Here is a 72089-nt window from a genome sequence, read left to right as displayed (position 1 = left end):
GGATCTGGTTCATGCTTGAGTTCCTTTGTCAATCTTCAAAACAAACTTCACTCGGGCCAACAAATTCCCCTTTCTTATGATGACAAACTCTGTGCTTTTCATAAGCGTAGGCCTTGTTTCAACTCAGCTCACCATCAACACAAAGTTAAAATATTTTACCTTTTTTTAAAGTCACTAATCATCAAGGACCAGGTTCATTAAATTATAAACATCACAGTCCAGAGTAAAAGCACAACCTAATTCCAGTAAAAGCACAACCTAATTCCCCCTTTTGGCATCATTGAAAAGTTGTATAATTATGTGAGGTAACCAGATTTAATAGAAATTACTCATGGCCTCTAGGGCTACTTCAAATTCAATAATGGATCATCATCTATCAATCTAAGGATATTAGTCATCTAAGAAATATCAATAAATAATTAGAGCAAAAGGCAGTGAATTTCATTGATTGATAAAATCCTACCACAAAGCATAAAAAGAAATAAAAACACTGGATCATGAGCAAAAGAAACAAAAAAAATACCGAACTAGGTCACTAGTTGATCTACACTAGGCTAGGAGGTTTAAGGCTCGGAAGGACCAGTTTCTTGGTTTTTGGCTTGGAGCAGTTTCAACATATCCTGAAGAATGCCATCATTCTTCTCTTTCTCTTTTGTCAGCTCAGCTCTGAGAGCATCTCTCTCAGTCTCCACTTCAGCCAACCTTTTCTTCAGCCTATCAATCTCAGCATCCTTAGCCCCACTTTCTTGCACCAAAGCCCGCACTTTGTTGTTCATTGGTACCTTTTTGGATGAACCAGGTTCTTTAGGAGTGGTTTGAACTTCATAGTCACAAGTAGTTAGAGTGTTTGTCCCAAAATGATCCTTGCCTGTACCAACTTCCCATTTCTTGATGGATACATTGAAATGTGCAAGTACAGCCGCGAGAATAAAACCATAGGGTATGTCGTGAGTCTTAGTACAATTTAGAACCCTGTCAAGAAGCTGGATGATAAATCCAGGCCAATTGATTTGCCTCTCACTGTCCAAACATTCCATAAGGACCAGGTCCATGAATGCGGAAATGTGCCTCCTTTTCTACCTTAGTAGCACACATTTGTTAACAAATTCGAACAGCACTTTATGGGGTGGCTTCATCTCACTTTCATAAATAGTTGCTCAAGCTCCTCTTTATTGTCACCAAACTTCCTAATAATGGCAAGGGCAGTAGGGTGATTCTCTTGACTTGGCATTTGAGCTTTTTATAATCATTGTATCCTTCAGCAGGTACACCTAAGATCTCTCCCAGTTCTTTATCATCAAAGTTCACAATTATCCCCTTTACCACACTGGTGACCCTACCATTTTTTATCTCACAATTCGCCATGAACTCCACAATCTCAGTTCTGGCAGCCTTCCATCCATCTGAAGGACTATGTCCTTCCAACCTTGCAACTGTAACTTCTCCAACAGCATTAACATTCTTTCCTCCTCCAAGTCCCTGAGGAGTCTTCCTTTCAAGATGGTTATCTTCTCAAACTTAACCATCTTGTCTTTCTCAACATCAGATTCTTCTTCTTCTTCCTCCAATATTTTCACTTTTCTTGATTTCAATGCAGACCTGGTTCTTTTAGCCAGAGTAGATGGCTCAGCAGACTTTGTTTTTGAAACAAACTTCTTTGTGGAAATCTTGAATTTCTTAGCTTTTGGAGTCACAACCTCCACTTCTTCTGTCTCCTCTTCATCCCGAAGGACTAAGTCCATCTCATCAATTTCAACAGCCTCAATAGGCTCATCCACCTTCTTCTTTCCCTTAGCAGCACTTTTCTTTTACTTTCTTCTAAGGCCTTTTTTCCAGTTTAGCCTCACTCTACTTCTTCTGACTCTTTGTATCTCTTCCTATTGTGGGAGGAGTCTCTATAGGGAAAGAAGAGGCAACCTTTCTCTTCTTGTTTTCCCTAGCAGTGCCAGAGATTTTAGCTCTCGAACTTCCTTTCTTCTTGGGATTGTAACTGTCAGTCACCCTTTTCAGTAGGCCTGCGAGGGTTTCCTTTTAGATGGAACAGGTTCTTCAACATCCTTCCCTAATCGAACCAACCCCTCAGCAGCTTCTCCAGACCCACTTCCCCCTATTTCTCTAACACTTTCTTTTTCTCCATTAGATTCCTCACCCCAAAGTACCATAGCACCTAATTCTTTAGTTAAGCTTGCAGGAGTGGGTGAAGATTCAGCCACTCCTTTTCCCATTCCCCTCATAGCACTTCGAGCACCCTCACTCTCTTTTTATTTTCTCTTTTCATTTTTACCACCAACCTTCCCAGATTCAGTTGTTTTAACACCACCCACTATTCCTACCAGAACAAACCTAGTTTCCAGATTTGTAGCAACCTCAAACATGATTTCAGGAGTAATTTTAGGGACAGATGTTACCTGTTCTGTCTCAGAAGAAACCGTTTCTTCCCCCTCAGTATCAAACTTGAATGATTCATTAGATTTTTTGGGTTCTTCTTCCCTACCCGCTTTCAATTTTTCATTTATTTTATTAATTTTCTCTCCTCCAACAACAAACTTGCGAGTCATCATTTTTACCCTACTTTTCTTAGAGTTTGGTGTGGTTAAAGGGGTGATAAATGGTGTGGATGTGGTTTCCTTGGATGGTGATATAGGATTCTCAGAGATGTTAACCATTTCTGTCCTTGGGTATGGAAGAAAAGGAGTTTGAGTGTGCTTGGAAGATGAGAGAAGATGGAGAGAATTTTGACGGCTTGAAAATTAGGAGTGAAGAAACACTAAGGCCTAATCAATGTAAGAAGGGGGTGTTTAATTGGGTAACGACAGCCTTTCAGAAGTCTAATCAAACTAAATTTCTGTTTGAAAAGACGTTGGAGAGAGTCCCTAGAATCTAGGCACTTAATGCGGTTTTGGACTTCTTTTGAAAAAAATTGGTTTTTTTTGTAATGGATAGGTTCAAAGGGTTTTGGTATTAAATGGGACTCTTCTCTTAATCATGATCCAAATATAATTATTTCAAAGTATGCAGAGTGGAGAATACGTACCAAGTAATCTTGATTAACCAGGTTCTTTATTAAAAAATCTCTTGTGTAAGTCTAAATTTTCTTAGAAAGTAGAGATAATATCATTAGATATTAATGAGTTATTTTAGCACATGGCACAAGAGTATACTTATGAAAGTATTAGACTGAGCAAAATTTAATCTAATTATGTACAAAATTTTACAATTTTCTAGCCAATTTTGAGTTAGAACTGGTTCCTTTTAGGTGATCTTAATCATCACTAATTATAAATGTTCCTTTCAAAGTGATCTCTACTTAGAGCTTTTATGAAGATGTCGGCTATTTTCTTGTTAGTAGCATAAAATTTCTTAGTGATCAAACTCTTCTCATAGTTATCCCTCAAAAAGTGATGCCTAACATCTATGCGCTTAGTTCTCTTATGATGAACTGGGTTCTTGGTCATACTAATGGCACTAGTGTTATCACAAAATATAGGGACACAATCTACATCAATCCCAAAATCCATTAATTGTTGTTTAATTGACAAAAATTGAGCAGAACATGAGGCAACAACAATATACTCAACTTCAATAGTAGATAAGGCCACATAATTTTGCTTTTTGGTAGCCCAAGACACAAGACACGAGCCAAGAAAGTGTGTCATACCTGAGGTGGTCTTTCTATCTACAAGAAAACCTACATAATCAGCATCTGTATATCCCACTAAGTTAAAATTACTACCTTTTGGATACTATATACAAAGGTCAGTGGTGCCTTTCAAGTATCTTAAGATTCTCTTGACAACAGTTAAGTGAGACTCCTTTAGATTTGCCTGAAATCGAGCATAAAGGCCTACACTAAGAATAATGTCAGGTCTGCTAGCAGTGAGATATAACAAAGAACCAATCATTCCCCTATACAACTTCTGATCAACAGATGAACCAGGTTCATCTATATCCAATTTTGTGGTTGTTGCTATAAGAGTATCGATTTCTTTGAAATCTTCCATTTTAAACCTTTTAAGCAACTCTTTCACATACTTCTATTGATGGATCATAGTTCTATTTGAGTTTTGTTTAATTTGTAAGCCTAAAAAGAATTTAAGCTCACCCATCATACTCATTTCAAATTCATTCCCCATTAGTTCAGCAAATTATTTACTTAACTTATCAGTAGTTTCTCCAAAGATTATATCATCAACGTATATCTGAACTACCAAGAGATCTTTACCTTTTTCTTTTAAGAATAAAGTATTGTCAATTTTACCTCTCTTGTAGTCATGCTCAAACAAGAATTTTGATAGTCTTTCATACTATGCTCTTGGATCCTGCTTGAGCCCACAAAGTGTCTTGTCAAGCTTGTACACATGATCAGGACATTCCTTACTTTCAAAGCTCGGAGGTTGATTGAGAAACACTTCTTCCTTTAGATAGTCATTGAGGAAGGTACTCTTGACATCTATCTGATGGAGAGTGAATTCCATGTCAGTAAAGGCTATAAAGAGTCTAATTGCTTCCAATTTTGCAACTAGAAAAAAAGTTTTATCATAGTCTATGCCCTCCTCTTGACTATATCCTTGAACCACCAATCTTGTCTTGTTCCTTGTACATGTTCCCTCTTCATCAAGTTTGTTTCTGAAGACCCATTTAGTGCCAATTATTAATCTATCCTTGGGTCTTGGTACTAGATGCCAAACTTGACTTCTCTCAAATTGGTTGAGTTCATCTTGCATTGCATTTACCCATTCTACATCCTGCAAAGCCTCAGCAACATTTTTAGGTTCAATAAGAGATAAAAAACAACAAAAGCACAAAGATTCTTCAAGGAAGATCTAGTTTTTATTCCAAAGGTTGGATCAGTAATTATGTTCTCAATAGGATGAGAACTTTGGTACTTGTAATGTTTCACAACCAGCTGGTTTCCCCTAAATGTTCCTTCAATGTTTTGTTAATGAGGAACAAGTTCATGGACAGGTTCCCTCAAGGTTTGAGGATCAGTTCTTCTTTGTTCAGTTCCCCCTGTCAGGTTGTCCTGGGTAGAAGAACTTGTTCCATCACATGTTCCTTCCTTTGGTGCAGCTTCAGTCTGGGCTGTGGTTTCATTTGAATTTCTTACCAGCCCAATTGCTTCATCTTTATGTTTTCGCCTCTCAGAAAGAATGTTAGTTTCATCAAAAACCACATTTACACTTTCTTCTACACACATAGTTCTTTTGTTATAGATATTATAAGCTTTACTATGTGAAGAATATCTCAAGAATACTCTCTCATCACTTCTGGGATCAAACTTTCTTAGGGAATCTTTTTCATCATTGCGAACAAAGTACTTGCATCTAAATTCCCTAAGATGGGATATATTTAGCTTTCTCCCTTTAAGTGACTCATAAGGAATTTTCTTAACAAGAGAGGGCTAGTCATGCACCTATTTATTATGTAACATGCATTGTTCACAGCTTCTGCCCAAAACCTATGGGCAGTTTACTCGAAAGAAGCATAGTCCTAGATATTTCTTCCAAAGTCATGTTCTTTCTTTCAACTACTCCATTTTGTTGTTGAGTCCTAGGAGCAAACAAAATTATGATCTATGCCATGTTTATCACAAAATTCAGCAAATTTAGCATTTTCAAATTCAGTACCATGATCAGACCTAATTGATGCAAGTTGATTACCTAGTTGTTTCTGAGTTTTTCTAACAAAAGAAGTGAACATGTCAATTGCTTCTTGGATGCTAGAAACAGTGTCCAAGTAAACCTAGAGTAATTATCAACAAGCACCATAACATATCTCTTACCACCTCTGCTCAATATTCTCATCGGTCCACAAAGATCCATATGGACTAGTTCCATCGTTTTGGTGGTACTTACCATTTTTTTTCTTTTGAAAGAGGATCTTACCTACTTTTCCCTTGCACAAGCTTTACAAAATATATCTTTCTTAAACTTAATGTTAGGCAGTCCTATCACCCGTCCTTGGAGACTAGTTTGTTGAGTTGACTTAAACTGGCATGTCCAAGTCTTTTGTGCCAAAGGAGGGGATCATCATCCAACACACTTAAGTAATTGAGTTCATTATCTTAGAGTGTGGACAGATCCAAAATATATATGTTGTTCACTCTTTTTCCCTGCAAAACTATCGTGTCAGTGATAAGATTAATCACAAAGTATTTTGTAGAGGTGAATACAACCTTGTTACCTCTATCACATAATTGTGATACACATATTAGACTGTACTTCAGTCCATCAATCAGGTATACATTCTCAATTGAGTGAGAGTCACTCTTACCTACCTTGCCAACCCCAATGATCTCACCTTTCTTTCCATTTTCAAAGGAGACATTACCTCCTTTAAGGTGCTCAAGTGAAAGAAACTGGTTTTTGCTTCCTGTCATATGCTTTGAGTAGCTGTTATCGATGTACCATATTTGGTTGCTCCCCTTCACTTGGACCTACAAAAGGAAATCAGGTTTTAGTCTTAGGAATCCAAACTAGTTTGGCTCCCTCTCTTAGCCTAACTTGGCAGCTTATTTTTCCCTTGAACAAATTCTTTGCTCTTTTGACTTGCCTTTTCTTTTGCAGTGCATTCACTTTTATAGTGATCAGTTTTACCACAGTGTGTGCAAATTTTATTCTCAGAAAGTGTGAGGTACTTACTTTTGGGATCCCACTTAGGTGCAGCAGTCCTAAAGCCAAGTCTTCTCTTGTTGCTACTATGGTGTTCATGTAGTCATGAAAGTGCATTAGAGGACCTGTTCCATTTACAGGTTCTGTCTAACTCATGCTTGACCTAGCTTAGATCCTCCTTTAGGATTCTTATCTGCTCATCTATTTTGTACAACTCATCTTATATTTTTCTTACATTTTCTTCTAAAGTGAGTTGTGTGGGATCAGCTATCTTTTTACCTGTTCCTAATATCAATTTTAGATTTTCAAATCTAAGTTCTAGGACAGTTGTGTCAAGTTCATGAACCTGGTTCTTCAACACAACATTTTCACTTTCAGTTTTACTAGCCTTATGTTCCAGGTTTTTGCACTTAACTTTTAAAACTACACACTCTTTTGACAACCATTCCTTTTCATTGTTTACATCCTTAGATTCATCAATTAGCTCTAGGAGCAACTCAGATAACCTTTCCTTAGAAAAAAATTTAATCTTGTCTTTGAGATGAGAAATACTTGCCTAATCTTCTTCATCAGATTCTCCAATAGCCATAAGTGCTCGTTCATCATCATCATCATCATCTGAGCTTTCATCTGAGCTATCTCCCCAAGCAGCGACCATAGCCTTTATTGATCCTTTGTTGTTGCTTTTTTTGGGTTGAACCTGTTCCTTCTTCTTGTTCCTTCGTTCAACTCTTTCTTTCTTCCACTCAATTTCCCACAGAGGACAGTTCTTGATGTGGGGATCAGTCTTTCCACACTTGTCACAACCATCATTAGTTTGTTTCTTAGGAGCTTGTGATTTTTTGTAGCTACTACTTATTGAAGAACCATTTCCTCTCCTTAGTTACTTCTTGAAATCTTTGGTGATCATGGTCATTTCATCATCTTTCATATTAGAACCTTCAGTGATTCTGAGAGACAAATTTTTTTCCTTCTTAGGTACATCATGTTCATGGTCTGTCTCCTAAGTTCATAGGCAGTAAGATTTCTAATCAATTTATCAAGTGGGAAAGTGGCAAAATTCTTTGATTCTTAGATGGCGGTGATTTTGCTCTCCCAAGTGATAGGCAAGACTCTAATCAATATCTTTTTGACCCTGTCTTCTTTAGGAATAATTTTTCCAAGAGATTTCAGTTCATTTGTCAGTGTAGTGAACTTTGTGTACATCTCTTGAATGGTTTCTCCTTCCTTCATAGTAAAACTCTTATATTGAGAGTACAGTAGAGTTCCTCTGGATCTCTTCACCTAAGGTGTTCCTTCATGAGCCACTTGCAGTGTGTCCTATATTTGCTTAGCAGTGGTACATCCTTGGATTCTGTTGTACTCATCTGGACCAAGTCCACAAACAAGCCATTTCTTAGCTTTAGAATTCTTCTCCCACTTTCTCAAATGTTCAGTAGTGCAATCAGCTCTTGTCTTTGGCACATCTATTCCTTCATCATTTTTCTTCAAGATAGCCACTGGAACATCGGTGACAATGTCCTACAGCTCGTAGTCCTCTCCTATAATGTGATCTCTTATCTTGTTTTTCCACCATGAATAGTACTTGCTATTAAAGAGTGGTGGCCTAGCAGTGGATTGTCCTTCCCAGATTCCAGGTGGTGCACTCATGTTGATATTTTCCTAAGGTGTAAGCCTATTCAAGGATAACCCGCTCTGATACCAATTGATATTTTATACTTCAATGCCACACAAGAGGGGGTGATTTTTGTGATGTCCAATTTTCGCGTGCACAGATAATAGAAGAACCTAGTTCTTCTATGTGTTCCTTATACTACTGTTGCAGAATAATAAATGCAGACAATAAAGAATACAAGTATTTTTATGTGAAAAACATCTGGCTCAAAAGGTAAAAAAACTACAACCTACTACCCAATAGAAGTTTCTCCAAACACTTCATTACAACTCTGAGCCAACAACAAAGTTTACAAACTCTTGCAAACCTAAGGATTAACTCTAACACTTATAGCAACCAGCCAGAGGCTGTTGTGACTGCTTCAAGTTAACTCTAACTTGAATAATATAACTCAAGTTTACAACTTCTTGAAAACCTAAGGATTAACTCTAACTCTTATAGCAACACGCCACATGTTGTTGCGACTACTTCAAGTTAACTCTAACTTGAACAATACAACTCAAGTATACAACCTCTTGCAAACCTAAGGAGTAACTCTAACCCTTATAGCAACACGCCACAGGCTGTTGCGACTACTTCAAATTAACTCTAACTTGAATAATACAACTCAGGTACCTAGTACAATTTGCTTCGTAGAAAGCTGAAAGGTACAATCTGAAAACACCTACTACAAATGAACTAGAATAAAAGACAGGCACTTGGAACTGGTTCTTCTATTTGGTTCATGTAGCTTCAGGTTCGCACACTTGAATCACACAAGAATTGCTTGCAAAATACCTTGCTATTTTGCTCTCAACTCACATTTAACTTCAGCTTTTGTGTGTTCCTGTAAAGTGAGAACATCCTGTAATATATAGAGTTAGTAGAATAGGAAATAACTAGAGTTTCAATGCTACACTCTTCCTTGGTGGAAGAGTTCTAGTTAACCTAAACTTCTAACTCTTTCCTTATCTTGGAGAGTGTTATCTTTGAGTAAGGAGTCTTTCTCCTTATCAATTATGCAGCATTTTCGGTCAGGAGATATTAGATATAACAAGTTAAGCTTATCTCCCTCACGCGCATCCCTTATGCTTGAATCTGCCTGTGTCTATGTGCACTGTAGATGGACCTGGTTCATACTTGAGTTCCTTTGTCAATCTTCAAAACAAACTTCACTTGGGCCAACAATCACCCTTCGTGCTTTTACTCTCAATTTCATCATGAAACGATAAATACGGCACGCATCATCCTTTGTGCTTTAACTCTCTTCCTCACTGTGTATAAATCAATAAATGAAACAATAATCGGCATGACATCACCATTCGTGCTTTAACACTCTCTCCCTTACCATGAAGCAATGAATATATAACATTTGGGAGAAAGAATAATCAAGAATAAACCTTACGTAAACAATGGTTCCACAATATTGAACCTCAATTTCAAAGTGCTCAATTATTACAATAGTTCATAAATATGGAAATAATGATTAATTAAGTAATAAACTAGTCTAAGAATGGATATCAAAATCAAGGAAGAAATAGATTACAAGAAACAAGTCTCACCCGCATGCTTTAACCCAACAATGACGCATAAGTACTCATCCCCTCACATATACGTTGTATCCAACATTTAAACATGTAAGAAATAGGCAAACAAGTCCTAATCCCTCAAGTCAATGTTAACCACGACACTTACCTCGCTTCAAAATCGGCACTTTGCCTTTCGAACAAGCCTCCAAACCAACCAAATCTAGCAAATTATCAACCAAACAATTCAAAATAAGCCTTAGGAACTACCCACAAATGAAATAGGTTCAATTTAGGTCATTATTGAAAAAGTTAACAGAAGTCAACTCCTAGGTCCGCTTGGTCCAAACTCGAATTTCGGATCAAAATCCGATTATCAATTCACCCTCGAGCTTAGCTATGTAATTTATTTTGAAATCTGACCTCAATTTGAGGTCTGAATTGTAATTTTACAAAAATTCCTAATTCTACACAAATTCCTAGTTTCTACCATGAAAATCCTAGATTTTAGGTTGAAATCTTATGAAATGTAATGGGTGATTGAAAGAAAGTAGGTTGGAATCACTTACCAACGAATTGGGAAGGAAGAGCTCTTGGAGAAATCGCCTCTAAGGTTTCTAGATTTGAAAATTTGAAAGAATGAGAAAAATCCTGTCTAACTCAGCTTTTACCCAATTGCAGATGTCACAATTGCGATATCTTGTTCGCAATTGCGAAAAAGAGGTAGCAATTGTGAACTCCACTTAGAATCCCAGTAATCGCATGCGATAAATTGGTCGCAAATGCGAACCTCGATGCCCTCGCAAATGAGGACCTATGCTTCGCAAATGCGAAGATCATCAATAATATGCTGAGTCGCAAATGCGACTCTGCCTTTGCAAAAGCGAAAATGGCAAGTTCGCAAATGTGAACTTTGCCACGCAAATGCAAGGACCCCCAGCCATGCCCAGGCTCGCAAACGTGAAGGTTTCTTCGCAAATGTGAGGCTCGCTAATGCGAGACCTGCAGCAGACACCAGAAACTCAATGCATCAGCTATGATTCTAAGTCCAAAATCCTTCCGTAGCCTATCCAAAACTCACCCGAGCCCTCGAGGCTCCAAACCAAATGTGCATACAAGTCCAAAATCTCATACGAACTTGCTCGCGCGATCAAAATTCCAAAATAACACCTAGAATTACAAATTGGACACTAAATCAAATGAAATTTTCAATGAAACTTAAGAATTTTTATTTTAATAATCGGACACCTGAATCACGTCAAACCAACTCCGTTTTTCACCAAATTTAACAAACAAGTCATATATATAATAATGAACATATACCAAGCTTCGGAACCAAAAATCGGACCCGGTAGCAATAAAGTCAAACCTTGGTCAAATTCTTAATCTCTTTAAACCTTTAAACTTCAAATTTCCGACAGAATGTGATAACCCGAGCTAGGGACCTGCAAATTCGGTTATGGGAATACACCCAGGTCCCAAATCATGATACGGACCCACGAGACCGTCAAAATACGAATCTGGATCCGTTTGCCCAAAATGTTGACTGAAGTCAACTCAAATGGACTTTCAAGGCACAAATTCATATTTTTATCAATTTTTTGCATAAAAGCCTTCCGGAAAAAGACACGGACCGTGCACGTAAATTGAGGAAGGCTTAAAGAAGCTATTGGAGGCTTCGAAACACAAAATTAAGGTTTAACTCTAGATGGCCTATGGGGTCATCACAATGAACTTCCAGCATATTATGTTGGAATTCCAGCACACGAAAAGTTCCAGCATAATATACTGGAGATTGGAGCACTTGTGTATGAACTTCCAACATATTATGTTGGAACTCCAGCACCCGGAAAGTTTTAGCATAATATACTGGAGATTGGAGCACCTGTGTATGAACTTCCAACATATTATGTTGGAACTCCAGCACACGAAAAATTCCAGCATAATATACTGGAGATTGGAGCACATGTGTATGAACTTCTAGCATATTATGCTGAAACTTCAGTATATTATGTTGGAACTCCAGTATATTATGCTGGAACTCCACATGTAAAAAATTCGAACTCCAGTATATTATGCAGGAATATTTTTCCGATTTTGAACAGTGTTTTTGTTCAGATTATCTTTACATGAAAAGCGACTAGATTTCGATTACTTTTAAAATTGTGACTATTTTTTAATTATCACTTATAAATCTGGCTATTTTGAATTTCGCATGTACTAATGTCAGTATTACTCACTTCTTGTTTGACCAGTTCGAGCTTAGTTATAATAGGTAATAGAATAAATGACTTCAATTTAAATATTTCTATCCTTGTTTTTTCCCTAATTTGCTTATGTTTTTATTATCCCAGCAATAAAACCGGAAGTTGTGGAAAAGGAAAGTATAGGTAAAACATTATACACTACAACAAGAAGAACCCTATTTCCCAGTTGTGAAAGGAAGATAAGTATCAAATCTATTTAGGCCAAAGGATATGTCATCGACAAAGGAATAAGATATAAATAGGACAAAAAGAGTCGTTTTGAAGTCTAAATAGTTATAAATGACAATGTCTCTGGAAAGTAAATTCTCAAAAAATGAAAAAGGAAACGAAAAGGAATAAAGTTTTAGAATATTAGGTCCTTTGCTGAGGCTCGTATTGTTAAAAACAGCGTAGGCAGCTGAAATTCTAAAAAGATTAGCAACAGTTTTGATTTTATCGTATTATTCGCCATATTCCTTTTTTTTTTCTTTTTTTTTTTAATGTTTAGCAATTGGCTAAACGAAAGGTGAGATGAATTAATGCGAGAAATTCTGTACTAGAAAGTTTATGAAGTGAAAGCAATCATATCAAAAAATTGTATGGTGTCGAATTTATTTCAGACAAATACAGAACTGTAGTATTCATATCTCAATAATTTGGTTTGACTCTGAGTCAACCCTCCACAGCTAGATATATTGCATATATGGTCCCCATTCCCCACCAAATCTACCACCACTAGCAACCCAATAAAATGGACTCTATATATAAACTAGTAGAAGAGGGATAGAAGGAATAGAAAAGAAAAATTAATTTCTATACAAAACTTATTATGAAATACTTTCACAAGTAATGCGACAAAGGTAAGGTTTTTCTCTTGAAGATTTTACTAAATATCATTTTTAATATAACAAGTATTAATTTAGCACTCTGTAAATGGTAAGATAGCCATTCATGATTCAACCCGTTTAAAATAATGCCGACAAAACTTAAATGAGTATTGACAATAGAAAGCATTGGTGCTCTATTTTTCATTCTATCGTTGCTAATTCGACTGCTTCTACGCTTGCAATATAATAGTTGTATTCGTGTGAAAGCAGTCCTAATACTTGTATTAGGACATGCTATCTATATTACACCCTTAGGGGTCGCTTCGCATGAGGTATAAGAAGATATAAGGATGGTATAAAAATTTAATACCGCGTTAATAGAGATTTGGTTAGCAAACAAGGTATAAGTTATTTCGGTATTAATTTTAACACCGGGATAACTTATACCTTATAGAAGGTAGGGTAATTAGCACCGATATAACTTATACCTTCTGCTTAGAAATTATGCAATTGTCATTCTTAATACAACATACCCCTTAGAGTACGATCCCAATATAACTTATACCGGCATAACTTATACCAGTATAAATCGTATTTGTATTAGTAAAATTAGACTCGTCATGTGGGTCTATTAAATGGCGACACGTGTCAGCAAAGTTTGAAGAAAAGTGAAGAATGACATGTAAAGATGATATGTGAAACACCCCCGGGACCGACCATAATCGTACCATGCATGTTAGCCTCGGAACTGATCATCATGAAATAGTCCGGATCATGTGCGGAAAAATATCTCATAATTACAAATGAGGAAAGAATCAATTAATCCCAGATTATATGAGATTTACCATCATTACACCATCAGTTACAAATCAATTATTAATAAATTTAATAAATGATTGTAACAGTCAGAACAAGGCAATCAATTACAAGATTGACTCAACAGGCACGAGATTGACTCAACAGGCACGGGATTGACTCAACAAGTACGAGATTGACTCATTAATTACGGAATTAACTCATCAGTTATGGAATTAACTCATCAATTACGGAATTAACTCATCAGTTACGGAATTCCAGCATTTACACAGTTGTTACAAGTCTTCCAAAAGTAATGGATGGGTTGAGTAAATGCTCATAATGGACCCATAATTCAAGGAGAATGGTTACTTAGATTTGGCCCTATAAATAGACATACTTTTACCACCATTGGGGAAATCTAATTTTCTTCTCTACAATTCTATACATTATAATTTATAGCATATTGCTCTCAAGTTAGCCATAGTTCGGTCCTTCAAGCTCTGTTCGGCTCATTATCCTATCAAGGATCATTCAATAACATTTTTTTCTTCTCTTCTTTATTTTTTATTATATTATCTGTCATTAAATTTATTTCTCACTTCTCTATCACGTTGTATTAACGAAATTTTATATTTTTTGTATTGAATCAGTTGCTTGTGGCCCGTTATATAAAATTATTGCTTTGACCTTAAAAATTATTTTTTGGGTTAAACACTATTCCAACTAAATGATCCCTTAGAGTGCGATCTTTGCATGTATACATGAGATGTCTTGTACAATGAACTGTCCTTTTTAATAGTATATAAGAGTTAAAATTCTCACCAAAATGATAGTAGGTCTTAATCTAAATCAAAGTAGAATATGTGGGTTTTAGAGGTTCTTACAACTTCTTCTCCTTTAGAAAAGCTTCTTTATCCATTTTTTGTCACCTTCTTCTTTGCATAGCTCAGCCTTCACCTTCAGACATTGTTTCTTTCATTAATCAATGCACTGAACCCCCCCCCCCCACCCCACGCCCCACCCCACACCCACAAACCAAACACCATCACCCCCTGTTTTTTGCCTTATCTCCTCTTCTCTTCTTCCTTCTCCTTATTTTTCTTGTCTTTTTTTGCCTTCCTACTAATAATACCTTTTTCCTCTTACTTACTGGACTTAAACTAACAAACTCTTTTCCTTTCAGAAACTTCTTTTCTCTTTTTCTGTATCTGGTGACACTGCAACTTCCCTTTTGCTTTTGGGGTCTCCATTCAACTTTTGAATTCTTTTGGGTACCGAAGAAAACAAAAAGTTTGAAAAGTCATGATTATGCCTCAATTCTTGTGAGAAAGAAAAACTTTCTGGCTCTGAGATTAAAACTTCAGTTTTGTACAAACCATCATTATTATTTCAGGTAACTTATGTTCCCTTTAAGTCTTGTTCATTTGTTGTTATTAGTCTTAATTTCCATCATTATATATGTTTTTCCTAAGTTTTTGCTCTTCATTATTATGTAATAACTACATAATTGTCCATCAAAGTATTTGTGTACCTGAGATGATTCTTAACAACTAAGATGCATGTTACTTATGATTTTTCTTAATTATTTTTTTTTTCTGGATATCTTTGTTTCTGTTGTGGTACTTATGATTGAATTATGAGCTGTTTGTTTTCTGTCAATCAGTCCATTCCCCTGTTTCTTGTTTGCCTATTTTAGTATGCTAATTTTCTAGGAAAAAAAGTTTCTATGTTACTGCTCATTTAAGAATAAGTTTCTAAAAGGTTGTTATTATTACAGCTATTGAATCCAAGATTTCAATCTTCTTGGTTATATTACTATCCATTTTTGGGGTGTAAATCAGTATCTTTTCTCATAGCCTAGACAGTCTGTAAAAATAAGGTGAAACTATACATTTTGAGTCACTTTAAAGGGAGATAATTTTGTTTTTATATGTGTAATTCACAACTAAATGAGAAATTGACATCTTAACATCAGTTTATTTCCTTCCCACCACCACCCAACAACAATCAATATGTGTATGTGTATGTGTATATATTTGGTTCTATCTTGTAATTTGAACTTCCTGTATCTGTAAGTTTTCTTTTTCTTGAACTGCAATTTTTATCTTCCTATTGGAAAAAGTATAAAAGTATATGACAAACATTTGGTTAGGTATACACCACTTCTGATAAAAGACAGCTTTTTTTTGAATTGGATATATTATTGTTTTAATCATTTTTTATACCATTTACCTTAATTTTTGGTTTCTGATTTTCCACTGTCCTTCTTTCAGCTACTTCTAGGATGGATACCCATCATGGCAATAATGGAGCTCCTGATTGGATTTGTCTCCCCTCATGAAATGACCCTTTTGCCCTTTCCAATTTCAACAATGGCAAGAATCCAAAGACTCCACTCCCTCCAAATTCTTGCCACTTTCTTACTTTTGGTTTTGTTTTTTCAGCCATCCAAGTCCTTAACTGCTGAAACTCAGGCCCTTTTACATTTCAAAGAGCAACTCAATGACCCTTTGAGTTACTTGGATTCTTGGAAAGACTCAGAAACTCCTTGTAAATTCAATGGAATTACATGTGATCAAAATACTGGTCTTGTTACTGAAATTTCCCTTGACAACAAGTCCATTTCTGGGGTAATTTCCCCTTCAATATTTTCACTCAAAAGCCTCACTTCTTTGGTGCTACCTTCAAATTCTTTATCAGGGAACCTTCCAAGTGAAATAACCAACTGCACCAATCTCAAAATCTTGAATGTCACTGGAAATGACATGAATGGAACCATACCTGATTTATCTAAGTTGACTAACTTAGAAGTTTTAGACTTGTCTATAAACTACTTTTCAGGAAAGTTCCCATCTTGGGTTGGAAATTTTACTAGTTTGGTTGCACTAGGCCTAGGGGATAATGACTTTGTTGAAGGTAAAATTCCTGAGACTCTTGGGAATTTAAAGAAAGTGTATTGGCTTTACTTGGCAGGCTCAAATTTGATAGGAGAAATCCCAGAATCCATTTTTGAAATGGAGGCACTAGGAACATTGGATATTTCAAGAAATCAGATTTCTGGGAATTTCCCAAAGTATATAAACAAGCTGAAAAATTTATGGAAAATTGAGCTGTTTCAAAATAAGTTGACAGGTGAACTTCCTGTAGAACTTGCAGACCTCTCTCTTTTGCAGGAATTTGATATTTCTAGCAACCAGATGTACGGGAAGCTGCCCCCGGGAATCGGGAACCTGAAGAAGTTAACAGTGTTTCAAATATTCAAGAATAACTTCTCTGGTGAAATTCCTCCTGCTTTTGGAGAAATGCAGCATCTTGATGCCTTTTCTGTGTACAGGAACAGTTTTTCTGGGGCATTTCCAGCAAATCTTGGTCGGTTTTCGCCCCTGAATAGCATAGACATATCTGAAAACAAATTTACTGGTGGATTCCCAAAATACTTGTGCCAAAATGGGAACTTGCAGTTTTTGCTAGCTATTGAGAACAGTTTCTCAGGGGAGTTTCCAAGTACTTATTCCTCTTGTAAGTCTTTACAGAGATTGAGGGTAAGTAATAATCAACTTTCTGGGAAAATATCTGATGGTGTATGGGGACTTCCAAATGTGTTGATGCTGGATTTCAGTGATAATAAGTTCAGTGGAACTATATCTCCTGATATTGGGACTGCTACTAGCTTGAGTCAGTTGGTGTTATCAAATAACAGATTTTCAGGTGAGCTTCCAAAAGAAGTTGGGAAACTCACACAATTGGAAAGGCTGTACTTGGATAACAATGAATTCTCCGGCGCAATACCTTCTGAGCTTGGTAAACTGAAGCAACTTTCATCTTTGCATTTGGAGAAGAACTCATTCTCAGGGACAATCCCATCAGAATTGGGTGAATTTCCTAGGCTTGCAGACCTGAATCTTGCTTCAAATCTTCTTACAGGTAGCATTCCCAATTCTTTATCGACAATGACATCTTTGAACTCTCTGAATCTTTCACACAACAGGCTCACTGGTAAAATACCGACTAGCTTGGACAATCTGAAGCTGTCGTCGTTAGATCTCTCTAACAACCAGCTATCAGGAGAAGTTTTATTGGATCTTTTAACAATGGGAGGAGATAAGGCATTTGCTGATAACAAGGGACTTTGTGTTGACGAAAGCATCAAATTCTCAATGAACTCGGGCTTGGGGGGTTGTGGTGGAAAGGCTGCTCAACACAAGTTAAACAAACTAGTTGTATTTTGCATTGTGTTGCTTTCCTTAGCTGTTCTAATGGGCGGTTTATTGCTTGTCAGTTACCTAAACTACAAGCATAGTCATGAAGGGGATCCTGAAGAACAGCTGGAGGAAGCCAAGGGAACAAATCCAAAATGGAAGCTAGAGAACTTCCACCATGTGGAATTTGATGCAGATGATGTTTGTGGTTTCGACGAAGACAATTTGATTGGAAGTGGAGGTACGGGGAAAGTTTATCGGTTAGACTTGAAGAAAGGTTGTGGAACTGTAGCTGTGAAGCAGCTGTGGAAAGGGAATGGTGTGAAAGTTTTGACAAGGGAAATGGAAATTTTGGGGAAAATCAGGCACAGAAATATAGTAAAGTTGTATGCCAGTCTAATGAAAGAAGGTTCAAATTTCTTGGTTTTCGAGTACATGCCAAATGGTAATCTTTTCGAGGCACTACATCGAGAGATCAAGGCTGGCAAGCCAGAATTAGATTGGTACCAGAGATATAAAATAGCACTCGGAGCTGCAAAGGGAATTGCTTATCTGCACCATGATTGTTGCCCTCCTATTATTCATAGAGATATTAAATCAACGAACATTCTACTTGATGAGGATTATGAAGCAAAAGTTTCAGATTTTGGGGTTGCAAAAGTCTCAGAAATTTCTTCTAGGGGATCCGAGCTCAGTTGTTTTGCAGGCACTCATGGTTACATGGCTCCTGGTAAGATTCAAGAAAACCAGAAGTTCAATGACCATTTTTGCTTTTCTTGTTACTTATCATTTGTGAAATAACCTTCTAACATTAACCCTTTTATTTGTTTGCTTGACAGAAATGGCATATACTCTGAGAGTAACAGAAAAGAGTGACATTTACAGCTTTGGCGTCGTGCTATTGGAACTAGTAACGGGAAGAAAACCAATAGAAGATGCATTTGGAGAAGGCAAAGACTTGGTCTACTGGACGTCAACTCATTTAAATGACAAGGAAAGCATTGTCAAAGTTCTCGATCAGAAGGTGGTTTCTGAACTTGTTCAGGAAGACATGATCAAAGTGCTGAGAATCGCCACACTTTGTACAACTAAGCTTCCTAATTTGCGCCCCAACATGAAAGAAGTTGTCAAGTTGCTTGTTGATGCTGAACCTTGGACATTTAGATCTTCAAGCAAATCTGAGAAAAAGGGGCACAATTTTTCTGAGGTCTAGTTTCCCTATGTGGTTTCTTTTCCCTGTTGATAGTTGCTATGTAGTATAATTCTCAAGTTAGTTTAGGTATCTGATCTGAAATGATATTCCACTTTCTTTGTGTAAAAGTTGAATTCTGTAAAATGAAATGTATCTTTTCTGTTGTGGCTGGAAAGTTGAGAGGTTCTATTGATCTGTACTGTGGAAGTTAAAATGTACATGGTTAAGGAACTTTTATTTTAACTTTGAAAGTGAAGTTTATATAATTCTTAACATTGGTCCATATTGATTATTTTCTTTCTGTTACTTCTATAATCTACTAAAGGATGAGGATAACTTTCCTCCTCTGCCTTAATAGAGAGGGAGGGAGAGGAAACAAAAAACAAAGCATGAATATTGAAAGATCCAAAAGGGGAGCCTTGACGAAACTGGTAAAGTTGCTACCATGTGATCAGAAGCTCACAGGTTCGAGCCGTGAAAACAGCCTCTTGCAGAAATACAGGGTAAGGCTACGTACAATAGACACTTATAGTTCGGCCCTTCCCCGGACCCCACACATAGCGGGAGTTTAGTGTACCGGACAGCCCTTTCTTTCTTTCTTTCTTTTTTAAAAAAAGAAGTTATAATAATGCCATGGTACAGCCTTGCCTCAGCATCATGCAGGTCAAATAGCTTCAATTAAGGAAGGAAAAACAAGGTTATTAAGTCTGTCTTTAACATTGAAGATAAAACACTCCTTGAAAAAGATATATTACAATTTTTATATACATCTCAACAGAATTGTATATGAGGATGGCAATCAATAATACAAAATCTATCCAATTCAAAAAATATCCATTACTATGTCTTATCACTTATGTGATCCAAGTCAGTATTTCTAGTGTTAAATTATACTGACATTTTCTGCTCTCTATGCCACCGCTGTTCCAAAATTTCCTTGCTTTGCTTCAAGAAGTTGTGTTAATGCACCATCAATCTGAGCAAATACCTCCTGCTTGGTTACGCTCCCATCCACCTGAAATTAAAATAACTCGGAACCAGAAGCGGATACAGGATTTAAACATGGCGGATGCAATTTTATGTTTTTACCCATTAATCCATTGTAATTTTTTTAATTATGATTTCAAACTTATTTTTGAAATTTTAGTACGAATCCACATATATATATATATATATCTTATCTACATCCTTCACAGCTCTGGACAGAAAGAAAGAAGGTAGAAGTTAACATTGAGAAAAAATTAAAAGAAAGGACATACATACCCTTGTTCAGTGAAGAAAAAAGATCTCCTTGACCAAGTACATTTGCTTTCACTTTGTTTGGCATGAATGGACACCAAAAAACGATTTGCTCTTCCTTCAGTCCAATTGAGGAGAGATGAGTAATGCTAAGATAAAGAGGATGCCTAGCCCTTTTGCTTACTAATGCTAAAATTACTTCTTATACACTATTTGGTCTGATGTATTAAAATATTACATAATTTTTAAAATTGGTTGTTTACAAAAATATCCTCCGCATTCTTTTAACTTTGTACACTATTTTTATTGCAATAGTTTTATTACCCTCCACATTCTTTAAAGCGAACCCTTTTTATAGGGGAGCAAAATTAAAAGAGATAACTAATTGAAATATTAAAGTTAAAAGAGAAGAAAAATTTAATTGCTATGACATATAATACAAAATACCGATTATAAAAAAAATGGTAAACTTTTAACATATATATATATATATACTATGAACGAATTCAAAGTCAAATTTAGTGCATTAAATATGATATAATTTTGATTATAATTGCTAAAAGGGGAAAAACTAATTAAAATCACAATATAAAAATATACAAAATATGGCAGAAAGTATTTGGAATAGGTTTTGATGATTTGAAGGGCAATTATGTCTAAAACCATATTTATGCAAGTACAAAAAACCCTTACGTTACTAACACCATGGTTTGCTATGTATTAGTTATATTTGTTTTTTTCAATACCAAAGGATTAGTAATGCACAAAGCTAATACTTACATTATTTTTTCTAATACACCCTATCAAACGACCCTTATTATCATACAACTGCTGAGGACGAATCAGCCTGGATGAACCGGTAAATCAGTAACATTAAACATTTTATAACCTAATTATTACTCTTTGTAAATTAGAAAATGACACTACTTTCTTCTCCAAACTATCTCCAACCAAGTACTCATTCCATTCCACATTGTTTTTATTGAAATGATAACTTAGATTTTCATTTTATCAATGCATTCCGGTAGTAGCTTAAGGTTCATATAATTAAAACGGAAGCCATAAAGCATCAAGCACAAGTGGTAGAATAATACCTTGCCACGGTACAGCCCCGGGTTCGATTCCCAGCTGGTGCATATAGAGAGTGCTGTGATGATAAATGCGCCACAGGTGAGAATTTGGGTCTTCACCATTCGTCTGATATTGTAACTCTCTCCCTTACTCTTTACCTATCGTTTATTCTTGCTCCTTGATTTTTCTTTCAACATGCTCTATATATATGTTTTGCGTTGACCTTCCTAATTAAAAGTGGTTTAGAGCCCGTTTGTATTAGCTGATTTGAAATAGCTGAAAAACATTAGGTGTTGAAAAAAGCACTTTTTAGTGCCGAAACTGATTTAATAATAAGCAGTTACGTATTTGGATACAAGTGCTGAAATTGATAATAAGTTGTTGCAGTATTTGATAAAATAAGTGCTAATAAGCTCTTTTTCTGTTAAAATGACTTAAATAACCTTAGAACTGTTTATACTTATAGGGGCGTAATTTCTTAAAAATTTTAGATTCCAAATCGATCCAAATATAAAATATTTTATTTGTCATTTTATTTCAAATAAAACTGTTCTTAGATAAGATAACTTTTATGATAAATATAAGGGAAAATTTCACATAAGAACAACTGGGCTCCCCACTTTTCGATGTTATAGCCTATATTTCAATTTACAACCAACTAGCCCAAAAATAATAGGTTAAGATTCAACATCCAAATCCAATAGGTTCTCAAAATTACTATTTAATTTTTAAAAAAGACTGCACAAGCTTTTAAGTTAATTTCGAATCAGTAACTGTGACTCAAATATTAGTTCAACAAATCAGATTCATTTGGGTGGTGAAAATTAGATTTTTAACAAGCTTAAATATGTGGGTTTAAATTTCGAATTTGATTTTGTGAGAAGTTTGGAATGGGTGTTATTTAGACTTGTTAGAAATAGTATAAGGAGGTTGTATATAAAATTTGAAGTCATTTAATGGAGATTTGGACTGATTTTGAACAAGAATTGCAACTGAATATATGTTTATTCTTGCTCCTTGATTTTTCTTTCAACATGCTCTATATATATGTTTTGCGTTGACCTTCCTAATTAAAAGTGATTTAGAGCCTGTTTGGATTAGTTGATTTGAAATAGCTGAAAAACATTAGGTGTTGAAAAAAGCACTTTTTAGTGCCGAAACTGATTTAATAATAAGCAGTTACGTGTTTGGATACAAGTGCTGAAATTGATAATAAGTTGTTGCAGTATTTGATAAAAAAGTGCTAATAAGCTCTTTTTCTGTTAAAATGACTTAAATAACCTTAGAACTGTTTATACTTATAGGGGCGTAATTTCTTAAAAATTTTAGATTCCAAATCGATCCAAATATAAAATATTTTATTTGTCATTTTATTTCAAATAAAACTGTTCTTAGATAAGATAACTTTTATGATAAATATAAGGAAAAATTTCACATAAGAACAACTGGGCTCCCTACTTTTCGATATTATAGCCTATTTTCAATTTACAACCAACTAGCCCAAAAATAATAGGCTAAGATTCAACATCCAAATCCAATAGGTTCTCAAAATTACTATTTAATTTTTAAAAAAGACTGCACAAGCTTTTAAATTAATTTCGAATCAGTAACTGTGACTCAAATATTAGTTCAACAAATCAGATCCATTTGGGTGGTGAAAATTAGATTTTTAATAAGCTTAAATATGTGGGTTTAAATTTCGAATTTGATTTTGTGAGAAGTTTGGAGTGGGTGTTATTTAGACTTGTTAGAAATAGTATAAGGAGGTTGTATATAAAATTTGAAGTCATTTAATGGAGATTTGGACTGATTTTGAACAAGAATTGCAACTGAAAATCATGGAAGAAGTTCGTCTACAGACGTTTATATAAAGATGTATAAAAGTGTATAAGATGTGTTTATACACTCATACACACTATTATACAAGATTATACATATATAAAAACCGACTTCGTCTTCTTCATTGCGTCTTTTCTGAAATTTAACTCAAATCTTGCTCAAATCTACTCCAAATCACTTCAAATTTAAACTTTGAACTCCTTTTGATATTTTCAATCAATTGGAACAACACTCAATCCAAACGATTAACAAACTCAAAAAATTTTATTTTCTAAAGCAAAGCTTTGAATGGCCTTCAATGGTGGACTTCTACTCTTTGATTTTTTTACATTGCAACCAGGTGACATAGGGGGAGAATCAGTAATGGCGGACGGCCCCTTGAAGCATATGTAAAAGATGTGAGAAGAACAGAGAGTGAAAGCAATGGTTGTGTGAACACAGATTTAACTCCATAGTTTTTAGAAGCAATGGTTGTAAGAACATAAATTTTGAATTTGCAAGAGCTAGTGTTTTCAAAATGTGTACAGTATGGGCTAGGTGGTGTAAAACTTAAAAATATGGGTCATTTTTTATTATGGTGTGAAGTCATGTGTATTTCTTGTAATTCTTTCTAAATAGAATTTATATTTTGATAAGCACATAATCATAAGTTATAAGTAATAATTAATAAATTAATAAAAGTTTCTCAGTAAAAAATAAACCTAAATAGGACAAAATATTTGAATAGAAACAAACATTGATACACCACAAATTTTATATATCCTCATTTATTACATACAATTAAAATATTAACTTACAATCACATAGATATAAATATGCAAATGAATAGAGAATTTGTTTATTTTAAATAATCAATGAGAATAGCAGACTTGAAGAGGGAGGGGGGGTTAGGTTGAAATAGTACTTAAGGTAGTGAGTATCGATGTAAGAATTTTGTTCTAAAAGAAATATTTTAAGGATAAAATAGTAAAAAATTTAGTCAAATATAAAGTGCTTATTAGCTAAAAATCTATAAGATGGGGATGACCAGCTTATGGCTTATTTTGACTTATAAACACTTGGCTTATAAGCACTTTTAACTTTACCAAACGCGTCGATAAGCCGAAAAGTGCTTATAAGCTAGTCAACTAGCTTATAAGCTTAGCCAAACACCCTTTTAAGCAGCACAAAGAAAATGATCTCTTGTGGCCACTTACAATTTGAATAGAAGAAAATGATCTTTTTAAATCTCTTTTGTGTTAACACTTGCTTCCCGTGAGTCCTGGGTTAAATTTAAGGGTGTCTAACGGGCGGGGTTATCCCGTTTCCGGACCGGCCCAGACCGGTTAAAACCGAAACCGACCCGGATCGGTAGAAAAGGGTCGGGTGGGGCTGGGTTATAGGGGTAGGGGGTTTGGTCCGTTCATATTTTGACCACCGGTTAACCGGACCGGTCAAACCCGGTCAACGAACAACATTGTTCATCCGGTTAACCGGCCCGGACCGGACCGGCCCAAACCGGGTTAATGGTAACAATTTTTTTAAATGTGGGCTCAGATTCTGACCGTTGGCAATGGTCTATTTCACATTATGGTCGTTGCCCAACGGCTTAATTGCATTTTTAGCCCATTTTTGGGTTTTTTTTAAAATTAACCCCCATTTGAAAAACTATAAATCTCCCCCCCCCCCTTCCTCATTTCTTCACTCATCTCTTAATTCCCAATCTCAATTCTCAATTCAAGTTAAACTATGCCTCGTACTTCTAGAGTGCGCTCATATGTTTGGGAACACTTTGAGGTGGTAGAAGAAACTGACGAAGTTCAGAAAGTAAAGTGCAATAACTGTGGTCAAGTCTTAAATCTTCGTTCAAAGTCTAGCACATGCAGTTTAAGGAGGCATATAAAGAATTGTCTTGTGCGTCCTCCGGAATTTCGTATTTAAGTTGATTTGAGACAATCTGTGCTATTTTAAAATTATTAGACGTATTTATGCTTAATGTTTTAGTTTGTTAGATTAATTTGAAGTATTATTAATTTATTATGCATGAAAATTTAGTTTTACTATTTTTTTTTGTTAATTTACTTATTAAATGCAAACTTCAATTTTGTAATTTTGAAATAAATGTAGCACATACAATTTATAAATGCATTTTTTTCCCATCTTCATTGTATTCTTTATATTTTTACCTTCCTATACCATATATGAAACCTTATTACCCTCAATGTTTAAGATTTGTGTTTATTACATTTCAATACCAAATTACCATTTATATACCATAATTAATTGGCAGTTTCTTACTCCTTAATTAAAGATGTCCATATATCCCACGTTTCTCTCTCCCCTTAATTACTAAGATCTGACCAGCCCGTTTCCCCCTCCCATTTCTTTCTCTTCTCCGTTTCTATTTCTCGTTTCTTTCTTATTCTACTCTGTTTTGCTTGTTAATCCATTTTTATAAACATAAAAAAGTATACTAAATAAGTTGTTGGCTAGGTGATGAATCTCATTTTACCTAGTAATTCATGTAATAATTGCTAAAATTGTTGTAGCTAAATGAAGCTATTTTGCCAGCATAAGTTGACGGAAGCTGTGTTGATTTGATAGCTGTACACAGTACACTTGTGGGTGGTTCTTCAATTACCGGAAAAAAATATCGAAGAGTACATGGTCAGTACCACCGTCGCTGCTCCTTTTTACCATCGCTATTGGAGATTTCAGAAGGTGTGTTGCTTGTGGTAGACTTGTAGGTAGTCGTCTGATTGCCAGAAAAGTTGCCGGAGTCGGAAAAGTTCAATGTACCAATCCAATAAATGGTGACGATTTTTGTAGATGAAGAGCAAATTTTGTTGTCAATATTTTTTTCCACATAAGATTGTAGTTTAATTGTAGTATAAATGTAGTAATTTTGTAGAAATTGTAGATAAATTAGAAAAATTGTAGACTGTTTTTTGCAGAAGATTTTGTAGCTTTAGTCGTTTTGGATTTGTGAAAACAGAAAACAATGCATCTACAATCAGAATACAAATAATCTACAATTTATCTACAAGATATCTACAAACTGGATACATTAAATTTTAATATCCCAATTCCCATTTCAATTGTAGCATAATTGACATTTTCAACATAATTATAGAAGATTTGTAGAAGTTTTAGTCTTCTCAATCTACAATTTATCTACAATTTATCTACAATTGATCTACAATTCTACAATTTATCTACAATTTCTGGAAATATGTCTTCTTCTTCTTCTTCTTCTTCTTCTTCTTCTTCTTCTTCTTCTTCTTCTTCTTCTCTGAAATTCAGTCAAAACCAAGTCTAATCTTCACCAAAACCCCTCAAAATTGAGATATAAACTCCTAAACATATTCCGAATTATTTACAACAACACCCAATCCAAACAAAATGATTTTTGAAAACCCAAATTTAAATTCAAAGCTTTCAATCTTTTTAATGGCTATCAATGGTGGAAAATATATGGAAGAACAGATTTTTTCAACTTTGAGTTGTTGAAACTCGAAAATTTGAATTGTTCGCTCTTTTTTTTTCGAGAATTTGAATTGTATTTCTGGAGAAAAATACGCAGATGAAAAATCTCCTTTCCCTTTTTAAAAATTGAATTTAATGTAGAATCAATTAACACCAAGATTCTCTCCTTAATTTTAGCGCGTTTTAAGGAAATATTCTGCCCTTTTAATGCCTAATAGTCAAATGGTATATAAATTATAGTTAAAGTGTGGACTGGGCGGGTAATTAACAAACTATGCACATTTAGAGTAATAAGGTTTCATATATGATATAGTTAGGAAAAAATCCCTTTACTTTATATTAATATAACTTACAATAGTTATACAATAGTTTTACCCGGATGAATCCGAACTCGTTAAACCAGGTATGCCCCAATCCGTAACTGGCCCGGACCATAATCCGTACGAGTACTAAATTCCCCTACCCAGCCCGGCCCGACCCACTCGTTAAACACCCATAGTTAAAATTAGAGTAGTAGTAATATATTATGTGGAAAGTAGTAATTTTAGTGTAACAATTATACTCTCTTTAGTTTATTTTATATGAAATCGTTAACAATTTCTTTAACTAAGAGCTTTTATGCAACTTCTGAATACCTTTTATTACTAAAAATTACTTTTAAAAATTAAAGAAAATTTACATCTTTGTGAACTTATCTAAACTAAAAATAGTTTTATATATATTTAAAATCAATAATTTATTTATATATTTTAAAATAACCTTAAAAGTATTATAAATCATAATTATTAATAATTTATTTGCAAAAAATGGTTAACAATTTAATTGTATGAAACAAAAAGAGTATAGGCGAGTAACGAAATCAGTTTTATAGTTAGAACTAGAGAATATATCCGCACTTCGCGCGGTCAAAAAAAAAATGAATACACAAAATTATTTTTTCATAATTTTGATTGAAATATAAGAGATTAAAAGAGTTATGTATATGAATACGAAATAAATTTTGTAAATAGACACATTATTTTATAATCATACAAACCAAAAATATAAATCTTTATATTAGAAATGCCTTCTCGAGATTAATTGCTCTTTCTAAAACATTCAAGTGCCAGTTTTCTCTATTTTTCTATACATGTCAAGCACAATAACTTATTATTTATATCAATAAGTGTTACCTAATTTCAATTTAATATTTGCAGCACATAATTGTTTTTCATTACTTGATACTTATGATGTATGGAAAGAAAATGAGGTAATTAAATGAACAATATTTTGCATTGTCATTCATCTAAATCGGACGATATATTATATTTTATGAATAAAATGATTATCACGACTTAAATGATTTTAATTTTTTTTTAAAAGTAATTATAAATAAGTGCTAATTTGGTTCTTGTATATACAATTATAGTAAAGTCGTTACTCAACCTTATTTGTGAAATGAACTTGACTTTGTTTTAAGGAAATTACTTAGAAAACTTGAAGAGCCTAACGGTATGGATTCCTAGAAAGTTATTCTTATTCAAACGATAGAGTTCGCAAATTGAACAAAGAGGGGATGATGTGACGATGAAGCTGTACGACGATATATTCTTCATACCTCTTACTTGTTGGTGTCTCCAAATGAAAATGAAAGTATTAACATCAAACCCCGCGTTCAGCTTAAAGCAATTGTTTCTACCTAGAAAATGAGGTTTTAAATTACAAATAATAAAACGTAGAACTAACATGCTAATAAGCATAAATCTATAGATTTACTGGAAAGAAAAAAAATAAAGAGAAATAAGAACAAATGACATGCTTAAGAAAAAACAGATAAAAACATACAATGGCCTGGAATTATTGCCATATTCTGATCCTCAAACACCGAATTTTATTCTCCATTATTCTTGGAACTATTGCCATATTCAGATCCTTTTCTATATTTGGGTGACATAACATATATGTATTTTATAGCCGAAAAGAAGATTCTAATTAATATATGTAGTCATATGTAGTAATACAACAACTGAATTAACATCAAGAAAAGAAGATTCTAATTAATATATGTAGTACTAAAAAAAGGAACTAAAGTGAGGAATAGTCATATGTTTAACATTTTAGACTGTTGCTTTCTCATTCATGGTGAAATCCCAAAGCTATAAGATTCTCTTTACTATTATTTTTTTTGGTCATAAATGAGAGTGTTAGGGGTCATTAGTGGGAATATGAATAGAATTCGATCATGAATAGAATCGGTGCTTTAGTAATCTTGAAACGTTTGGAGTAATAATAGGAATTGTATCAGTTGATGAATAGGTGCCTATGAAACGTTTGGAGTAATAATTGATAAACTTGTAATTTTTACAATAGTATAATAAGGAAATATATAAAAAAAAAAAAGATAAATAGGATCCTTCGCCAGCCAAGTCACCTTTTTAATTCTTTCTTTTATATATTAATTTATTTAGATTTTTATCTACTCCATTAAAAGTACAAACACTGAGAAAGGGAAAGAAGAGAGAGAGAGGGGGGCTAGAATCGGAACAATGGCCACACGGACGAGACAAATTGCACCGCCGGCGACCGGAACGGGGACGATAACCCTAACCCAAGAAAACCAATCAGAATCCGCACCCTCGTCATCATCATCATCACAAGTACATCAACAACCAATCGAAACCCTAACATTGAAACTGAAGCCAAAGAAGAGAGTATCATGGAAATCAGGGACAGTGGACAATGAATTCCTCAACAAGAAAAGTTCCAAAAAATGTTGCATTTTCCACAAAGAAAAGCCTTTTGATGAAGACGATAGCGATGATGATGACGAAGAAAATGACCCATCTAAGAAGAGTCATCATCATGATCATGGGGATCATTGCTGTTCTAAACAGGATCATGGAGGAGAAGCAAGTACCAGTTATTCTGAACATCATTGATTTGTTTTGACTTGTAAGTTCTGTTTTTACTTTTTATTAAGAAGGAAAAAAATGTTATTTTTGGGGTAAATTGGTATTATTGGTGATTTTCTGTTCAGATTTGATGTGATTGTAATTTTAGGTTTCAATGGACATGAAATTGAAAAATTGATATTCTGTTATAGTAGTAATTTTTTTGCTTGTTAAGAAGGAAGAAGAATGTTATTTTTTGGGGCGAATTGATTATTTGGTGTGATTGGAGATGTTTTGTGTTCAAAGTTGGAATTTCGAGGGATTTGACTGGGATGTATGTTTCGATGGAAATGAAGCATTTTATATTTCTGCATTATCCTTGAATTTTGCTAAGGTTATACTGGAATAATATTGTTTTCTTTCTTATCCAAGTCAAGCTTTCTGTGTTCTCTGCTAATCGTCTCAAAATAAAAAGATGAGAAAAGGGATTCTTTTCTAAAATGGTTTTAACTTTGTATGAAACACGCATAAAGATGGAGGAGTTGTGGTTTTGATAGCCAGAGGGTTGCAGTAGGTTGATATCTGGTGTAAAGATAGTTTGAATTCGATGACTCATTTGAATACTATTCATTGGGATGTTCCTATCTAAGCATGCAGAAACATATTGAGTGTAACTGATACAATGGATTCATATAGCTGACCCCTACTAATATAGGATTGAGGTTAGCTGATTGATCGATATGTGGGGGGGGGGGGGTAGTGTTCTTTGATAGACGTTTTCTTAAATCGAAAGTAGCAGTCAAGACCAGAAAATATTGTTAGTGAATCTTCCTAATTAGTTTTGATATCTGGACTGGTATGACTTCAGGTGAACCTCTCATTGCCTTTTGCAGTATTAAGCACTACAAAAAAGTTGATGACTCTTTGGAGCTAAAGCACTGTCGTGGAGCTTGATAAGAGAACTATGTGCCCAAGATTTTAAATTTTACCATTCACTATTTAATGCAAAGCGAATCATTGGAGCATTAAAACAAGGTTTTGAAGGATTTTGCATTTTGCTTCCAACTTGTGAGACTAAGATGGTTCGGACATGTGAAGAGGAGAGACACAGGTGCCCAGTGAGGAGGTGTGAGAGGTTGGTCTTGATCGATATAGGTTGGTCAAAGAAAGCGTTCTTTGATAAACATTTTCTTAAATCGAAAGTAGCAGTCAAGACCAGAAAATATTGTTAGTAAATCTTCCTAATTAGTTTTGATATCTGGACTGGTATGACTTCAGGTGAACCTCTCATTGCCTTTTGCAGTATTAAGCACTACAAAAAAGTTGATGACTCTTTGGAGCTAAAGCACTGTCGTGGAGCGAATCACTGGAGCATTAAAACAAGGTTTTGAAGGATTTTGCATTTTCCTTCCAATTTGTGATATTAAGATGGTTCGGACATGTGAAGAGGAGAGACACAGGTGCCCAGTGAGGAGGTGCGAGAGGTTGGTCTTAGAGGGCCAATAAAGAGGTAGAGGCAAGCCGAATAAGTACTGGGGAGAGGTGATTAGGAAAGATATGGCGTTGCTCCAGGTTACTGATGACATGACCATGGATATGAAGGTGTGGTGGTTGAGAATTAGGGTAGAGGGTTAGGTAGTCGACCGTTGTCTTTTTTTTGTAACAGCAGCTTTAGTACACCACTTAGTGTCTTTATGTATTTTCGCCTTTCTGGACTTCTGCTATTACTTGTGGTTGTCTTCGCTTCGGTTTTAATTTTACTAAATAGGGATAGTTGTGTGTTTTCGCTTGATTTTTCGATTGGTTTGTTTGTCATTGGCCCATCCCTTTATCTTCCCTGAGCCGAGGGTCTACCGCAAAAACAACCTCTCTGTTTTTTTAAAGGTAGGGGTAAGGTCTGTGTATACGATACCCTTCTCAGGCACCACTTGTGGGAATACACTGGGTTTGTTTTTGTTGTTATTGCTTCCAGCTTGCGAGAGCTCTTTCAATTTATCCTTAAGGATTGCTGGTGTGAGTATTCATTATAAGTAAAGGGCATCTCGTGTTTTTCGTGTTTTCTTATAGATCAAAATTTTTCCTATGGTTTGTGCAAACATTTATACTCTACTATCTACATGCTGCATAGAAAGATTGTAAAAGTACTTTCTTTCAAACTTTACAGGCATCTCAATGATATGCCAAAGGTATTTGGTTACATGTTCAAGATAAAATTTGGAATTCTGAAAGATGTACACACCTAATTTGATTTTGTCATCTCGTTTCAGATGATATAGGCTTTTTAACTTTATATGTGCGTTCTGTGATCATTTTTGTTACATGAAATGCACGTCCTTGGTGCTTCTGTTGATCAGTAAAAATATTTTTATTTACTAAAGTAAAAGATAAAAGTTAGAATCTCTTCCAATTTTCCAATTTGATTCTTCATTTTAGGAATTGAGATTTTATTATTGGGGTATCCTAATTCAGCAACCGCAATGGAGAAGCTAATTTGATAAAAAGCAGATGGTTTCTGCAAGCTCCCTCAAGAACCTATATAAAGGATCTCTGATGTTGGTGGACCAATCTTGATGAGATAAGATAGTTTCAAACAGCCTTGACCATTTGTCAACAAATGTTTGATCAGATCATTAGCTACAGGGGCGGATTTAGGGGGCGGAAGGGGGTTCACCCGAACCCCCTTCGCCGAAAAATTACACTGTATATATATGACAATCTGTTTTTACCTCTATATATTAAGTTTTGAATCCCTTTAACACAACCCAAAAGTGTAGCTTAGTGGTCAAGGGGGTTTAAAATCTTCCTAAGGTCATAGGTTCAATACCCACTAGCTACAATTTTTTTTTTTTTAACCCCCTTTGTGGAGATCCTGCCTTCGCCACTGATTAGCTAATTAGTAAATTTTATATGATTGAGGCTTCTTAGAATATCTAACGAGCATTGGACGATGCTTACTAAGATTAAAAAACAGTTTCGTCTCCTTTAGATAAAAGTTTCCCTTTCCATCCTATAGTTTGGCTTTATGGTAACAGCTTGGGCAATGCTTACCAAGACTAAAGAATTGTTCCCTCTCCTTTAGACAAAATTTTCTGTTTTCATCCTATATTAACAGCAGAAAGTAGATGTGTTGATCAAAACTTTTGGTTATGGCATAGCAGAAGCATACTGCTTCAGTTGTGTTCAATGCTAGAGGTTTTATGGCTGATGGATCAGCTTGATAGTCAAAGTCTCTGAGCAACTGGAACTTCAAATGACCAATGAAAGGGTATACCTTGTTTGTTTGCTCAGGTACATAAAGTATGTTTTAGCTCGCCTTAGTGGATAGAGTTACTCGGTACGTACATGGGGGAATAGCATGAACGTCTGCCTCATCCTATTGATTTCTACATGGGGAAGTACTTGTGCCTGAATCTCCACCCAAGAGGTGAATTGTTTTGCTGCAACTTGTAATGTAGTGTAAGTTAGAGGTGGTTTTTGTCTTTGACAAGAAAGACTTCATCAATATCCCATTGATGAAAATACTACTGTATTTTCCTTGATATCTGGGCACCGTCTCTAAATTCTGAAACTGGTTTTGGGGTTGGCGAAAGTTATAATGCTGCCAAATGAAACACAGATCCTTCCTGTGAAGGTTGTTTTTGCTTTTCTGGAACCAGTACAGAAACATGTGCATTTTACATTGCTTGCCTTGGTGTTAATTTCTCCTGTAAAGATGGGTGTGTCTCTCTTAAAAGATTGTCATTTCTTCTCTTTTTCTCTAATTATTGATTATTGATAAACCTGTGGATAAAATCAAAACATAATCACTTGTATTTTTTTTTTTTTAAAAAAGGTGCATTTGTTGCTATTCCTGATGAGATACTCTTTACACAAAAATGTTGAAGATGCGAATTGAAGCTGCAAAGCTCTTCATAAGTCATAACCATAAGTAGGCGTCTTGGTCTTTAATTGCCTCCAAGTTTTTCTTTCCCGAGCTTGTGATTCGGCAGTAAAGATCAAGAACTTATGCTAGATGGATCTTTTTAGAACCAATGTTAATTTGACCTGAAAAATAGCCCTGCGTCAGAATTTGGAAGCACGCTAAAATTCTGGCAGCGTGCTACAGATTTTGGCAGCTTGCTTTAAATTTCTGGCAGAGGCTATTTTTATAAAATTTCTTTTAACGGCATCTAAATTTAAATGGTGGTGCTAAATGATATTTGTGCTATTCGGCCGTAAAGATAGTACAAAGAGGGCTCTGTGGTAGACGCATGTCAGGAGTTCGAATCTTTGAACCAAATTTGGTATTTAAGCTGGGGAGGGGTAGAGGAATAATTCCGAGTTTGGAAATGGTAAATATTAAATTTTGAATATCTTGATTATACAAAAAAAAAAAAAAAAAGAGAAAGGTAATCGGATTTTTTTTTTTTTTAAAACGGCTACAATGGGCGGCTCTGGCATTGTTACTCCCAAGCTGCTTAAAAGCATATCAAGAACAGTGCTCAAAGCACCTTCAGACTCTGGCGTCGTTAGCCAAAAAGCATAACAATAATGAGGAGATCATGTATGATTTTGTGAAAATAAAAAAGGTGTAAATAATCAAAATAGTAATTATGCATTGCTGTTTGGTACACTAGATTAAGGGTCAAATGGGGCTCAAATAGTATATTTGTATTATTTTTTTTATTAAATATATGCAGATATTAAATTTAGAATCCAGCTAATTGCTTTTAAAATTGTCGTTCTAAAATCAAGAATCCATAAAGTTGAAATTCTAGTTCCACCACTGACATAATCGAGTTCGACAATAAGGACATCATAGTGAAAACCTAAAGTCTAACTCGAGACACTCTATTTGAGTATATAGAGTTAATTTTTGTGATGAATCACAATAAGCGAAATTTAGAAGCTAATGCATTTCATGATAAATAAGGTGACATTAACAAGCCAAACTGCTAGCCTTCATAATTGAAATACATGCAGAAACAACAATACTAGGAATGCTCATATTCAATACAATAAAATCTATTTGTAGCAAATCGTATATAACGATCACCATATGGTTGGCTAATTTTTAGTTCCAAGTATGGACCCATAATAACCTTGACCAGAAACAGTACGTTTATGACATTGTTAGAGTTGGCAAATTAGATGTTGGTTAATATTTTGGGCCCAGTAGATTTTTCACTCTTTGTAGCTATAGTTTGGCCTAAATGTACAGATTAAGAGTTAGAAGCCCATTCATTTGTATTTTCTTTATCTTTCCTGGTCACTATAAAAGTGAGGCCCATGTATGTAATAGGACAATTATTCATTTTCAGATATACAGAATAATTGTTGCTCTCAAAGCTTTTGCTCTCAGTAAACATGGCGTAAGGCCTGGTTCTCAATCTTTCTTATTCTTCTGCTTTTTTCTCATGTTAACATGGTATCAGAGCCGAGATCCTTCTAAATCTCATGCTGAGAGTTCGATTGATCCCACACTCATCCTCCATCGTTGGTTTTATGTATACTTCGTCCGATTTTTGATTTTTTGAGATTCGTGGTTTGGTGGTGCTTTTCTGCTCGATTTCTTCTCCAATACCGTGTTCAACCATCTTCTATAGTGCATAGCAGCAGTGAATTTCATTTTCAGACGATTTCAAGGATTTCGATTGAAATTAAGGTTTTGCTTGTATCAGAATTCTATGATGGCGGTTGATATTGAAGTGTTTTTCTGGTTGAAGGTCGTAGCTCTTTCCGGTTGCAAAAGAGATTGGTAACATCAACTTCATCTTTCACTACATCTTTGTATTTCTACTTGCATGACCTAGGTTCTCTATATAATTGATTGTCAATCTGATAACATGGCCAGCGGAACTCCTGATTCTTCTTCAACTCCAGCTATTTCTCGCACTGTCTTCCATGAGGATGATTATACTCATCCATGTCATCCTCTCTATGTATACCCATCAGATGTTTTGGGGACCTCGTTGGTCTCCACTCCGTTTGATGGAACAGGATATGGACGTTGGAGGCGTAATATTCTTATTGCACTTTCAATTAGAAACAAACTAGATTTTATAAATGGAAACTCCCAGAAACCTTCACCTACTTCACTCTTGCCAGACAATGGCAGAGGTGTAATGACCTTGTCATTTCATGGTTAGTAAACTCCTTGTCTAAAGAAATATCTCGCAGTGCGGAGTATTCAGAGTTTGCTAGGCAAATTTGGAATTAGTTAGAAGAGAGATATGGTAAGGCTGATGGTGTTAGAGTTTTTGAACTTAAGAAAGAGTTAGCACATATTTCCCAGGGGTCTCTTGACATAGCCTCATATTTCAATAAAATCAAACAATTATGGGATGAAATAGCTTCCATATCTGCTGGTCAAACTAGGGTGTGTTCTTGTGGGGCTAAGTCTGCTGAAGATGAGGAATAGAGGGCTTATCAGTTCTTAATGGGTTTAAATGATACGTATGTCCAAACCAGAAGCAATATTCTCATGATGAAACCACTTCCTTCAGTTGGAGCTGTGTATAGCATTCTATTGTCTGATGAGAAGCAGAGGAATGTGTCTGCTGCAACTCAGTTTCCTTCTACTTCTGCATCCTTTAATGTTAGAGAGTCCAGGCAGAGTTACCCTTCTAAAGTGAATTTTGAATCATCTAAACCAAATGTCACCTGCAAGTACTGTAAGAAACCTGGACATACTATAGAAAAATTCTACAAACTCCGTGGTTATCCCCCAAGTTTCAAGTTCACTAAAACTCCTAACATTAGAAAAACTGCTGCACATGTTGAGCTCACCAACCATCCTGAATCTAGGACTGGTGACATCCCTACTGAGCATGGTACTCTTCCACAGTCTGAAGATATGTCTGCTATCCCTGGGTTTACCAAGGATCAGTACTCTCAATTGATGATGTTACTTCAACAGTCACACCTGTCTCCTTCTCCATCTACCTCAAGCCTAATGGGGTCAGCCAATTTTGCTGGTGAGTTAATTCCTCCCGGTGTGTCTTATGGTGCATGTATGTTGACCAAAGTGGATCGTATAGTATGGATCATAGACTCTGGAACTTCTGACCATATGACTTCCACAAAAAGTTTACTCTTTAATGTCCAAACCTTACCTGTTCCATACCTTGTCTTTATTCCAAATGGTTATAAAGTCAAGGTTACCAATATTGGGTCATTGGCTCTATTTCCTAATTTGATATTGCACAATGTACTTTATGTTCCTAGTTTTTAGTATAATCTCATTTATGTCTACAAATTACTTTCTCATTCTGATGACATAGTACAGTTTACCAAGGCTGCTTGTACTTTATAGGGCCCTTCAGTGAGGAAGCTAGTGGTACTTGGTAAGCTGGACAATGAACTCTACAAGTTGTTCCAGTCTCTCATTGCTCCTAATCCAGATTTTCCCCCTAATCATTCTGCTCTTTCAAATATTTCAATTTCTAACTCTTCTGTTCATGCTAATGTAATTGATGAATGGTCACCTGTAAATACCATATCAGCTATTGATAATATGAATAAAGCTGAAGTTGTTTGGCATTACAGACTCAGTCATATTCCTTTCTCCAAGCTGAAAACTATATCTGCTTTAAATTGTAAATTTCCTCTTAAACAATCCTTTAACTGTCCTGTTTGTCCATTAGCCAGGCAAACAAGACCGTCTTTCCCTGATAGTAGTATACAGTCCACTCACCCATTTCAGTTAATTCACATAGATACTTGGGGACCTTATCACACACCCACATATAATGATTCCAAATATTTCTTGACCATTATTGATGATTTCTCAAGGGCCACTTGGACCCATCTTATGGGAGCCAAGAGTAATGCTTTTGATTTACTCAAGGCTTTCATTGCCATGGTTGAAACTCAATTCCATACTAAGGTTCAGGCTGTCAGAAGTGATAATGCCTTAGAATTGGGGTCTACTACTTCAGGTTCTATTTTCTTCTCTGAAAAAGGAATTCAACATCAGATTTCCTGTCCACACACTCCTCAACAGAATGGAGTGGTGGAAAGGAAGCACAACCATTTGCTTGAAATTGCCAGAGCCCTGTTGTTTCAATCCCATCTTCCCATTAGATTCTGGGGTGACTGTCTTCTAACTGCAACCTACTTGATCAATAGATTTCCATCCCCTCTCCTGAATCACAAAAGCCCTTATGAGTTGTTATATGGTTCTGTTCCCTCTTACTCTCATCTTAAAGCCTTTGATTGTTTGTGTTACTCTACTGTAACTAAGTTGCACAAGGACAAATTTTCTCCCAGATCTATCCCATGTGTATTTGTGGGTTATAACTTTACTAAGAAAGGTCATAAACTCTATAGCCTCACCTCCAAAACCTGCTTCCACTACAACAAATATGATATTTAGCTACAAAATTTTTAGCTACTATACAAAATTTGTCACTAATTGTTAACTTTTTGTGACGAAAGTTACCTTTTTGTGTCTAAATACACGAGTCACATACTTTTAGTGACGAAGTACAAAATTTTGTAGCAATGTTTTGTCCACTAATGTTTCCCTCCAAAAAATGAGTTGGCGCCATTTACTAAGAAATATTTAGCTACAAAGATAATGCTATTAGTGACGAAACTTTTTTTGCATTGACATCGTATATCATTCGTGACGAAATATCTTTTGTCTTAATAAATGCTTAAATTCAGATACGAAAAAGTTTTGTCACAATTTTGTTTTTGTTAAAATAGCAAAATTTAAAAATTTGTAGCTAAATAATGCGAACTTTAGCTACAAAACATCGTACTTATTGTGACCATAGTTTTTGTCACTAATAAAGTAGATAATTTGTGACGATCATTTTGTTGTCCTTATATAATACTTAATTTAGCCACGATGAGGTTTTGTCTCAAAAAATATAGTATCTAGCTAGCTACAACTAGAAATTCGTCACAACTCACTCAATTTTTTGTGATAAATATTAGATTTCATATTTGGATGTACTAATATAGGGATGATATTCAAATTTTATAACAAACTTTTTCTAATAAGATTTCCTACCAAAAAAATATTAAATACCATTTACGGATTAATATTTACCTACAAAAATGAAATTGCTGATCACACATTATTTTATCGTTGACCTTGTGTACGATTTGTGACGAAAATAAAAATATTTATTTCAAGTTGTTACAATTAAATTCAGAAAGAAGAAAAAAGGTTAGTAACCACCTATTGGTTTTTATATTATGATAATTAGAATTTATAGTCAAATTGTGCATTTTTTGGCCATGAAAAATCTTGTACCTATTCATGGTGATAATTGTTGGTATTATTTATCTAAACGGGGAGGGGGGGGGGGTTGATTGCATTATTTCACAGAATTTACAAAATTATGTGTCTAATTAACTACAACTAGAATTTCTAACACTATAAAAGCAAAAAAGAAATATATTCAAATATGCCACTGAACTTTGAGAAAGACCCAAATATATTATGTGTCAATAGTTGAGGTCAAATATACTCAATGTTGTTACATAATTTGTTTAAATATACCCTTATTCGAAGATGTCCAACATGTGATTTTTATTTTTATTTTTTGCAAGGGAAAAAGGCTCAGAATTGACTTTAAACTAGCGTACATTACAAACAGTTTGACATATAACTATATATAGTCAAACATCTCTATCATAAGTATACTCTATTATAACGACCCAGTCGGTCGTTTCATGAGTTACCGCTCTGTTTCCCCCAATTCTGCTTTTTATTGCCTTGTTCAGCTGTATTTTGTGTTATCAGGTTGGTTGGCTCGGGTTGGAAGAGGTTTTGGTAAGGTTTGAGGCACTTAGTCTCTTTTGAGTAAGCTTAAGTTGGAAAAGTCAACCGGATGTTGACTTATGTGTCAAAGGGCTCGGATTTAAGTTCCGATAGCTTCGGGAGGTAATTTGGGTTTTAAGAGTGTGATCGGAATGTGTTTTGGAGGTACAAAGTAGATTTAGGCTTGAATTGGCGAAATTAGAATTTTTGCGTTTTCCGGTTGATAGGTAAGATTTTGATATAGGGTTCGGAATGGAATTCCGGAAGTTGCAGTAGGTCCGTTGTGTCATTTGAGATGTGTGTGCAAAATTTCAGATCATTCGGACGTGGTTTGGTAGACTTTTTGATCGAAAGCGGAATCTAGAAGATTTTGGAATTCTTAGGCTTGAATCCGATGCAAATTTGCTGTTTTGATGTTGTTTTGAGTGTTCCAAAGGTTGGAACAAGTTTGAATGATATTATGGGATAGGTTGGAATGTTTGGTTGAGGTCCCGAGGGTCTCGGGTGAGTTTAAGGTGGTTAAACGGACCATTTCATGTTGAAAAAAATTGTAGAAAAATCTGTTGTAGTGTTTCAGACAGCAGTGCCTCGCGTTTGCGAGTGGACCCTCGCATTCGCGAAGGGCTAGAGTGTGAGGCTGAAGGTTTGTCCTTCGCGAAGGAGGTCCCGCATTCGCGAAGGATTGGGGTCGTCAAGCTACGTGTTCGCGAGAGGAGAGCCGCGTTCGCGATGGGCTGGGAAGCTGAGCTCTCGCGTTTGCGAGGGTGGAGACGCGTTCGGGAAAAAGGGATTTTGTTCAACTTAAATTTGAACTTAACGAATGCGAGGCTTTGACCACGTTTGCGATAAAGAAATGTTAAGTGCTGGGCAGAATGTTTAAAAGACCTATTTCCGCGATTTGGGGTCTAAGTTCCTCCATTTTTGGGCGATTTTGAAGCTTTTTGAAGGGGATTGAAGAAGGAATCAAGGGGGAACACCTTGAGGTAAGATTTATGGACTTAACACTCAATCCTAATGTAATTTATACCTAATTAATCATGAAAATTGTTGAATTTAAGCCTAAATATTGAAGAACTATGGCTTGTAATTGGAGACCTAAAATTAGGGATTTGAGGGACCATTTGTGATTGGATTTTGATGATTTTGATATGAATGAACTCGGGGAGTGATAAGGAGTCTATTGATATAATTTTTATCGGGATCCGAGATGTGGGCCTGGGGGTCGGATTTGGCCAATTTTGGGATTTGTGTTGTAATTTGATTTCTTTCGAGTGAGCTTTGTTACCTTAGCATATTTTGATGGGTTTGCACTAATTTTGGTTAGATTTGGAGCATCCAAAGGCCGATTCGAGAGGCAAAGGCATCGCGGGCTAGAGTTTGGACCGGATAGAGGTGAGTAATGATTGTAAATATTGTCCTGAGGGTATGAAACCCAGAATTTTACATCGTTGTGCTCTATTTGGTTGAGATAAAATATTCAATTGTTAAGTTCATAGACTTCCTTTAGAGAAAACTAACGGATACCCTTGCTGAAAGTTGGCAAAAATCTTCGCCACTTGATCAAGCGTTATATTACCAGAAGTGACTGAAATCTAACAATCAAGCTACAATTATAGATTTCTTTCATTAAATTTGAATTTTTTTTGTATCCAATTAGTTTTCCAATATATATGTGTATTAGATAGTTTAATTATTTGTAGGCACAATAAAACTAGTTACCATGGATTTTAATAATACATTAGCTTTTTTTAAAAATTTAATTTGTAAAATATGAATATATTTTGAGATTTTAAATTTAAATATTTTATTTTCTTTTATTACATAAAATGTTTGAAAAAATGACTATTTTTATAATTTTGTATGTAACAGTCAAACAATATCTAAATGTAAAATAATATTACAAGTGTATAATAATCATTTCGCTAAAGGATATACAAACAAACAATATTATTATAGAGAGATTTGACTATAATTAAAAAACTTGGCTGATATATTTTGTTTGTTATTTAATAAAATTTAAAATATAATAAATTGGCAACAATACATTTTTATTGTTGCCAAAACGTTTGGTATTGTTGGTGAAACACTTGATTTTCTCTACAACTAATTACGTATATTTAGGGGCTACTGTGACAATATATATATATATATATAAGATAATTTACTAAAAATTTATAAATATTTAACGATAAATTTAATTATGATCATAAATTTACTTAAGGCAGTTGTAGGAAATCATAAACTTGTATGGAGTATTGAATAAAAAAATTAGGACCTAAATTTTGGCGTAATTTTTTTTGTTTCTTTTCAACTTTCCGCCAAAAAGCAAATGCGACAAAACTTTTTTTTTCCTCATACTTTTCACGTTGGCTCTAGGTTTTCTCCTTTCAATTACACAGTTACAATTGAAATTTTTGTTTGGTATCTCTCTTCATGTTCCCACCTCAAAATCTAGCTTACTTCTGAAGGTTAATTTATCTCCTCTTTTGTTAATGTATTTATATTGAAGAACAATTTTAAGAATTCAAACAATCACTCAAATTCTTTACAATCTTATTTATTTAGGGGATTTTGTTCTTCGTTTTGTGTTTTTGGGAAGATTTTAATCATCCAAAGTCCATCGAAGATATGTACAAAACAATTACGCCTACTTTCTACTCCAAGGTTTGTGTTAGGGTTTCTCTTTTTGCTCCGAATCGTTGTCTTTCCATACAGTAAATAAGTAATTTTAATTTGTGATAGCCATCTTGCTTTTGAGAAAATGAGGAATAGGTAAACATGAATCGACCATTTATGCTAATTTTAAGAATTCCTCTGTTATGCTCTTACGTGAATAGGACAAGTGCTTTGCTTTGCTAGTTTCCAATTTTCACAATTTTCCTATCGTATTGATATGGGTAGTGGGTAAGATCAAGAAATCTTTATTCTTTCTTTAGCTCTTCCTAAATTTCTTTTTGGTATTTCTTTGTTAAGCATATGATTTCCCAAAATGTCAAAATGGGTATTGGGTAGTTGAATATATTTGAAGTATCACTTTAAGTTTTTCATGAAAAATTTTACTTTCAACATTTTCTAACTTTATTTAGTGTATTTTGGTAGTTTATGATGTAACATACAATGTGCATTTAGATTAAAAATATGAGGAAAGATAAATATCATGTGTAACCTATTATAATTGCAGAACTTGTTCATAGTTTTGTTTTATACTTTGCCAATTACTAGGTACTAGTCAGCCATATTAAAAGTTAGAGCTATAATAGTTATACCTGCGGTAACTTTTCTAGTAAACTTGGAATCAGATATCCTAGAAAAACAGAGTAGAATTGTCGTCGGTCTTCCTTTGACAACTCTTTCTATAAGCTTAGTAGTCTAGCTATAGATTACAATTGAAAGTTAACACCAATCACCAATTCATATCAGGATTATCTTTAGAGGGAAAGATAATATTTTGAGAAAATCTCATCTTTGAGATCCTTAGGCACTGTTGGAAGGAGGTTTAGCAGCAGTTGTTATAACACTTTTGCTCGACAAGCTCAACACCACCATTGGATTATCTCTTAATCATCAAGTGCTTTCAGATGAATCTTTTCGGATTGTATCTCTATTTTCTTGAAAAATGCTATTTTTATTCTTCCCTTTTTCTGCTTTTAATTGCCTAATGCATAAAATAGGGTATAAATTCAAAAAATTAATTTGGAAGTGGCTAATTCTTATTAACGTTTTAAGTCCTCTTTTCTGCTAAATTTGTTGTATTTTGCATCATTAGTTACCCTCATTGAAGTAGTTGCTTCCAATTTAGTCTCTTAGGAAGTGAAGGTGAACAAAATATAACAAGTCCAAGAGCCTCTCACAATTTTTGTTTCACTTTAATATTTCTGGATTTATACTCTGGTTATGTGATTTATATGCAGTAATAATTTACAAACAACTGTAGTTACATTTGCAATGAAGAAAAATGAAAGTCACTGTGTATAAGATGCTTGGAAGTAGGGGCAAGTAAGAAAACCATTATCGGCTCCATTTTGGTGCTCAAGTGAAATGTGTAGGTATTATTATCAGCTTCCTACTGTTCTTGATTTTTATATCCTAATCATTCTGTTTTTCTTGTTATTATCAGCTCCAACAAATTTGTTTTCTTGTTCAACATTTCGAGGGTCAACTGCCACCTAATTTTTCCAACTCTTGAATCAATCAGGTAAATTTACTACAAGTTACTATTCTATAGAGTATTATTTTTAATTTGATATACTATTCATGGTTGAAGGATTGATTTGATTTTTTATATATAAAATTACCAATAATTGCTAAACATCCGTAGTTGCTACTATAAGTAGAAGAGGAGGTATGGAAATAGGACTGTTAAATATTTTAAGTGCCTTTAAAACTGAGAATTGGTGTAAGGGATTAACAGAGTACTTATACTTTATCTTTCTTCTAGTTTGGGAAGCTAGATGTGTTCATGTCTTCTTGACCTTTGGATTTATGGAAATAATTTAGCTATTTTGACATTGAACAAAAAAGGAAAAAACGACGAAACCCAACTAAAACTACGCTTATTGCATTTTTGTGACGATCGAAAGGGGTCATCACCTGTTTCTAATTGAAATCTGTCTCCAAGACCCTGAAAACCTCATTTAAAGCCGCCTCGATTTATGTGCGCAGTCCGGGCGCGTAGCCGAAAAGCTTAAATGTGAAATCTTGTGAAAAATCGCTAAGTTTTGACCTCGAAATGAATAAGTTTGACTCCGGTCAACATTTAGGTAAACGGACCCGAACCCGTGATTTGACGGTCCCGAAGGGTCCATAGGTAAATATGGGACATGGGCATATGCCCGGAATCGAATTCCGAGGTCCCATGCCCGAGTTATGAATTTTTAAGTGAAATTGTTTACTGAAAATATTTAAAGAAAATTGAAATGAAATCTGATTAGAAAGCAATGGTATCGGGTCCGTATTTTGGTTCCGGCGCCCGGTACGAGTTTTATATATGTTTTGAATCACTCCTGTAAAGTTTGGTAAAAAACGGACGTCGTTTGACGTGATCCGGACCCAAATTGGGAAAATTGATGTTTAAAAGAAAATCTAAGAAATTTCATGGATCTTGAGGCTCAATTCGATGTTCACGAGGTTATATTGGTGATGTGATCACACGAATATGTTCGTAGGGTATTTTTGAGGTAGTGTGCATGCTTGGTTTAGAGTTTCGAGGGCTCGGGTGAGTTTCTAGTAGGTTCCGGGATGCCTTAGGCTTTAAAAGATCAGATGTTGCAGGTTCAGAAACTTTGACAAGTCTCTGAACCCTTTTGTGCGGCCGCGAAGGGGCCAGCGCGACTGCGGTCGCCTTTGCGCTGCCCGCGGTGGGTGTTGCACGGCCGCGATCGGCCTTGCGCGGTCCGCGCAGGGCATAGATCCACAGGCCTTCAGGAAGCCTGTGCGGCCGCGGTCCTTCTTGCGCGGTCCGCGGTGGGAACTTCAGAGGGGTATAAATACATGTGAATTTCAGTTATTTTACACTTTTCAAAACCCCAAAACATAAGAGGCGATTTTCCAAACAACGTTTCTTCTCCGAAATGATTGGTAAGTGATTTCTAACTTATTTTCTTCACTTCTTAACACCTTTTAACATGGTTTCAACTTCAAATCAAAGATTTTCATGAGGAAATTGGGTGATGTGGGTAGAACCTAGGTTTTTCTAAATTTAGGGATTTGGACCTCAATTTGAGGTCCGATTTCAAAACAAACCATATATTTAAATTTATGGGGGAATGAGTAATCGGGTTTTGGTTCGAACCTCGGGTTTCGACCACGTGGGCTCGGGGGTGATTTTTGACTTTTGGGTAAAACTTTGGAAAACTCATTTTCATGCATTGGGGTTGACTCATTTAGCATTTATTGATGTAATTAAGCAACTTGTGACTAGATTCGAGCGGATTGGTGGTGGAATCAAGAGGTAAAGCTATAATTGAGACTTGAGTGGTGTTCAAGGCATCGAGGTAAGTGTTTGGTTTAACCCTAGCTTGAGAGATTAGGAGTTGAGTTATATTTGCTACTTGCTTCTTGTTGAGTACGGCGTATATGCATAGTGACGAGTATCTATACGTTGGTGTCAAGCATGACCGTGGATCTTAACTTGAAAGTTGTTGTGTTTTTGAATGACACCTTGTATACTTTGATTAATGGTCCTCTATGATTAAGTATTTCCATTAATTGAACTGAGTACTAGAAAACTGAGATTGGTTATAGCTGATTCTCCTTTGTCGGGATGACTATTTTGATATCCTTGTTCCCTTGCCGGAAAGTTATTATATTACTTATGTTCCCTTGCCGGGATTTTCTTGTGATTGTGAGATATTATGAAATGGGAGCGGGTGGTATGCCTACCACAAGATATTATGAAATGGGAGCGGGTGGTACGCCTACCACAAGATTGATGAAATGGGAGCGAGTGGTACGCCTACCACAAGATATTATGAAATGAGAGCGGGAAGTACGCCTACCACAAGATATTATGAAATGGGAGCGGGTGGTACGTCTACCACAAGATATAATGAAATAGGAGCGGGTGGTACGCCTACCACGAGATATGAGAAATGGGATCGGGTTGCATGCCTGCAACAAGAGGAAACTGAAAGGGAAAGTTGCCTTTAGTTTTCTTCATTTGAGATAGAACTTATAGTTCTAGCTTCCTTATTATTCCCTGTTATTTCTTTTAACTGCTATCCCCGAAGCATGTTCCCCTTCCCCAGCTTTAACTGCTTATTACTTATTTACTTTTCCGCCATATATTATATAAATACCTCGCCGGGGTTAGGCTAGACACTTACCAACACATGGGGTCGGTTGTGCTGATACTACGTGTGAGCACGTGATTTTTGCTTCACGGAAATTACTCCAAAAGAAATCAAAAAAATAAAACAAATCAATCTGTGTACAATTTTTAGAATTTATATGACATTTTGGTAATTATTTGGTCCGTAAATGCTTGCCGTTGTTGTGATTGATATATATTGATATATATATATATATATATACATGTTGCATGCGCATTCAAGATTTAATTGTGCATTTTGGAGTCAATTAAACCATGTTTTATTTTAAAAGAAAGAAAATCACAAAAATATGCATTTTTGTTGTGTTTTGTCATTTATGTGTGTCGTGGTGTAATTTTATTTTTAATTAAATATTTGACCTTGTGTGTTAATTGTTGTTAAGGTTTAACATTGTTGTAGGCTAATTTTGGTTTTACAAAATTATTTTAGAATTTTGTTGATTGTTAATTAAAGTAGAAAAAGAAAAGAGTTGAAAATAGTAAAGAATACCCGGATTTGAGCCAAAAATTGAGCTGAAAATCAGGCCCAAATAGCACCAAAAATCGGCCCAAGTCAGTCAGCCCAGAAGACCCGTCTCCCACGCCATCAAACGACGTAGTCTGATACCAGAACTACGTCGCTTCGATGACAGTCGATCCCAGCCGTCCATCTAGCCCTCATCCAACGGATGCAATCAATACCCATATCCAAAAGCCAAACCCGACCCAGAGATTGACCCACCGTCTCGTTAAGTGAACCAATCCAAACCATTGATCCTGATTGATCCAACGGCTAGGATTCGACTTTTGGCCCAGTATATAAATGATCCCAACGAACCCCGCCCCTATCCAAACACCCCCATAGTTTCATCGTCTCTCTCAGAGACGATCCCAAACACCCCCAACAACGCCACCAGTTACCATAGCTACACCACTGAACCTACAAACCACCCTGAACACGAATCCCTGGTCACTTAACTTCGAATCATCTCCAGGGTTCTCGAATCTTCGATCAAAGATTCGAGCCAAAACTCTAAATCATCTAATGAGTCCCAAATTCACACCAGCCACTCCCCTGACATCCCTTATACCTTAATCAACATTGGTTTCGTTCGAATCTAGGTAGAACTCTTCGAACCCCAAATCTGAGCTCAAGAACCCTAAAAATCGAATCCATGGGGGTCCGTCCAAATCAACAACAGATTGGGGTCTAATAGACCTTAATCGAGAACACTTCGATTAAAGTCCATTCGACCTCAAAGAAGTCCAGTCCGGTTCAGGCCTGGGTCATTTTTGATGCTTAAGCTTCCGAGGTAATTTTCTTTTCTTGCCTTCTATTCAGTGTTAAGTGTATGTTATGAGATATCTATTCGCTTCGACTAATGTCGTCAAATAGTTAAGTTTCGTAAGCTCCCTGCTAAATGTCCCGAATATTGAAATAATTTGGTGGCTTGTTTAGTCTATGTTGTTTGTCGATTGTGTGTTACATGTAATAGTTTGTATAGTCGATTTGAGTAACGTCGTCGAATAATTAAGTTTCATAAGTTCCATGTTCTGTCCGAAAACACATGAATCACCTGTGTGTTCTGTTTTAGCCTGCTTTTGTTGTCGACCGATTAGTATACGTTGTAACTCGCAAAGTCGAGTCGATACATATTGTCGTTTGTTTTTTTTACAGTCTTGAAAGGCAACAACTTGATTCACACCATCTGATTAGCACCCCTGTTGGATTAAATTCGAGCCATTGGTTAAGCCTAAACTGAGAATTAAACATAGCTGTAATACCCTGAGTATTCAACCAGAAATCAGTCTTAAGGTGCAAGCTTATATAGGCTGTGATTCTAACTTCTGAGTTTAGGGTTAGACAGTAATAACAGTGGATTAAAAGGGTAAGTTTGGTGAGTCTAAAAGGGTTTCAACAGGCCCTAGCTCAAGTCTGCCCAGTTGTTAATAATTAACCTTAGTTTAGTTGTTAATGGGGAACCAAACAGTGGAGCATGGGGGCTGACTAATAATACTTTAATCACCCATACCTCTTGAATAAAATAAAAGGACAAGTATGGGGAACAATATAACTGGCATCAAGAAAAGACATTTAGGCATGGGGAATTAAGGGGTATGGGCAGAAAAGACTGAAGGGATCCGGGCAGCTTGACTGGTTGGGATTGGTTTATAAATAGGCTGCTTTAGAACAATTAAGGGGGCTGGAAGATTATTAAGTGTTCAGAGAAAAAAAAAGGAGCAAAAACGAGGCTGCTTTTTTCCAACTTTGAGAGGTCAGTTTAGTTTTGAGAGCATAGACTGGTTTTTCTAATCCTAAGAGACCAAAGAGAGATTGAAAGAAGAAAAATCTGCTTTACTTTTACTGTTGAAATCAGTATTCACCTCTATTACTGTTGCATTGAGAGTTGTGGAAATTTGCTGAAAGTCTGTTGGTCCATCTTCTGTTGCAAACTCAAGGTTTGGTCATATTGTGGTGGTTTATATTGCTGTTGGGGTATTTGGGTTGTATTCTGGGATTTTCTGGTGCATTTGGTGTTGCTGTGTGACATTTTCTGAAGCTATTATTGGGTTTTAATCTACTGTTGGGCTATTTTTGGCTGCTGCTGTGTTGCTGAATTTGCTGTTGTGCCATTGCAACTGCTGCTGACTTCTTTCTCTACTCTGTTTCTGTTCTTCTATCAGGTACACGCCTTTACCATGGCTGTTGTAAGCCGGAAAAATGTGAAGCATGAATGTATGTGAAAAATTGAAGTTGAAATGAAAACCAGAAAAGCAATCTGTTTTGTTTTTGTCGTTATTGTTTTGTTTAGTTACTTAAGGCATTACTGAATCTGTAATTTGTAAAAATTTAGTTTCGTCATTCTAGTTGTTTGTAAGGGACTGTAGAAACTGCTATGCGTTAGATAATGTGTTGGAATAACGTAGTTTAGCTCGTATTCAAACAGAACTTGATCATGTAATGGATGTTTGGGTATAACTTCCGATAATTTGCAAAATGGCACTTGTGGTTTGATCCCTGAAATAGGTAGTAAGTTGTTAACTAATCTCAGATTATAGCATGATTGTTTGAGTTCTTGGTCAACTAGATCGTAACATTAATCTTACCCTCAATTGTTACTCAAAAAAGGTACTGTAACGCTTTAAGGAAAAAGAAGCATAGTTGTAAGTCTGAGATTGCTAGTTAAGGTAGCAAGCAAGGATAGGCACGCGTGAGTTGGTGAGCTAGCAATTTTTGGTGGCTCGAATCATGCCAGGATTCCGACACGTTTTACTTTGTAACGACATTTCGGAACTAATCAAATCTGCAAAAGTTATTAAAGGGCCCAGACTTTTCAAGCATGTGAACTAATTAGGACTTTGTCTTCTTTCATGTTTAGAGTCAAATTTAATAGAAAATCTTAGCCACTTTTAGGATTGCCTTTTAATAATAAGAATGAGATGAGCCTCGCAAAAAAAAAAAAAAACATGAAAAATTCAAAATTACGGGGCCCTCAGTAAATATTTGTTTTAAAATTACTTAGACTCCGGGATGGACCGTTTAGCAAAATTTCACGGACCTACCCAAAACAATGGTGCGTTAGTCGCTTTAGGCGCGTATTTAATAATGTTATCTTCTTAAACTCGGGTGCGCATTTCATGCGACCCAAATCCAAATCCCAAAACATTGAATAAAACTGTGTTCCGGATTGCGGGTGCATTTCATGTGACGCAATCCAAAGACATGTTTTTAGACGATGTTCACATTCTTTTTTAAAATATAATAATAAAGGCGGTAAATAGTTAAAACTTGCACAAGAGCGCATAATTGTATAAAATCAGATAAACAAGCCGAACATGACAGTTGAGCGACCGTGCTAGAACCACGGAATTCGAGAATGCCTAACACCTTCTCCCGGGTTAACAGAATTCCTTATCCGGATTTCTGGTTCGCAGACTGTAATATGGAGTCATTCTTTTCCTCGATTCGAGATTAAATTGGTGACTTGGGACACCCTAAACCTCTCAAGTGGCGACTTTGAAATAAATAAACGAATCCTGTTTCGATTGTCCTTTAATTGGAAAAAACTCCTTCACCCCTCGCGGGGGCGGATACTAGAGGTGTGACAGCTCTGGCGACTCTGCTGGGGATTAATACCCAGAACCACTGGTTCAGGATTAGAAATCGAGCTTAGAATAATTTGTTATGTTCAACTTTATCTGATTTTGTTACATGATCTGTGCTTAATGTGCTAACTAATTGCTTTTACCGCTTTGATATTTTGTGAACTATATATAAATTGCGCCGAAACCCATATCCTCTATGAGTCTTCTGAATCATGAAGAAGGGTGTACTTCGTACGACTTCTTTTCTGTATAGTGTCAGATCCCAATTTAGAACGAGGTTCAGACAAGTTGCTAAGCCGGTGAAGCTTCTGTATTCCCGGTACGCTGCCCCTCGGCTCGAGCTGTCCGCTCGGGTAAGCCAGGTCTAGAACAAACACCCAGGTTCTGAACCTAGTATAACAAAGCCACATGCCAGATCCTTAGTAGGAACGCTTATCTGCATCATGTGCATTTTTAACTTAGGGGACTCAACATAGGGGTTGAGTCCGTCTAGGAATAGCAACCTGAAACAGAAAAGACCATCCTGATGCATCTTACTCAACGCTGTGTATTTACTTGTTTTGAATTTGCATGACGACCGGCTCCGAATACATAAAAAAAAGATTTTTTTTTGAGAAATAGCAGTGTATAGGGTTAATCTTCTGTTTGAAAAGAAAATAACAATGTCCCAATAGCGTCGAAACTCTGACAAAATTTTGAGAAAAATATTTTACTTTTAATATAGTTTGTTTTATTCAAAAAAAAAAAGAGCCTATCCTTTTTAGTTTGTCTGGTGTGCAGAAATGAAAAATGAAAAGATAAGTTGTGCTGTTATGAGGAAAGTGTCTTGATTTTTGTTTTAGCTTATTTGCCAACAAAAGCAAAAATAGTTTTTTTATAGTTGTTTAAATTGGGCGAACTACGCCGGTTTGATTCTCACCGGGTGTGAGATACGTAGGCAACCCTCATCGGGTCCAACCTCCCCTTTTTGCTAAAAATGACCAAAACATGTCAAATGTTAATTTCATCAGATCAAGTCAGGCTGTTTTGCCATGCATAGCCGAGTATTCCCGAAAGGGATGCCGGAAGGTTGAATTTGCACAAACGGCCATTTTTTTGACTTTTTAACCGGTATACTCACGTAGCCTTAAAATCTTCGCCCCTGAAGTGCTGAAAGGTCGTATTTGAAAAACCGAGTTCTTCATCTTCAAAATTCAGAAAAAAATCAAATATGGATAGTTCTGTTTTGAGTCTAATAAGAGTTTTTCTTTAATTACCCTAATAAATGTGCAGGATGAACACAAATCAAAATGAATCGTTCTCGGCCCTTAGCGAGGTCCCTCTACAACTCCACATGTGGTGAGATTAAAGAGATAGTAGGAAGAGTATTGGGAGGTTTTGTCAATCTGCTGAGTATCAAGCCAAGGACAGATATCCTTGAAGCTCTAATACCGTTTTGGGACCCAACCCGCAATGTATTCCGTTTTGTTGACTTTGAACTTTCACCTACACTAGAGGAAGTCGCCGGATATGCGGGGTTGAATGGGAAACTAAGAGGGCAGTATTTACTTTCACCAAGGCCAGTATCTCCGCACGCGTTTTTGGATTTGCTAAGCATTAGTCGGAAGGTACAGAATGATGATTTGTCGAGAGGATGTTGTGCTCTCCAATTCTTGAATCAACGGTACAGAACTCCTCAGGGTTTTGAAGAACCAAACCTCGGATTAACTCATGGTGGGAATAGAAACAAGTGGGAAACAAGACGTACTTTGGCATTTATCACAGCATTCCTGGGAATCGTGGTCTGTCCCTGCAAAGATAAGAAAGTAGAGATAGGCCTTGTAGGGATGACCGATGTTGCAATCAAAAGAACCAACAGTACTGTGGTTCCTTTGATTTTGTCCGAAATCTACCGAGCTTTAACTATATGCCGAGAAGGAGGCAAGTTCTTCCAGGGATGCAATCTGTTACTTCAGCTATGGATGCAAGAACACCTCCATCACCGAGCAGGATACATGAACCACGGGTTGACTGAGAGAAATTGTATCAGCGGCTTTGAGAAATGCATGACAGGCGTCAGATTTCCTGAAGTTGTCGAAGCATGGTTTACACGATTAAGGTCAACAACAGCCGACCAAATTGAATGGGCATTCGGGTGGCTGACTGATACTAAGGTAATATACATGGCAGCTGAGGAATGTCATATTCTTTTGATGGGACTTCGCAGCATCCAACCATATGCTCTTCATCGGGTATTGCGCCAGTTAGGAAGGTTTCAAGTAATTCCCACTGATGAAGATCTAATAAATCACGTCATTGAGCTGAGCCCGGGAGTCGTATTTCCCGAAGGAAAGATTAGAAAGCTGTGGCACGAATGTAGATTCTTGGAACCCAAGACTATGGTTCGAGAACTGGCTAAAGGTGAGGTAGACCCAAAGTACGATGCTTGGTTCGAAAGAAGGTTCCAGATTTGTCAGAGACCTGCTAAAAGAGCTCACGTCCAACAATTCACGGATGATTCGCAGGAGCAGTGGGGCTGGTTAAGGAGGGAGAAAGGTTACCGGGCTGAAATCGGGAAGCTAAAGCGACAAATCGAAAGGCTTACATTTGAGAACAATGTGCAAGTTGCCTCTGAGCAGGGTGAGAAGAACAAATTAGCCAAAGAGAACCAGACACTGAAAGCCCGCATTCGCCAAGTCAGTAAGAGTAACAGCGACCAATAGAAACGTCGCTCCGACGAAAGATTGATAGCAGATTTGAGAAATCAGGTCAGCAAAAGCCGAGAAGAATTAGAGAGATCGGAAGCTTGCATAGCAAGAATAAAGGTCAGATGGGTAAAAGGTACAACGGCCCGGAGGCAGCGTCTGCAACAAGTCATAAGGGATTATGAAATGAGCATCGGGATATTAAGGAAAACGAACTCCACTCTTCAGGAGCGGATCTTCAAACAAGCACGAGATGCCCAAGCTGACAGACGACGCTGTTATGATGCGATGACCAGAATGGAAAGACAAATGGAGAAGTTCCAGGATCGACTCGCCAACAACGCTCAAGCACTGGGATTAAAGAACCGGCGCATAGAGCAATTGTTCGTTGAAAGGGACAACATTCGAGGAAGGATTGATGAGATTGGGCACTATATCTATATGAGATGCCTAGCGTGTGAGCAAATACGTCGGAAAACCCTCCTTGCTTCCATCATGGGCTACGTCCACCGGATCATTAATGAGTTGAAGAGCTTGCAGTGAGGCCTTGCACCAAAGGCTGCGGGAAGGCCGAACGATGCCTCACGAGCCCTTAAGTTGGAAGTTTAGTCCCTAGTTCGAGTCTTGTTTAATTGGCTTTGTTGTCTTCCCATATGTTGTTTTCTTTTCTTTTCGTCGAGTCAGGTTAAGAACTTTGGAATCTGTACTATTGCTGTTCTTGGTTTGAGATAAGTAATTTGTAATAGCAAATTTTGATGATGAATTAAATGATTCCAAAAGAATTTTTGTGTGTCTTTACTTTGTGGCAGAACTACGCCCGGTCTGATTCACGCGGGGACGTAATACATAGGCAATCCACATAAGATTCGACCGCCATTAGAAAGAAAGGAAAAGAAGAAAAAAAAGGAGGAAAAATATAAAATAAAAATAAAATACAGGGGCTCCCAAAGTACTTTAAAGGGGCAAATAAGCAAGCCGGGATGACGCATGCGTTTGAAGCAAAGCATGTTAGAAATGGTTTACTGCCTAGGAGCATTGCATCCCCAATGTGCTATTATCAAATCTGTTAAACTCTAACGCTAACAAGTTTGTTGTTTTCCACAAATATCAGACAGTTAGTTTGTTAAATCGTATTGGTCCCGTACCATTATCAAACAAGATCAAAAGGGCCCATACCAGAAAGCATGACTGGTTCAGACAACAGTGTTGAGTCGGAAAAGACGGCAAATTAGATGGTAAAAGAAGCCATGGAAAAAATGGAAAAGATGAGGCTAGAAATGAATGAAATGCAGATAGCCTTAGCTAGAGCCCAAAAGGGGCAAGAACTACCTGTTACTCCTACTCTCCAACCAGGACACACATCAGAATATCCCTTTCCCGGTCCTTCAACGAGTTTCCCGAGCCATCACTACTATCAGGGAAGAGAGGCCTATGATTCCCAAGCTCCACCACCCAGTCAAAACCCTCCTCCACTAAATGTTCCCGTCTTTGGGGCGCCTCCCCCAGCCCCATTGCACAGATCATCCAGTGAGCCGCTGTTTTAGGCTCATGACACACAATATTACCCCTCTGAACTCACATTCAAAGCACCCAAGCCACATGCCTATAATCCCCATTTTGATGTACCGGTAGAGATTGAAAAGCCGGTTAAGGCCCCGGAACAAGATGAGGTAATGAGGAAGTTCAAAAGCCTGGAGAAATCCTTCAGGAACCTGCACGGATTGGGCAACCAGGTCAGCGTGGCCTACAAGGATCTATGCCCTTTCCCGGACATCCAACTCTCGGCTGGGTTCAAGATGCCTAAGTTTGATTTATATGAAGGGCACGGTGATCCCATGGCACATTTGCGGGGCTTTTGTAGAAAAATGAGAGGGGCAGGCGGCAAAGATGAGCTACTAATAGCTTACTTTGGCCAGAGTTTGAGTGGGTCGGCATTGGAGTGGTATACAAGACAAGATCCAAGCAGGTGGTACACCTGGGATGACTTGGCACAGGCTTTCGCAGGACACTTCCAATACAACCTCGAGATAGTCCCAGACCGTCTCACATTGCTAAAGCTTGAGAAGAAACCCGGAGAGAGCTTCAGGGAATTTGGGTTCCGATGGAGAGAACAGGCAGCCCGAGTTGATCCTCCAATGAGAGAGGGAGAAATGGTAGATTACTTTCTACAAACTCTAGAGCCGACTTACTTCGGTCACTTGGTGACGTCAGTTGGAAAATCTTTCAATGAAGTGGTGAAAATGGGAGGTATGATAGAAGAGGGACTTAAGTCCAATAAGATCCTGAGTTACTCAGCGATTAAGGCGACAACTTAGGCCATTCAGAGCGGCACGGGAGGTGCGCTCGGAAAGAAAAGGAGAGAGGAGGTCACGACAATAGAGGCAGGCAATTGGTCCAGATCTAAAGGTCCTTACCCTCATCACCAACCCAGACCCCATCATCTAAACTACCCACACAATCCATACAACCCTCCACAACACTACTACCCACCACAAGAGCAACATTTTTCCATCCATCATGCCCAAACTTACACCCAGCCTCTGACTCGTCCCCAATGGCGTGTACCGGCTCCCCAACACACATATCCACCTCCACAAAACACACACTCCCCTTCACAAAACACATATCCGCCACCGAGGACCTACAGGAATCCTTCAGGACTGAGCTTCCGGAGAAATCAGGCTTTCAGGAATGAAAGGATGCAGAAGCCAAGAACATTCACTCCGTTGGGAGAAGCCTATACTACTCTGTTTCACAAGTTGAAGCAGATAGGCCTACTAAGTCCTGTTGAAACCAAATTGCCAAATCCCCTCCCCGGAAATCTGAACCATTCAGTGAGTTGCGAATATTGTTCGGGTGCTCCCGGGCATGATACTGAGAAATGTTGGAAGTTGAAGACTGCCATACAAGATCTTATTGACACAAATAGGATCGAGGTTCAGGCACCAGGGGCACCCAACATCAATGAAAATCCGTTACCGGTGCACCATGAAGCTCACATGATCGAATTAGTGCACGAGGGAGGGAAACCAAAAATACCCTCACAAACGGTAATGATGATTCACGCCAGTACTAATGAAGAGTCAACCAGTGGAAAGGCAGTGGTACAGTCGGGAGAGGTATATGACAAGCCCTTTGTGATAGCAGGGAAAGGGTCATCTATTAGTGCGAAGAGGCCAGAGTCAGTCAGAGCAGTGTTGCAGGGAGTAGCAAACAAACCAAGGTTGGTAGTAAAAGGGGTCCATGTGGGACCAGTTGTTATCAAGCCAGTCATACAGTTGCCGATGACAAGTGAGAAGGCTGTGCTGTGGAACAACAGTCAAGTGATGGTGACGCATAAGGGGAAGGAGGTTGTGGAAGACGTATGCGAAGCACAAGGGTTAACTTGATCGGGAAGGTGTTTTGCTCCCGCAGAGTTGAGAAGGGTCAATCCTGAAACAATAAAGAAACCTGTAACAGAGGAAGAAGCAGAGGAATTTTTGAAGAAGATGAAGGCACATGATTACTCAATTATAGAGCAATTGAGAAAGACCCCAGTCCAGATTTCGTTGCTATCCTTGTTAATCCATTCAAACGATCACTGTCAGGCTTTAATGAAGATTCTGAACGAGGCCTATGTCCCGGACAAGCTCTCAGTAAACCATTTGGAGAAAGTAGCGCACAAGATCTTTGAAGTAAACTGAGTGACATTCTCTGACGATGAGTTACCGGTAGAGGGTACTGAACACAACAGAGCACTCTATCTGACGGTAAAGTGCAAAGAATCGGTGGTCACTCGAGCATTAATTGATAACGGGTCAAGTGCCAATATCTGTCCTTTGGCCACTCTCAACAAGCTAAAGGTTGCTGATGACAGGATCCACCAGAATAGTGTCTGCGTCCGAGGTTTTGATGGGGGAGGCATTAACACAGTAGGTGATATCGTACTGGAACTAACCATTGGCCCAGTCGAGTTCACCATGGAATTTCAAGTAATAGATGTGGCAGTGTCGTACAATCTTTTGTTGGGGCGACCATGGATCCATGCAGCTAAGGCAGTGCCTTCTACGCTGCATCAAGTGGTCAAATTTGAATGGGATAGACAAGAGATTGTGGTACACGGGGATGACGGCACACACGCCGCTAGTGATACTATTGTGCCCTTCATAGAAACCAACGATGATAAGGGCCCATGGGTTTATTAGGTTTTTGATGCAGTCTCGGTGGACAAAATTCCTGAGGGCGAGGGCCTTCCACTTCCCAGAATCACAGCCGCAACCGTCATGATAGCGTCAGAAATGTTGAATAGCGGGTTTGTACCAGGGAAAGGTCTGGGGGTTGATCTGAAGGAAATGATCCAACCAGTTTCTTTGCCCAAGAACCTAGGAACTTTTGGGTTGAGATTCAAGCCCACCGCAGCGGATGTGAAGCGAGCCCGCAAATTGAAGAAAAGAGTTTGGGTCCTTCCTAAACCAGTCCCACGCCTGTCTAGGTCATTTGTCAAAGCAGGGTGCAGAAAGTTGCCAGTCCCGGAAGTTCTTGAACCTCTGATGGGGCCAAACGAAGATTTGAATGAAAGCTTTGGAAGAGTGTTTGCCGACGTCAACATGATAGAAGCTGGAGAGGGTTCTAGTAAGGCAGACATACAGTTTGTGGGTCCCAAGGTCAAGGTCAACAATTGGATGGCTACTCCTCTTCCTACTTGGAGGGAGTCTTGGTAGTTGACTCTGATTTTCCTTTTCTGTTTTCTGGATTATTCCAGGGTTGTAATCTAGATTTCTTTTTATTATGTCGAATATAGTGTGAAACCTTGTTATCCCGTAATTCAATAAAACGAAGAGTTTCTTCTTTATTTCTTATCTTTTTTTTATTATTTATTTTAATTTTGCTTCTTTCATATCTTTCTCTGAATAGTTCTTTTCATACTGATTCTAATGACATGGCATGCACAACGGATCTTCAACCTAGTCTAAAAGATCAATATGATTCTGAGCTAAACATACAAGAGGTCGATTATGATAATGAATCGGAATACAATTAGGATGAAGCATTCGAGGAGATAAACAGGGAGTTGAGCCAGTTTGAAGAAAAATACAAACCCAACTTAAATGACACAGAAACCATCAATTTAGGGGATGCCGGCGATATCAGAGAAACTAAAGTAAGCATCCACATTGCACCAAATATCAGGGAGGAATTGGTCACACTTATCGAGTTCAAAGATGTTTTTGCATGGTCGTATGATGACATGTCGGGGTTAAGCACAAATTTAGTGGTTCACAAATTGCCCACTAACCCGGCATGCCCTCCCGTCAAGAAAAAATTGAGGAAATTCAAAACGGATTTGAGTGTGAAGATTAAAGAAGAAGTAACCAAGCAGCTGCAAGCAAAGGTTATTCGTGTCACTCGATATCCTGATTGGTTGGCTAATGTGGTGCCGGTACCAAAGAAAGATGGAAGGATCAGGGTATGTGTCGATTACCGCAATCTGAATAGGGCAAGCCCTAAAGACAACTTTCCTTTACCCAACATCCATATCTTAATCAACAATTGTGCTGGACGTGAGATCAGATCTTTTGTGGATTGCTATGCTGGATATCATCAGATTCTGATGGATGAGGAAGATACGGAAAAGACAGCCTTCATTATGCTGTGGGGAACTTATTGCTACCGGGTAATGCCATTTGGTTTAAAGAATGCTGGGGCAACGTACATGAGGGCAATGACCACTGTGTTTCATGACATGATACACAAAGAAATTGAAGTGTACGTAGACGATGTAATCATAAAGTCCAAGCGTCGGGAAGACCACGTAGCAGACCTAAGGAAGTTCTTTCAAAGACTTCGAAGGTATGATATTAAGCTCAACCCATCCAAATGCGCATTTGGTGTTCCATCAGGGAAGCTTTTGGGATTCATTGTCAGTCGGCGAGGTATTGAATTGGATCCATCAAAAATCAAATCTATCCAAGAGTTGCCACCGCCGAAGAACAAGACAGAAGTAATGAGTCTGTTGGGAAGGTTGAATTACATCAACAAATTTATTGCTCAACTCACAGCAACCTGTGAACCCATTTTTCAGCTGTTGAAGAAGGATGCTGCAATAGGATGGACAGCGGAATGCCAGGTGGCATTCGACCAAATCAAAGAATATTTATCAAATCCACCTGCATTGGTTCCCCCTAAACCGGGAAGACCGTTAATTCTTTATCTGACGGTCTTGGAGAATTCATTTGGTTGCATGTTGGGGCAACACGACATTACGAGAAGAAAAGAGCAAGCCATCTATTATCTCAGCAAGAAGTTTACAGTATATGAGGTTAAGTACACTCAACTCGAGAAGACATGTTGCGCCCTAACCTGGGTGGCCCAGAAGTTGAAACATTATTTATCCTCATATACTACTTATCTCATTTCCCGTTTGGATCCGTTAAAGTATATTTTCCAAAAACCTATGCCCACAGGAAGGTTAGCAAAATGGCAAATATTACTCACGGAGTTCAATATCGTCTATGTGACGAGGACAGCCATGAAGGCCCAAGCGTTGGCAGATCACTTGGCTGAGAATCCTGTTGACGAGGAATACGAGCCGTTGAGGACGTATTTTCCCGACGAGGAAGTAATGCAGATAGATGAGTTGGAGTTACCTGAGGAACCCAGTTGGAAGCTCTTCTTTGATGGAGCCGCAAATGCGAAGGGAGTTGGAATAGGAGCAGTGCTTATTTCCGAAACAGGACATCATTACCCTGTTACAGCTCAACTGTGTTTCTATTGTACCAACAACATGGCTGAGTATGAGGCATGCATTTTGGGTTTGCGATTAGCGGCAGACATGGATATCCAGGACGTCTTGGTCTTGGGAGATTCGGACCTCTTGGTGCATCAAATTCAGGGTGAATGGGAAACACGGGATTTGAAGCTCATACCATATCGACAATGTTTGCACGATCTGAGCAAGCGATTTCGATTAGTAGAGTTCAGACATATCCCGAGAGTTCACAATGAGGTTGTCGATGCATTGGCCACTTTAGCATCAATGTTGCACCACCCAGACAAAATTCATGTTGACCCATTGCACATCCAGGTTCACGATCAACATGCCTATTGCAACACGATAAAAGAAGAAGTGGATGGCGAGCCATGGTTTTATGACGTCAAAGAGTATCTCAGGATGGGGATATACCCAGACCAGGCCACCGGAGACCAAAAAAGAGCCATTCGACGATTGTCTAGTGGTTTCTTCCTCAGTGGAGGAGTGTTATACAAGAGAACCCCAGATTTGGGATTGCTGAGATGTATAGACACCAGTCAAGCCACGACGGTTATGACAGAGGTACATGCTGGAGTTTGTGGTCCCCATATGAGTGGATATGTATTGGCGAAGAAGATTCTTCGAGCAAGGTATTATTGGCTCACCATGGAGCATGATTATATCAAATTCATGCGGAAATGCCATCAGTGTCAGATACACGGCGATCTGATTCATTCTCCACCAATGGAATTGCACACAATGTCAGCACCATGGCCATTTGTGGCATGGGGGATGGACGTCATTGGGCCTATTGAGCCGGCAGCTTCGAACGGTCACAGGTTCATTCTGGTGACCATCGATTATTTTACTAAGTGGGTTGAAGCCAAAACTTTCAAGTCAGTAACCAAGAAGGCAGTGGTGGATTTTGTCCATTCCCATATCATCTGTAGATTTAGGATCCCGAAAGTGATAATCACAGACAATGGTGCTAATCTTAGCAACAGTTTGATGAGAGAAGTATGCGAATAATTTAAGATTACACACCGTAATTCCACACCATATCGTCCCAAGACAAATGGAGCTGTTGAAGCAGCCAACAAGAACATCAAGAAGATACTGAGGAAGATGGTAGAAGGATCCAGACAATAGCATGAAAAATTACCATTTGCATTATTGGGTTATCGCACTACCGTCCGGACTTAAGTAGGTGCAACCCCTTATTTGTTGGTGTATGGAACTGAAGCAGTGATACCGACGGAAGTGGAAATTCCATCCCTTCGGATTGTCGCCAAGGCTGAGATTGATGATGATGAGTGGGTCAAAACCCGTTTGGAGCAGTTGAACTTGATTGATGAAAAGCGATTGGCAGCTGTATGTCATGGCCAGTTATATCAAAGGATAATGGCAAGAGCCTACAACAAGAGGGTGCGCCCCAGAAAATTTGAAGTGGGGCAACAAGTGTTGAAACGAATCCTGCCACACCAAACGGAAGCAAAGGGCAAGTTCGCCCCGAATTGGCAAGGACCATTCATTGTAACCAGAGTATTGTCCAATGGTGCTCTATGTTTAACGGATATCGAAGGAAAATGCGTCGACATGGCTATCAATTCCGATGCAGTTAAGAGATATTATGTGTGATCTCTTTTGATTGTAATTGACGTTTGTTTGTGGATTAGCATTTATCGGAGAATGAAATGATGGAGACAATTCTTTCTTCTATCAAAACACTTTAACCTTTGCTTACCCTTTTGAGCCTCATTTATTCTTTCATATCCCTCTTTTGGAATCAGTAATTAAAATAAAAGATAAAAAGAGAGAAAAACAATGATAAAGACAAAAGAAAAATCACAAAAAAAAAAAACAAAGAAGTGGGGAACTACGTTTGACCTGATTCCTCAAAGAAGGATACGTAGGCGCCTCACAGCTCGGTCATAGTGTAACAAAAATAAGAATCCCCAAGCAAGAAAACTGGGGCAGAAGTTGTGTTTATAATTTTGGGAAAGGAAGTTTGATTCCAAGAGTTGTAATATTTTACCCGTCAAAATTATTTTGAGCCTTTTGATGCCCCTTTTCCCTTTTTTTTAGCCATACACAAAAAACCATATTGATGTCCAAAAAAGACCTCCCGATCAGTATTCGAGAAGTGCCAAGTTCATGCACGTGGAAGTCGGGAACAACACTCTGATCCCCAGAAGAGAAGAGGATCATAAACTGGAAATGAATTGATATCCGAGAGAATCCCCAACAAAGAGCGTCGTATCGACACGCTCCAATCCCCAGCTAAAAAATAAAATAAAATGAGAGAGTCTTATTGGTGAAAACCTTCACAGGCACCATGATGCGACAAGAGTTGAGAGAAATGAGAGAGTCTTATTAGTGAAAACCCCTCGAAGGGCGCTATGAGACGACAAGGCGAGATTGGCGGAAAGGGCCCGCCTTTGGCAAAAGTCGAATATTCATTTATCCCCAGCGAGATGAGGCCATCTGAAAGATTGATCGATACAAATAAACTGGGTTGATTGATCCGGAATGCACGACATAATCGTTGGGATTAGTTATATCATTCAGATAAGTTCTTTTCTTTTCTTTTTCCCCAGCGTTTGTTCAGAAAGGCTTCTTTTTCTATCTGTAAAATTATCACTCTTTCATTTCTTGGTTTAAAAGATTTTATTTCCCCCCAACTTCATTTTTGAAAAGGATTTTCAGAATTTACTACCAATTGCCAAAATGGTGCAAGGCGAAATACGAAAGGGACAAGCCAAAGATAAGGCGACAAAACGAAAAGAAGTTTGTCGCAAGACCAAATAATGAATGGGTCTAGATCCTAAGAGGCCCAAATTTCCAAGGGAAGTTATGGATCAAATTCCAAGATGATCCGCAGCCATCCGACAGATTCTCGATTAAGCTCCACAATGGTCGGACGACACGGAGTGGGGAAGGAAGAGAAACGATAACCATCCCCAACGGGAATATCAGCCCCAGCAATCAATATTCTCCCCAGCAAGTTTTATAGCAATGCAAGGAAAAAAAAGAGGGAAAAACCATCCTCAGCAGAAGTGGCACGACCACTCGCCCCATGTTAAACTAACAAATTTTTCTTTGATTTGAAACAGGGAAAAGAAATAATATTGACCGCAGGAAGACAGAGTCACAAAGCAGATTATCAAACTGGGGAAGAAAATTTTCTCTCATTACGAAAATTTTCTCTGAATAAGAAGTTGTTGAAGTCAGGAGCCCGCCTGGAGAATGGAGGCTGATTTATTTTTAGGAAAGTTGTCAAAGTCAGGAGCCCGCCTGGAGAATGGAGGTGATAAATTTTTGGAAAAAAAAAAGTTGTTGAAGTCAGGAGCCCGCCTGGAGAATGGAGGCTGATTTATTTTTAGGAGCAAGTTGTCGAAGTCAGGAGCCAGCCTGGAGAATGGAGGTGATAAAATTTAAGAAGTTGAAGAAGTCAGGAGCCTGCCTGGAGAATGGAGGTGATAGAATTTAAGAAGTTGAAGAAGTCAGGAGCCCGCCTGGAGAATGGAGGTGATAGAATTTAGGAAAGTTGTAGAAGTCAGGAGCCCGCCTGGAGAATGGAGGCTGATTTATTTTAAAAAGTTGTTGAAGTCAGGAGCCCGCCTGGAGAATGGAGGCTGAATTAAATTTTAAGAAGTTGTTGAAGTCAGGAGCCCGCCTGGAGAATGGAGGCTGAATTAAATTTTGAGAAAGATGAAGAAGTCAGGAGCCCGCCTGTAGAACGGAAGTTGTTGTATGTCGAAGATGAAGAAGTCAGGAGCCCGCCTGTAGAACAGAGGTTGTTATAAATTCAAGATGAAGAAGTCAGGAGCCCGCCTGTAGAACGGAGGTTGTTATAAATTCAAGATGATGAAGTCAAGAGCCCGCCTGAAGAACGAAGGTTGCTATATGTTGAAGATGATGAAGTCAGGAGCCCGCCTGTAGAACGAAGGTTGCTCTATGTTGAAAATGATGAAGTCAGGAGCCCGCTTGTAGAACGGAGGTTGCTATATGTTGAAAAATGAAGAAGTCAGGATCCCGCCTGTAGAACGGAGGTTGTTGTATGTCGAAGATGAAGAAGTCAGGAGCCCGCCTGTAGAACAGAGGTTGTTATAAATTCAAGATGAAAAAGTCAGGAGCCCGCCTGTAGAATGGAGGTTGTTATAAATTCAAAATGAAGAAGTCAGGAGCCCGCCTGTAGAATGGAGGTTGTTATATGTTGAAGATTGATGAAGTCAGGAGCCCGCCTGTAGAACGGAGGTTGTTAAATTCAAGATGATGAAGTCAGGAGCCCGCCTGTAGAACGGAGGTTGCTATATGTTGAAAATGATAAAGTCAGGAGCCCGCCTATAAAACGGAGGTTGTTATATGTTCAAGATGATGAAGTCAGGAGCCCGCCTGTAGAACGGAGGTTGCTATATGTTGAAAAATGATGAAGTCAGGAGCCCGCCTGTAGAACGGAGGTTGTTGTATGTTGAAAAATGAAGAAGTCAGGAGCCCGCCTGTAGAACGGAGGTTGTTATATGTTCAAGATGATGAAGTCAGGAGCCCGCCTATAGAATGGAGGTTGTCATATGTTGAAGTTGAAGAAGTCAAGAGCCCGCCTGTAGAACAGAGGAATATCTTTCAAGATCAAGCAGTAACCCACCGGAAGGCAGAAGGTTACAACAAAAATCCCCAGCAGAATGAAGAAAGCCGCATCCTCAGCGGACAGAACAAAATGATGAATACTGGTATTCGGAAAAACAAAAGGCGAGTGTCATCACCAGCAATCGTCAGAAAAAAGAAGCACCGGAAGAAACACCAGCCGACAAGAAAGCAAGACAGCAAGAACAAGTTTGAAGATAGATAAGATCTTGTGATCCGTAGTCTAGTCTAGTATCTTGTTTTCTTTTTAGCACGGTGTAACAAGGAGACCGGTAGAGCAGTAGTAACAACATACAACAGCAGTAACATCAAACATTACAGTCACATGGTATTCCCAACTACCAAAACTTCCCGAACTACATTAACCTGATTCTCTTTTAGCCAGGGATATGTAGGAGACCTTTGAAGCAAAAGTTCGGTTAAATCTTTTTTCAAAAAATGCTTCACACGGAGTACTCCAACAGGGCAAAAATAACTCGTATCCGCTCACTTTATCTTTGCGCAAAAGCTCTTTGTGCTTTCGGACAAAGAGGGGCAGCTGTGAGCACGTGATTTTTACTTCATGGAAATTACTCCAAAAGAAATCAAAAAAATAAAACAAATCCATCTGTGTACAATTTTTAGAATTTACGTGACATTTTAGTAATTATTTGGTCCGTAAATGCTTGCCGTTGTTGTGATTGGTATAAATATATATATATATATATATATATATAAATACATGTTGCATGCGCATTCAAGATTTAATTGTGCATTTTGGAGTCAATTAAACCATGTTTTATTTTAAAAGAAAGAAAATCACAAAAATATGCATTTTTGTTGTGTTTTGTCATTGATGTGTGCCGTTGTGTAATTTTATTTTTAATTAAATGTTTGACCTTGTGTGTTAATTGTTGTTAAGGTTTAACATTGTTGTAGGCTAATTTTGGTTTTACAAAATTATTTTAGAATTTGTTGATTGTTAATTAAATTAGAAAAAGAAAAGAGTTGAAAATAGTAAAGAATACCCGGATTTGAGCCAAAAATTGAGCTGAAAATTAGGCCCAAATAGCACCAAAAATCGGCCCAAGTCAGTCAGCCCAGAAGACCCGTCTCCCACGCCATCAAACGACGTAGTCTGATACCAGAACTACGTCGCTTCAATGACAGTCGATCACAGCCGTCCATCTAGCCCTCATCCAACAGATGCAATCAGTACCCATATCCAAAAGCCAAACCCGACCCAGAGATTGACCCACCGTCTCGTTAAGTGAACTAATCCGAACCATTGATCCTGATTGATCAAACGACTAGGATTCGACTTTTGGCCCGGTATATAAATGATCCCAACGAACCCCGCCCCCTATCCAAACACCCCCCCTGGTTTCATCGTCTCTCTCAGAGACGATCCCAAACACCCCCAACAACACCACCAGTCACCATAGCTACACCACTGAACCTACAAACCACCCTGAACACGAATCCCTGGTCACTTAACTTCAAATCATCTCTAGGGTTCTCGAATCTTCGATCAAAGATTCGAGCCAAAATCCTAAATCACCTAATGAGTCCCAAATTCACACAAGCCACTCCCCTGACATCCCTTATACCCTAATCAACGTTGGTTTCGTTCGAATCTAGGTAGAACACTTCGAACCCCAAATCTGAGCTCAAGAACCCTAAAAATCAAATCCATGGGGGTCCGTCCAAATCAAAAACAGATTGGGGTCTAATAGACCTTAATCGAGGTGTTCTCAGTCGGGAACACTTCGATTAAAGTCCATTCGACCTCAAAGAAGTCCAGTCCGGTTCAGGCCTGGGTCGTTTTTGATGCTTAAGCTTCTGAGGTAATTTTCTTTTCTTTCCTTCTATTCAGTGTCAAGTGTATGTTATGAGATATCTATTCGCTTCGACTAATGTCGTCGAATAGTTTAGTTTCGTAAGCTCCCTGCTAAATGTCCCGAATATTGAAATAATTTGGTGGCCTGTTTAGTCTATGTTGTTTGTCGATTGTTTGTTACATGTAATAGTTTGTATAGTCGATTTGAGTAACGTCGTCGAATAATTAAGTTTCATAAGTTCCATGTTCTGTCCGAAAACACATGAATCACCTGTGTGTTCTATTTTAGCCTGCTTTTGTTGTCGACTGATTAGTATACGTTGTAACTCGCAAAGTCGACTCGATACATATTGTCGTTTGTTTTTTTTACAGTCTTGAAAGGCAACAACTTGATTCACACCATCTGATTAGCACCCCTGTTGGATTAAATTCGAGCCATTGGTTAAGCCTAAACTGAGAATTAAACATAGCTGTAATACCCTGAGTATTCAACCAGAAATCAGTCTTAAGGTGCAAGCTTATATAGGTTGTGATTTTAACTTCTGAGTTTAGGGTTAGACAGTAATAACAGTGGATTAAAAGGGTAAGTTTGGTAAGTCTAAAAGGGTTTCAACAGGCCCTAGCTCAAGTCTGCCCAGTTGTTAATAATTAACCTTAGTTTAGTTGTTAATGGGGAACCAAACAGTGGAGCATGGGGGCTGACTAATAATACTTTAATCACCCATACCTCTTGAATAAAATAAAAGGACAAGCATGGGGAACAATATAACTGGCATCGAGAAAAGACATTTAGGCATGAGGAATTAAGGGGTATGGGCAGAAAAGACTGAAGGGATCCGGGCAGCTTGACTGGTTGGGATTGGTTTATAAATAGGCTGCTTTAGAACAACTAAGGGGGCTGGAAGATTATTAAGTGTTCAGAGAAAAAAAAGAGCAAAAACGAAGCTGGTTTTTTCCAACTTTGAGAGATCAGTTTAGTTTTGAGAGCATAGGCTGGTTTTTCTAATCCTAAGAGACCAGAGAGAGATTGAAAGAAGAAAAATTTGCTTTACTTTTACTGTTGAAATCAGTATTCACCTCTGTTACTGTTGCATTGAGAGTTGTGGAAATTTGCTGAAAGTCTGTTGGTCCATCTTCTGTTGCAAACTCAAGTTTTGGTCATATTGTGGTGATTTATATTGTTGTTGGGGTATTTGGGTTGTATTCTGGGATTTTCTGGTGCATTTGGTGTTGCTGCGTGGCATTTTCTGAAGCTATTATTGGGTTTTAATCTACTGTTGGGCTATTTTTGGCTGCTGCTGTGTTGCTGAATTTGCTGTTGTGCCATTGCAACTGCTGCTGACTTCTTTCTCTACTCTGTTTCTGTTCTTCTATCAGGTACACGCCTTTACCATGGCTGTTGTAAGCCGGAAAAATGTGAAGCATGAATGCTTGTGAAAAATTGAAGTTGAAATGAAAACCAGAAAAACAATCTGTTTTGTTTTTGTCGTTACTGTTTTGTTTAGTTACTTAAGGCATTACTGAATCTGTAATTTGTGAAAATATAGTTTCGTCATTCTAGTTGTTTGTAAGGGACTGTAGAAACTGCTATGCGTTAGATAGTGTGTTGGAATAACGTAGTTTAGCTCGTATTCAAACAGAACTTGATCATGTAATGGATGTTTGGGTATAACTTCCGATAATTTGCAAAATGGCACTTGTGGTTTGATCCCTGAAATAGGTAGTAAGTTGTTAACTAATCTCAGATTATAGCATGATTGTTTGAGTTCTTGGTCAACTAGATCGTAGCATTAATCTTACCCTCAATTGTTACTCAAAAAAGGTACTGTAACGCTTTAAGGAAAAAGAAGCATAGTTGTAAGTCTGAGATTGCTAGTTAAGGTAGCAAGCAAGGATAGGCACGCGTGAGTTGGTGAGCTAACAATTTCTGGTGGCTCGAATCATGCCAGGATTCCGGCACGTTTTACTCTGTAACGACATTTCGGAACTAATCAAATCTGCAAAAGTTATTAAAGGGCCCGGACTTTTCAAGCATGTGAACTAATTAGGACTTTGTCTTCTTTCATGTTTAGAGAAAAATTTAATAGAAAACCTTAGCCACTTTTAGGATTGCCTTTTAATAATAAGAATGAGATGAGCCTCGCAAAAAAAAAAAAAAATCAAATTGCGGGGCCCTCAATAAATATTTGTTTTAAAATTACTTAGACTCCGGGATGGACCGTTTAGCAAAATTTCACGGACCTACCCAAAACAATGGTGCGTTAGTCGCTTTAGGCGCGTATTTAATAATGTTATCTTCTTAAACTCGGGTGCGCATTTCATGCGACCCAAATCCAAATCCCAAAACATTGAATAAAACTGTGTTCCGGATTGCGGGTGCATTTCATGTGACGCAATCCAAAGACATGTTTTTAGACGATGTTCACATTCTTTTTAAAATATAATAATAAAGGCGGTAAAGAGTTAAAACTTGCACAAGAGCGCATAATTGTATAAAATCAGATAAACAAGCCGAACATGACAGTTGAGCGACCGTGCTAGAACCACGGAATTCTGGAATGCCTAACACCTTCTTCCGGGTTAACAGAATTCCTTATCCGGATTTCTGGTTCGCAGACTGTAATATGGAGTCATTCTTTTCCTCGATTCGGGATTAAATTGGTGACTTGGGACACCTTAAACCTCTCAAGTGGCGACTCTGAAATAAATAAACGAATCCCGTTTCGATTGTCCTTTAATTGGAAAAAAATCCTTCACCCCTCGCGGGGGCGGATACAAGAGGTGTGACACTACGCTCTGTGCTCTTTTGCACAGATCTAGGTTTTGGACATCAGCAGTAGCGCGGGATCCAGCCTTCAGTCCAGTGAGACACTGAGGTAGCCTTGCAGGCGTTCGCAGGCCTGACGTCTCCTCTATCTTTTATTTACGTCTGTTATCTCATGTATTCTAGATAAACAGTTTATATTTTCTTTCAAACAATTGTATTTATCACTCTTAGAAGTTCGTGAGTAATGTGACACCAGTTCTTGGGTAAAGGCATATGTTGATTCTCGCATTATTGTTCAGTTTCTTTAAACTTAAGTCTTCCGCTTATTTATTTAATCTCGTTGCTTTCATGCTATCGCTGATAATTGTTAAAAGAAGTAATTGTTAATGAAGTAAGCAGTTAAGGATTGGCTTTCCTAGCTCTCATTATTAGGCGCCATCACGACTCCCGAGGGTGGGAAATCCGGGTCGTGACAAGTTGGTATCAGAGCTCTAGGTTACATAGGTCTCACAACTCACGGACAAGCTCAGTAGGGTCTGAGGGATCGGTATGGAGATGTTTGTATTTTTCCCCCAGAGGCTACCGAGTTAGGAAAACTTCACTTTTGTTCTTTCTTGTCGTGCAGATTTGTTCCTCAAATGCTAATTGAACTTCTACTCTGTTCTTCGCAGATGGCGAGAACATGCGCTTCCTCATCTACTACTCAGTAGCCCGAGCCCCCTACAACATTTCCCACTAGGGGTAGAGGATGAGGCCGTGCTAGAGGCCGAGGTAGAGGCAGAGCGCAGCCCCGAGCAGTGGCACCAATGGCGGAGCCTTAGGTTGATTTTGAGGAGGAGGTTCCAGTCCCAATAGTTCTGGTGGTCCCAGCTCAGCTCCTAAAGGGGTTTATCGCTACCCCAGTTCTTCAGGACGCTCTGGTTCGATTGGTGGGCCTTATGGAGAGTGTCACCCTAGCAGGTTTGCTTCCTGTAGCACCAGCCACTTCTCAGGCTGGAGGAGGGGCTCAGACTCTTGCTACACGCACTCCGGAGCAGGTAGCTCCCTAGATTCAGGTTCCAGCGGTTCAGCCAACGGTGGTAGTTTAGCCGGGTGTAGTGGCTTAGACCGACAATGGAGCGGCTATGTCCGCCGATGCTTTGTGGAGACTGGACAGATTCACCAAGCTCTTCACTACTACTTTCAGCGGAGCTCCTTCTGAGGATCCCCAGGATTTCTTATACAGCTGCCACGAGGTTCTCAGGAACATGGGCATTGTTGAGACCAATGGGGTCGATTTTACTGCATTTCGCTTATATGGATCCGCCAAGACTTGGTGGAGGGATTATTGCTTAGCGAGACTAGCCGGATCACCATCTTTGACATGAGAGCAGTTTTCAGTGTTGTTTCTGGAGAAGTTTCTCCCCGTGACGCAGAGAGAAGCCTATCGAAGGCAGTTTGAGCGCTTTCAGCAGGGTTCCATGACAGTCACTCAGTATGAGACCAGGTTCATCGATCTAGCTCGCCATGCTCTTGTCATACTTCCCACCGAGAGAGAGAGAGAGGGTGAGGAGGTTTATTGATGGTCTTATTCAGTCGATTCGTCTTCAGATGTCCAAGGAGGCCGGGAGTGAGATTACATTTGAGGAGGCAGACAATATGGCCCGTAGAGTTGAGATGGTTCTGTCACAGGGAGGTGGTCATGGGTCGGATAAGCGGCCCCGTCATTCAGGTAGATTCAGTGGTACCTCGTTTGGAGGTAGAGATTCATATGGTAGAGGCCATCCTCCTAGGCCCTTTCAGTCAGCTCTTCAGGTCTCCCATGGTACTTCAGGTGGTCGTGATTCTCAGACGCACTATTCTGATTAGCAGCCTTACAGTGCACCATCAACACCTATCAGTGCACTGCCGCTTCAGAGTTTCCAGGATTATCAGCCCCAGCAACCGAGGGCTTATTTTACTTGTGGCGACACGAGGCACATTGCTAGGTATTGCCCTCGAGCTTCGAGCAGTTCTCCGCATCAGGGTTCTCGTGCTATGTACAGGCACCAGATGTCCCACAGCCTGCCCAACCAGCTAGAGGCGAGGGTAGAGGTGTTAAAGGTAGAGGTAGAGGTCCTAGAAGTGGAGCTCAAGCCGCCAGAGGTGGAGGCCAACCAGCAGCAGGCCGTCCCAGAGAGGCAGTTCAGGGTGGTGGGCCCAGCCCCGATGTTATGCACTTCCAGCCAGGCCCGAGGCTGAGTCTTCAGATGCAGTCATTACAGGTACTATACTGGTTTGTGATAGAGATGCTTCAGTGTTATTTGATCCAGGGTCTACGTATTCGTACGTGTCATCTTATTATGCCCCGTACCTTGTCATGCCTAGTGATTCATTGAGTATTCCTATTTATGTGTCTACACCGGTGGGTGATTCTATTGTGGTCGACCGAGTTCATCGTTCTTGTATTGTAGTGTTTGGGGGTCTTGAGACCCGTGTTGATTTGTTGCTTTTAGACATGGTCGACTTCGATGTTATATTGGGAATGGATTGGTTATCCCCGTACCATGCTAGCTTGGATTGCAATGCCAAGACCGTGACCTTAGCCTTACCGGGTTTTCCCCGTTTAGAGTGGAGAGGGACTCCTAGTCATTCTACCCGAAGTGGTATTTCATATGTGAAGGCTCGACGTATGGTCGAGAAGGGGTGTTTGGAATATTTGGCTTATGTTCATGACTCCAGTGCTGAGGTTCCCTATATTGATTCTGTGCCCGTGGTTCATGAGTTTCCTGAGGTTTTCCCTTTAGACCTGCCGGGGATGCCACCTGACCGGTACATTGATTTTTGCATTGATCTGGCTCCGGGCACTCAGCCTATTTCTATTCCACCATATCGTATGGCCATGCCGGAGTTGAAAGAGTTAAAGGAACAGTTGCAAGATTTGCTTGAGAAGGGTTTCATTAGACCCAGCGTTTCGCCTTGGGGTGCACCGGTTTTGTTTGTAAAGAAAAAGGATGGTTCGATGAGAATGTGAATTGATTACCGGCAATTGAACAAGGTTACGATCAAGAATAAGTATCCACTATCGAGGATTGATGATTTGTTCGATCAGCTTCAGGGTGCCAAGGTATTTTCAAAGATTTGCTTGAGATCTGGCTACCACCAATTGAGAATTAGGGCATCCAATGTCCCTAAAGCAGCTTTCCGCACTTGGTATGGGCATTATGAGTTCTTGGTTATGTCATTCGGGTTGACCAATGCCCTAGCAACATTTATGG

The 72089-nt window shown here is 37.9% G+C and overlaps 2 protein-coding genes across 23 annotated transcripts; both read left to right on the top strand.

Moving 5' to 3' along the window:
• The first annotated feature begins 14489 nt into the window (after window positions 1-14489).
• On the top strand, window positions 14490-19326 carry LOC107810817 (receptor protein-tyrosine kinase CEPR2). Its single transcript, XM_016635647.2, has 3 exons — window positions 14490-15055; window positions 15936-18591; window positions 18701-19326. Exons 2-3 carry the CDS (start codon window positions 15960-15962, stop codon window positions 19072-19074), a joined length of 3006 nt encoding a protein of 1001 aa, XP_016491133.1. The 5' UTR covers window positions 14490-15055; window positions 15936-15959; the 3' UTR covers window positions 19075-19326.
• A 15388-nt stretch (window positions 19327-34714) lies between these two features.
• On the top strand, window positions 34715-49127 carry LOC142162675 (uncharacterized). Of its 22 annotated transcripts, XR_012693945.1 has the most exons (7): window positions 34791-34888; window positions 35198-35274; window positions 36832-40277; window positions 40619-40686; window positions 41860-41958; window positions 43412-43489; window positions 48788-49127. XR_012693945.1 is itself a non-coding variant. In XM_075219185.1 (6 exons), exons 1-5 carry the CDS (start codon window positions 34730-34732, stop codon window positions 45246-45248), a joined length of 447 nt encoding a protein of 148 aa, XP_075075286.1. In that variant the 5' UTR covers window positions 34715-34729; the 3' UTR covers window positions 45249-45287; window positions 48788-49127. The 22 variants fall into 22 exon arrangements, 4 of the variants coding, with proteins under 4 accessions (XP_075075286.1, XP_075075287.1, XP_075075288.1 ...); XM_075219185.1 differs by lacking the exons at window positions 36832-40277; window positions 40619-40686 and adding an exon at window positions 45215-45287 and having other exon boundaries at window positions 34715-34888; XR_012693944.1 differs by lacking the exon at window positions 36832-40277 and having other exon boundaries at window positions 34800-34888.
• The last annotated feature ends 22962 nt before the right edge of the window (window positions 49128-72089 follow it).

This window comes from Nicotiana tabacum, chromosome 8, assembly GCF_000715075.1.
Source record: "Nicotiana tabacum cultivar K326 chromosome 8, ASM71507v2, whole genome shotgun sequence".
Classification (NCBI taxonomy): Eukaryota; Viridiplantae; Streptophyta; class Magnoliopsida; order Solanales; family Solanaceae; genus Nicotiana; species Nicotiana tabacum.
Note: the sequence above shows the minus strand (reverse complement) of the source record. Positions and strands in the feature narration are given on the sequence as shown.

Excerpts from the sequence above, each read along its gene's own strand:
- LOC107810817 (XM_016635647.2), top strand. The coding sequence starts at position 15,960 with ATGGCAATAATGGAGCTCCTGATTGGATTTGTCTCCCCTCATGAAATG. Across the intron at positions 18,592-18,700 it reads TCATGGTTACATGGCTCCTG|AAATGGCATATACTCTGAGA; the intron begins GTAAGATTCAAG and ends TTTGCTTGACAG.
- LOC142162675 (XM_075219184.1), top strand. The coding sequence starts at position 35,956 with ATGGGTTTAAATGATACGTATGTCCAAACCAGAAGCAATATTCTCATG. Across the intron at positions 36,494-43,411 it reads GGGGTCAGCCAATTTTGCTG|CTCCAACAAATTTGTTTTCT; the intron begins GTGAGTTAATTC and ends TGTTATTATCAG.